Source organism: Sminthopsis crassicaudata, chromosome 3 (genome assembly GCF_048593235.1).
Source record: "Sminthopsis crassicaudata isolate SCR6 chromosome 3, ASM4859323v1, whole genome shotgun sequence".
Lineage (NCBI taxonomy): Eukaryota > Metazoa > Chordata > Mammalia > Dasyuromorphia > Dasyuridae > Sminthopsis > Sminthopsis crassicaudata.
This window is the reverse complement of record NC_133619.1, coordinates 495,911,882-495,983,970: the sequence shown is the minus strand read 5'-3', so window position 1 is coordinate 495,983,970 and position 72,089 is coordinate 495,911,882. Positions and strand designations below refer to the sequence as shown.

Here is a 72,089-nt window from a genome sequence, read left to right as displayed (position 1 = left end):
ATTTTTGCACCTGTGGGTCCTTTTCCTTCTTTTATGATTTCTTTGGAACATAGACCTAGTAGACACTGCTGGATCAAAGGATATATAGTTTTATATCCCTTTTGTCATAGTTCCAAATTGAATGAGCCCTTTTTTCTTAACCATTTGCTAGCCAGGGTTGATAAAATTGATTATAATTTATCCAAAATCTTTCTCCAACTTATTTTCTACTCACTACAGTTCATTTACTTTGGCAGTATGCATACCAGAAAAGTACACATAAATGATGAGGTTGATGCACACATTCCTAGAGGTTGCTCAGCACTGGGAAGGTGCCAAAGGAAAAGTGTGGGGGAGAAAAGTTATTAAGCTTTCTACCAAACTGAATATCTATAAAGTCATTGTGCTGACCATATTGTTGCTTTATGTCTTTGAAACCTGGACAGTATACCAGCACCATGCCAAATAACTGATTTGAAGCTCACCTGACAAAACAAGACAGTGGATACAGTTCCTCCCTCAAACCAAACTGTCAAGCATTCAAAGCCTAAAGCAAAGAGTACAACTGTGATAAGCTGGACATGTTGTTTGAATACCAAAAATACATTTGCTTCCATGACTATTTTACAGAGAATCCACACGAGGAAAGCATTCATATATAAGATCAGAAGAAGTGATAAAAAGACACTCTTAAGGCCACTTTTGAAGAACTTTGGAAATGATTGTAAGATATGATATGATATGAGACCACCCACATGATGTGCCCACGTCAAAGAAAGCATTATATTCTATGAGCAAAAAACAGTTGCAGTAGCTCAAAAGAAACTTGAGATACACAAATTTAGAGATATTTCCACTGCAAGGGTTCAAATGGAATTATTTGTGCCTAATCTATGGTAGAGCCTTCCAAGCTCATACTGGTCTGAACAGCTGCAGTCTGATCCCAACATAGTAAGAATATTTGGTCTTCTTCAAGTATACAGGACGAGAACTCACTAGCAAAAGTTAAGAGGGAAGGATTTGGAAGAACTAAACCTTTCAGTTTTTCCTTCCAAAGATCACAGCCAGCAGCCTTCCAGCCACCTAGAGTGCTTTTGTCAGGCAGAGCAGCAAGCACTGGAAAATTTTAATTCAATTAATGCTCCATTATTATTCTCTGTTCAAAGAAACACAGTTCTGTACCATATTCCAAACTTGAATGGCTTCTATTGCAGTCTAATTCAAAAAGTCTTAGCTTAGGAACTCTAACCCTCACACAATGTTCTCAGCACTCTTGGTCCCTCCCAGAATCGAATGAGAAAGCTGTATATCAAGAATTAGTATTTCCCTAAACTCACAAACATTTTTCTGAACCTTTTTCCCCACATGTAATTCCACAAGTATAACCTGAAATGCCAGTGACTAAGAAATCTTTAAGCTATGACAGTACTAGGAATCTGGCTGTCTGCCCTTGACACCTTGGGATGTCAAAAGATACCTTGGGATGTATCCAAGACCTTCACCACTTAATCATCCTTTTTATTTTACTCTTCCCAGGGTTTCTCTCTCTCCCTCTCCACCAACTTTCAGTCTCCTGGGAATTAAAGAAATGGAAACTTCTCCCAATGAATGATGCTTAAGTGTAAGCATTCTGAGAGACACAGTCAAATAGCCATGTCCCTATCACGAAAAAAGAGGTCCGTATCTCCATTAGTTTCAATAAGGTCATTTACAAGACAAACAATTTTGAGTTATTAGACAACAAAAGCTCTCAAAATCAATTTCCAGAAGACAGCTTCTACTCCACTTTTCCTTCCACCAAGGTTAGCAAACCTGGAACCCTAATTTCCCTGAAAGTTTTCACTCTAGCTTCATGGGAGTGATTCATAGTTGGGTGGGCCCTTACAAAAATATAAAACATTGCTTAAAATGGGGACTAGTCCTTTCTAAACCAACCTGCCTGCTCTTTGTGATATTAATCTTAATCTCTGCTGGTTTCATGCACGTATTGAGGCACAAACTTCCTACTTGTACAGATACAGCAGGGCCATCCAGGCTAGTTTCTTCCTTCACCTCTCCTTTTTCTTCTACAGGAATAAATCCTGAACAAAGAGAGTCAATTCTGACTGCATAGTCAATGCAAAGAGGCTGCCCCCATCCACATGGTCCTGGGAGAATTGTCTTCTCCCTGAAGCATTGATCAGTGAGTGACTCCATCTTTTTATTTGGGCATGAGCCAAAGTGCTTTTACATCCATCTGTTTCCTCTCCCTAAAGCAAGTAGCTAGTTTAAGATCATATAAGTGTTTATATAGACTACTAAGAAAGAGATAGGAAATACAAGACAGTGTTACAAGATGTCTTTAAAGTATTGAAACAGTAGCTCACTTTTACTTAATCTCCTGAATTTTGTAAGAAGAAGAATTACAATAACAGCCAATATTTATATAGTACTTGCTATGTCTTACCACTGTGCTGAGTGTTTTTTACACATATTTCATTTGACCCTCACCACCACCCTGAGAGGTAGAAAAACTGTCAAACCCTGAAAAATAAATGAACAAAGTGTTATGCATCTCCTGTCAACTCTGAAAAATACCAAAATTGCTCAGAGATGATTCCCAACCATTAACTCTGAAAAACAAAATGCAGCAAAATAAAACCAAAGAGCTAATAGCCATTAGAGGAAAAAAGCATTCTTTATTCCATTGTGCACAAAGGTCTCCTCCTGTGGTGTAGCAGCAGTGGTGAGGCACATGAGCAGCAAGGCAAGGTTGCCTAGTGACAAAAATTCCATTTATAGCAGGGCTTCGCATCTGGGCTGCTGTGTTTGTCCAGCTCTGGGACGTTTAGCTGCAGCAGCATCCATCCAGCTCTGAGGCTTGTTGTTATGGCAAACTCAGGGCTTGCTTGCTTGCTGGGCTTTAAACTTTGGAAAACAGGGTATCTTCCAAAAATAAAAAAAGCTATGAAAAAGGAGGGATGGGAGCCTCATGGTACTATTTCATCCCCATTTTACAGTTAAACAAATTAGATGGCTGGCCCAAAGCTAGTAAGCGAAATTTGAACTCAGGGCTTCCTGACTTAGAGCCCAATGCTCTATTCATTGTACCATCTAGTCTATATGGCACTTTACTTCCAGAAATTTGGAGACTGGGGGTGGAGAGAGGAAGGGAATTATTGTTTCCTTTTTTTTTTAATGGAGGGGAGAATGAAACCCATGGTTTCACTTCTCTTTTTTATAGGAACTCCCTCTGGCAACCTTCTCCCAAAAAAGATGTTCTGCTCTGCCACTTCATCTCAGACTTGTTGGAACATTGAGAAGATACATGACTTGCACAGGGTCATACAGCCACTTAATCACAGGTTCTCCAGACTCCAGAATTGGTGCTCTACTCCCTACACCTTTTCATGCCCATTTTACAAATGAGGCAGCTGATATTTAAGGAGATTTGGGCAAAGTTACGCAGCTCATTGGAATCAGAAGTATATAACTCAAGTCTTCTGGGTTCTTCCAAATCTGGAATGTTTTCTAAAATCCCCCAAATCTTCCAATTTCTAAAGATCAATCTTGTTCGGAATCCAGGGCTATGGAACATGCAGGTATGAGTAATGAATGTTTACATACACAGAGGACTCCAGAAAGATTAGTATCTCAAAGGGCATCTCCAAGGAGGCCATAGATATCTTCTTACTTTTCACAGGAGGAGAATTTTAAGTCAGTGATTAACAATGGCTCCCTTAGGACCAGCCTTTATCAGGCAGGCTTTAGTAACTTTGAGAGCAGGAATCCACACTTGCTAAATTGAACATTGTAAATGTCGAAAACTCTAAGTCAGCTTTTGGGTAACAGTCACATCTGGATCTCTGCAATTTGGACTCATTAAGATCAACCATGTCAGGATCATTAGTTGCTATTAGAAGAGAAAAGCACTAGTCCCATAAGTAATATCCAAGATTTCAAATGACCCAAACAATAAGGCCTTCCTCTGCTAAATGTTATTCTCTATTGTATAATTTCCTGTTTTAGAAAAGCAAATGGGAGTTTTTATTGTTGTTGCTGTTGTTTTGATTTGTTTTCAGAGATGATGATCTAAGTTTACAATATAAGACACATGGTTTGGACATTCATTTGGAAATTCTTTTGCTTAATCTACATACAATACATACATGTTTATATTTATGTTTTTTAGAACATAAATGTATGTCACACATATGTATGCATATATATTTTTGTGTTTTTAATATATACATATTAATACATACAAAATATGTTACATGGGAGTTTTTCTCTAAAACAAAAATCTGGCATTCTATTAGCACAGTCTAGGGGCAAAGGGGAGAAGGGAAAAGGAGGGGCCTCATTGGAAATTTTTATGGCTACAGAGAATCATTGAACAATTTTTTTATATTATTTTCCTGCTAAGAAAGATTAAGTGAACATGTGAAGATTAAAAAATTATCTGTCCTCAGAGTTTATGGTCCAATGGGCAGGAAGATGGGGAGGTGAATCCACATATACTCAAATAAATATAATACATGGAAAGAGGTTCAAAGGAGGAAAAGGTACGTATTATGAGATCTAGCGCCTGGAGTCCCCCATGCACATCTGAGCCCCACAGAAAACCTACCCCAAGTTCAAGATGCTCAGTGAAGTGGCAGTCAGTTAGCCAATAAACATTTATTAAGAATCTATAGCACACACTCAAAGTTATTTATGAGAACCAATTGAAATGTTCTCTTTTACCAGCCAGTAGACACATTAGTTCAAAACAGAAAACATTTCATCAAATAGCATCACAGATAAAAGCCAAGAAAATAGCTCCCCAAAGCCACTTATGCTCATTGTCTCCACTTCCTCACTTCTTTATTATTTGACTTTCAACCCCATTACTCAGCTGAAACCAGTTGCTTCAATATTCTCTAAAGTTATCTCTTTATTACTAAATACATACAAAGGCCTTTTCTTCCTGAGCCAGTCTTCTTGACCTCTCCTTCTCTGCCATATTTGACTACCTTTTTCTTCCAGATCTTCTTTTCTCCTTGGATTTTCATGACATCATTTTATTGGTTCTCCTGCTACATGCCATGGCCCATCTCCTAACTGTGATTGTGGCCCAGAGTTCTGTCCTAGGCCCTCTTCTTTTGCTTTATAACAAATGTCAAGAGCTTTATAACTGGTAAAGTGCAGTATAAATATGAACATGTACTATTATTCCTGTTAGCAACTTCATTGGCTCCTGTAAGCTCAAGTGTTATCTCTAGTGCAGATGACTTAAATTTTACACTTCTAACCTTTATTCTTCTCTTGTGTTTCAATTCCACATCAACTCTTACCCACTGGACACTTACAATAGTCATCTGAAATGCAATATGTCCTAAGCAGGATTCATTTTTTCTTTCAAATCCATCCCTCTTTCTAACTTCCCTATTTCTTTTGAGGTGACTATTTTTCTAAATACTAAATACTGCTAAGTCTTTCTGGCTCTGGCTTTACTATATCTGTTGTGTCTTTTCCCTGTAATTGCAGCAAGGTGGTGCAATAGAGTTCCAGTACTGATCAGTCTTCCAGAATTAAAATATGGCCTCAGAAATTTACTAGCTGTGTGACCCTGGGCAAGTCACTTAACTCTCAGGTTTCCTCATATGCAAAATTAGCTGGATAAAAAAATAACAAACCATTCTAGGATCTTTGCCAAGAAAACCCCAAATGGGGTAATGAAGAGTTGGATATGACTGAAAGGACTCAACAGCAACAACAAAGTCTTGTTCCTGAATATAATCTCTATGTCAGTAATTATTTTTCTTTAGCAAAAAGTAATAGCCATAGCTATTGGAGTAAATGAGATTGCCAAAAGAAAGGATTACAGAGAAAGATGAAGTTGTGAGATAGGGAAACTTAGTATGATATATAGCCAAATTTCTCAATAAATTAGGAGGTGAAATTCTCTATTAAGAAAGAAAGGTATTTCTTTCTATCTGATTTCTCTTATTCGGTATGACAAATGTAAAAACATATTTATGAGAATTGCATATATTTTGCCTATACTGGATTATTTGCTGTCTAGGGGAGGGTGGAAGTGAGGAGAGAGAAAAATTTGGAACATGTGATTTTGCAAGAATGAATGTTAAAAACAAAAAGCTATTATATAAAAGAATAAGATAATTGAAAAAAAGATAGGTATAAGAGAACATTGTGTACAGTAGCAACAAGATTATGTGATGATCAACTGTGATGGACTTGACTCTTTTCAACAATGAGGTGATTCAAGGCAATTCCAATTGATTTGGGGTGGAAAATGCCAATTGAAACCAGAGAGAAAACTGCGGAGACTAAATATGGATCAGATCATAGTATTTTCATCTTTTGTTGTTATTTGCTTTATTTCTTTTTCTTTCTCATGGCTTTTTTCCCTTTTGATATGCTTTTTCTTTGTACAGCATGATGGATATGGAAATATGTTTAGAAGAATTGCACATGTTTAACTTATATCTGATTGTTTAGTGTTTTGAGGAGGAAGGAGGGAGGGAGAAAAATTTGGAATATAAGGTTTTGCAAAGGTAAATGTTGAAAACTATCTTTTCATGTATTTGGAAAAATAAAATAATATTTTTTAAAAGTTTGAGGAAGATATTGATGATCTGATAAGAAAAATTTACATTAGATTTTGCTTTGAGATTTGATTTGAGATTCAACCTGGGAAGAATGTTATGCAGCACTGAGACTTTAGTTAAGTTTAGATTATATAGCACAGTTGTATTTCATCCCCCAAAACAAATAGAAGCAATAAAGATAGGGTTGTCTAAGGCTGAGGATTTTTTATAGTGTGGATGTTAAAAGAATAAGGGGGGGGGGGAAGATCATGATACAATGTACTTCTAAGTAGATCAAGTGGATAATCTTAGAATCAAGACTACCAGAGTTCAAGTTTGGCCTCAGATACTTAATAGCTGTATGATTCTGAGAAAGTTACTTAAACAGTATTTGCCTCAGTTTCATCTGTAAAATGGGAAAAATAATAACACCTAACTCCCAGAGTTGTTATGGAGTTCAAATGAGATAATCTTTGTTAAGTGCTTAACATAGTGGTTGGCATATAACAGGTGCCTAATAATTGCTTGTTTCCTTTCCCCTACTACAGAACAGATCAACTGTCAAGCCAAGGAATGAACTAAAAAGACCAAATCCGTACTGAATATATTATGAAAGATAAGAAGAATTAGAGATCACAGTGAGGTGAAATAATAGCTTTAGAAAGAACAGGTGATTGATTATTAATTCAAATTTTGTTTAGTAGACAGTAGGAAGCCATTAAATTTTAGAAGAGAGAAATGACATATTTGTGAATAAAAAAGATTATTCTGTATTATCCAGTCCATTAAAATTGATTTGCAGAAGTAGAGCATAGAGGTAGAAAAACATGCTAGGAGGATGTTGCAATCCTCCAGGTATGGGGAAAATGAAAGCTTGTGGTTACAGCATCAATCATTAGCTTGACAAGAAGGGATTGGTTCAAGTGATATGCAGAAATAGAATTGGTAGGAATTTCTAATTGATTAGATATGAGAGTCAAGATGGAAGAAAGGCAAAGATTGCCTCAAGAATCCATATATGGAAGACCTCTACTCCGTGGAGAATAATTATCTTCCTTTTTCGGCAAACCTAAAGAAGGCTCTCTACAAGTTTTTCCCTATCACCAAAAAAAAAAAAAAAAAAAAAAAAAAGCCTTGAAAGAGTCCCCTTTCAGGATTCAGACTGGAAGAGTGATGATATCTTCAGTAGAAATAAGATAAGTAATTTTGGGGGGAAAGATAATGAGCCCAAATTCAGAAATGTTGAGTATGAGGTGAAAGCAAGATATAAAAGTAAAGAGGTCCTTAAGGCAGGTGGAGATGTGGGTGAGCATTTCAGAAGAAAGGTTGGAACTAGAAATGTCAATTTGGAAGCCATCTCTTTTCAAGATATCAAAATCTCTAGTTCTTAACTAAGGGCTAAGCTTTATTTTGAGGAAAGATCAGATGGTCTCAGGAAACAAAATGCTTAGAAGCTCTTTGTTCAAACTATGTAAGACTTAGTCTAACAACAAAAATATGAAAGATCAGTTTTACCTTTCCTTTGAAGATACTCTTGCTTCACTCTACAAATTATAAATTTTTTTACACTGATAATACATTTACATTTACATGGACATATAGAAACCTCTTTGTGAAACTTATTCACTGGGGAGAGAATTCTAAATTTCAACTTCCAGTAATTGCAATAAAGTGTGCCTTCTTCCTGCATATAATTGTGTTAGATTTTTTTTTCTTATCAAAAATTAGTAGCTATAGCCTTTCAAGTGAATGAAATTGCCAAGAGAAATGATTATATAGTGAGAAGGGAAAATCCACATTAAGAAATAAAGAAGATTGGGGTGCAGTAAAGGAAATAGACAAAGCATGATTATAGAAATAGGTTACCCTGGAAAGCTGAATATCTTTGAAGCTGAGAGAAAGGAGTATCCAGTAGAAGAGAATGCTCTGGATTACATCAATCAAGATGAATCTTGGCAGGAAAGGAAGGATTTTTTTTTTCAATTCACCTTTCTTTGTCTTGTTTTATCTGGAACCAGAATTCTCTCTGGGAGCCTCAGAATATAATTTTTATTTAGGCCTCTTCAGATAAAAATAGAAGAAACCCCAGTTCCCTGCAAGCACTTAAGCTGACAATGATTGTTTTGTACTGGATCACTTTTATGTTATCTGACAGTCAGAATACAGAAATCAAAAAAACCCTCTTAGTCCATAAATAATTAGTTCAATTTTTCTGCCTTTCTACTGTGTATACTTCCTCCTTTCCTACTCCATGTGCAACAATACAGTTCTCTAACTTTATAAATTAGAGTCAAGAGTCTGGATTCCCCTTGTAAGGTAAACAAACTTGAGGGATTAGAACAGCAACCCCCACTGGACTTGGGCCAAAGTTCAGGTTTTGTCAAACAACTCAAGTCCCTTGTGGCTCTTCTAGGTCCCAGGCCACATGCTTCACCAAATGAGGTAACAGTTGAATTCTGGACATTTTCCCAGAAGAATAGAATTCAAATTTTCCACAAGTTCCATTTCTTGGACCAAGAGATTATGTTGATTCTTTTCTACCATAGGACTCAGGAAATTCTACCTCCTCTATGCAGGAGGCAAGAGATGTGACTCTTTTCTCTCCAAGAACTATGTAATGGAGAGACTTTTCTTCTTGTAGCCATTTCTACTGGGTGATCAGAGAGTGGAAAATTGAAATACACACATACACACACACATTATACATATAAATGAAATACACACACATACATGTATATATATTATATATATATATATACATATATATATATATATATCAATCTGTATATATACATCTATCTATATGTATACATACATGTGTGTGGTGATGTTGTTCAGTTGTTCCAATCATGTCTGACTCTGTGATCCCATTTTTTTTAAAGCTTTTTTATTTTCAAAACATATACATGAATAATTTTCCACATTCACTTTTATAAAACCTTGTGCTCTAATTTTTCCCTTCCTTCCCTCAACCCTCTCCAGTACACAGCAAGTAATCCAATATATGTTAAAAATTTGAAATTCTTCTAAAAATATTTCCACAAATATCATGCTGCACAAGAAAAATCAGATCAAAAAGAAAAAAACAAAAACAAAATACAAACAACAAAAAGAGTGAAAATACTATGTTGTGGTCCCATTCAATTCCCACTGTCCTCTTTCTGGATGCAGATGACTGTCTTCATCACAAGGCCATTGGAATTGACCTGGATCATCTCACTGTTGACGAGAGCCTGTCAGAAATGATCATCATATAATCTTGCTGTTGCCATGTATAATGATCTCCTGGTTTTACTTACTTCACCTCATATAAGTTCATGTAAATCTCTCTAGGCCTCTCTGAAATCATCCTGCTAATCATTTTTAATAGAACAATAATATTCCATAACATTCACACACACCATAACTTATTCAAACATTCTCCACCTGATAGGCAGCCACTCAGTTTCCAGTTTCTTGCCACTACAAAAAGGGCTGCCACAAATATTTTTGCACATGTGGGTCCCTTTCCCTCCTTTAAGATCTCTTTGGGATATAAGCACAGTAGAAACACTAATGGATCAAAGGGTATGCACTATTTGATAGCCCTTTGGGCATGGTTCCAAATTTCTCTCCCAAATGGTTGAATAAGTTCACAACTCCACCAACAATGTATTAGTGTCCCAGTTTTCCCACATCCCCTCCAATATTCGTCATTATCTTTTCCTGTCATCTTAACCAATCTGGCACCTCAGAGTTGTCTTAATTGGCATTTATTTCTCTGATCAATAGTGATATAGAGGACCTTTTCATATGACTAGAATTTCATTATCTGAAAATTGCTTGTTCATATTCTTTGACCATTTATCAATTGGAGAATGGCTTGTATTCTTATAAATTTGAGTCAATTCTCTATTTTAAAAATGAGGCCTTTATCAGAATTGAATGTAAAATTTTTTTCTCTGTTCGTTGCTTCCCTTCTAATCTTCTTTGCATTGGTTTTGTTTGTACAAAAACTTAATATAATCAAAATTATGCATTTTGCATTCAGTAATATACTTGAGTTCTTCTTTGGCCACAAATTCCTTCCTTCTCCACAGATCTGAGAAGTAAATTATCCCTTGTTCTTCTAATTTGCTTATAATGTCACTATGCCTAAATCATGAGGCCTTTTTGATCTTATCTTGGTATAGAGTGTTAGATGTGGGTCAATGCCTAGTTTCTGCTAGAAATTTCCTCTTTTTCCCAGAAATTTTTGTCAAATAGTGAGTTCTTATCCCAAAAGCTGGGATCTTTGGGTTTGTTAAATACTCAATTACTATAGTCATTGACTATTTTATCCTGTGAACCTAACCTATTCCACGGATCAACTATTCTTATTTCTTAGCCAGTAACAACTGGTTTTGATGACCACTACTTTATAATATAGTTTTAGGTCTGTACTGCTAGACCACCTTCATTTGCATTTTATTTTTTTCATTCATCCTCTTGAAATTCTTGAGCTTTCGTTGTTCCAGATGAATTTTGGTTTTTTTTTTTTCTAGCTCTGTGAAATAATTTCTTGGGAGTTTGGTTGTTATGACATTGAATAAGTAGATTAACTTAGGTAGTATTGTCATTGTTATTTTAACTCAGCCTACCCATGAGCATTTGATATTTTTCCAATTGATTAGATCTGACTTTGTATGGAAAGTGTTTTGTAATTGTGTTCATATAGTTCCTGATTTTCCCTTGGTAGATAGACTCCCAAATATTTTTTATTATTTACAGTTATTTTTTATTATAGCTTTTTATTTACAAGATATATGCATGAGTAATTTTTCAGCACTGACAATTGCAAAACCTTTTGTTCCAATTTTTTCCCTCCTTCCCCCCACCCCTTCCCCCAGATGGCAGGTGGACCAATACATGTTAAATATGTCAAACTATATGTTAAATATAATATATGTATACATATTCATACAGTTACTTTGCTACACAAGAATTGGACTTTGAAATAACATACAATTAACCTGTGAAAGAAATTAAAAATGCATGCAGAGAAAAACAGAGGGATTGGAAATGCTATGTAGTGGTTCACACTCATTTCCCAGAGTTCTTTCGCTGGGTGTAGCTGGTTCTATTCATTTTTGAACAAATGGAACTGATTAGGTTTACAGTTACTTTAAATGGAATTTCTCTTTGTATCTCTTGCTACTGGATGTTGTTGGTAATATATAAAAATGCTGATAAGTTATGTGGGTTTATTTTGTATCTTGCAACTTTGCTAAAGTTGTGAAGTGTTTCTAATAGTTTTTAGTTGATTCTCTAAGATTCTCTAAGTATACCATCATATAATCTGCAAAGAGAGATAATTTGGTTTCCTCATTGCCTACTCTAATTTTTTAATCTCTTTTTCTTTTCTTATTACCAAAGCTAATATTCAATACTATTAATCATTTTAAGGAAAATGCCATTTATTCCTAAACTCTCTTGTGTTTTTATTAGGAAAGGTGTTGGATTTTGTCAAATGCTTTTTCTGCATCTATTAAGATAATCATATGATTTTTGTTAGTTTTATTATTGATATAGTCAATTATGCTAATAATTTTCCTTCTATTGAACCAGCCCTGCATTCCTGGTATAAATTCTACTTGGTCACATTTCATGTTTTCTTGGCAAAGATACTGAAATAGCTGCCATTTCCTTCTCCAGTGCATTTGACAGATAAGGAAACTGAGGCAAACACAAAGCTAGTGTCTGAAGCCAGATTTAAACTTAGGTAAATGAGTCTTCCTGACCCTAGGTCTAGCATTCTATCTACTGTGCCACCTAGCAAAGATAAATAGATAGATGAATGCATGGATAGAGTAGATAATAGATAGATAGATGATATAGATAGATAGATAGATAGATAGATAGATAGATAGATAGATAGATGATAGATAGATAATAGCTATGTAGTCCACCTCAAAGAAGTGAATCCCAGGAGCTGCCTGCCCTGCTTGGGTCTGTAGCAAAATCTTTGGATGACAAATAAAAGCTAGAAAAATGAATTATTAGAGATAGTTTAGTCCAACCCCCTCAGCTTGCAGAAGGGAAAATTGAAACATAGGGAAAAGTGATAAATTGCCCAGAATATAAAGTATTAGAGCCAGGATATATGTCTTCTGATTTTTATCTAGTACTCTTCACATCTCACTGTCCCAATGACATTCCCGTTAGTCTAGTAATAATATTGTTCAGTTTCAGTAATATCTGTCTGACTGTGACCCCATTAGAGTTTTGTTTTAAACCTTATTTAACATTTTTCCCAATTACATATAAAAAATTTTATCCTTTTGAAATTTTCTCACTATTCCCTCCCCCTTGAAAAGGCAAACAATTTGACATAGGTTTTATATTGCAATCATGCAAAAGATATATCCATATAAGTCATTCTGTGAAAACAATCCTAAGAAATATATTTTTGATTTGCATTCAAGCTTTACCAAGTTCTTTCAGATATTCCAATTCTTAAATTTTCTCTCCTGGATCTATTTTCAGGTCAACTGTTCAATAAAATAATTCCCATTTTCTTTTAAATTTTTCTTTTACTTTTTGTTTCATGAAATCATTAGCTTCCACTTGCCCAATTCTAACTTTTAAGGAATTTTCTTCAGTGAACTTTTCTACCTCCTTTTCCATTTGACCAATACTACTTTTTGAATTTTTCTCTTTTTGTATCTCTTTTTTCCATTTGCTATTCAAGGTATCCTTCTCATTAGATTTTTGTACCTCTTTAATCATTTGGCCTGTTTTCTAAGATGTTTTCAATATTTTTTCATTAATTTCTTGCATAATTCTTTTCCCAATTTTTCCTCTACCTCTATTATTTTTTATAATCCTTTTTGAGCTCTTCCATGGCCTGAGACCAATTTATATTTTTGAGGCTTTGGATGCAGGAATTTTGAATTTTCTTCTGAGAGTATATTTTGATCTTGTCACCATAGTAATTTTCTATGGTTAAAATTTTTTTTCTGTTTATTCATTTCCCATCCTATTCCTTGACTTTTAATTCTAGGCTAAAGTGGAGCTCTGCTTCCCAAGTGGAGAGAGAACTGTCCCAAACTCCACATCTTTTTTTTGGGCAGCTGCTTTCAGAGATAATTCTAAAGATCTGTATGTTTTTGGCTCTTCCAAGGTGACATGATCTAGGGAAAAGGTGTGTTTGCTACTTTCTTATAATGCACACAGGTTTGTGAGCAAACATAGGCACTCTTTTCAATCCTTAAGGCCCCTGCTTTCCTACAGCTGAAAGATCTGCTGTGCTAGTGTTCCTCCTCCCCCTAAGATCAAGATCCAGGACTACAACCTATTACAGCCAATGCAAAAGTCCTGCTTCTGGTGACAGCAAAGGGAGCCCTGTAAATCTCCTTGTGACCCATAGTCCAATCCCCTTACCACCTATGGGCTCACTGCCACTACTGTCACTGATTCAATTACCCAAGAACTATTCCTAGTTTGCTGAGACCCAGTCTACACTGGCTCAGCCTCCACTGGACTGCATTCCTCTCTCACCCTAGTGTGACAAATCTTTTCTGCCAACTTTCTAAATTGTCTTGGGCTGGAAATTTTTCTTGGCTTGGTGTCAACACATTTACCTTAATAGCTCCAGATCTACCTCCAATGAAAGTACTATCCACACAAGCATTTGCTCACACAGTGGGAATATATAAAACCTATGGGACATTTCTTTTTTTTGTTGAAGCTTTTTATTTTCAAAACATATGTAAGGATAATTTTTCAACATTGACCCTTGCAAAACCTTGTGTTCCAATTTCCTCCCCTTACCCCACTCCTTCCCCAGATGGAAAGTAATCCAATATATATTAAACATAATAAAAATATATGTAAATCCAATATAAGCATACATATTTATACAATTATCTTGCTGCACAAGAAAAATCAAATCACAATTATTGGAATTGACCTGAATCATCTCATTGTTGAAGAGAGCCTTGTCCATCAGAATTGATTATTGTATAATCTTGTTGCCGTGTATAATGATCTCCTGGTCCTGCTCATTTCACTCAGCATCAGTTCATGTAAGTCTCTCAAGGCCTCTCTGAAATCATCCTGCTGGTCGTTTCTTACAGAACAATAATATTCTATAACATTCATATACCATGACTTCAGCCATTCTCCAAATGATGGGCATCCACTCAGTTTCCAATTCCTTGCCACTACAAAAAAGGCTGCCACAAACATTTTTGCACAAGTGGGTCCCTCCCTCTTATAATCTCTCTTTGGGATATAAACCTAGTAGAAACATTGCTGGATCAAAGAGTATGAACATTTTGATAATTTTTTGAACATAGTTCCAAATTGCTCTCCAGAAATGTTGGATCAGTACACAATTCCACCAACAAAGTATTAGTGTCCCTATGGGAAATTTCTGAAGCTATAGAATTGCATTTTGAATTTTACAAAGTATTTTCTTCATAATGTGAGTGGCTCAAGTATTATTGTGGATTTTTTATGGATTAAAAAAGTGTAAAGTTCAGAAAGATTAAATGGCTTGGCCTCTGAGAGTAGAACCAGGATTTGGCTCCAAGTCAAAGGATTATACCTTTAGAAATAGTAGTTTAAAGGTTATCTAGTCCCCCAGCTCTTTATGGGATCTTGTAACTGAATGTGGAAGCTATGATTTATTATCGGTAAATGTTTGATTTGTATATCTATTTTATATACCTATATACCTGGGGTCACGTAAAAATTTCTCCAGGGCAAAGGCATCATGAGTAGAAAAAGTTTAAGAAGCCCTGATTGGTCTAATTTCCTCTTTTCAGTCATGAGAAAATGAAAGCCAGAAAAACTAATACTTGCCCTAGATCACACAGTTAATAAAAGGGAGCATTCAAACTGAGGTCCCCCAGATCCAAGTCCAGTTTACTTTGTGCCATCCTATGCTGCCTCATGTTCCTCCTGAAACATCACACTGTCTCTGATGCAAGGCTCTAACATATTCCTCAGAATCATTCTCCAAGCATTCTCTCTGGGACTGACACAAGATTCAGTCTTTCCAAGTCTGGATTATTACTTAATCTTCCTATTGGCTTGGAAGATTAGATTTCTCCTTCCTCTGTGTAAAACTCTAGGATAATGAAGTATTAGTATATGTGTACATTAGTACTTTAGTACAAGTATTAGGCTACAGTCTAGTCTAAGGTTCATGAATACTCAAAAGAAGCATTTGAACATTGCGTTAAATGAGGTCCAAAATTAGGTAAGAGCAACTTTGTCATGGTTCTCCTCCCCATCACCTCATTATTATATTATCAACTGATCACAGGGACTATTTTTTTCCCAACTTTACATCCCCAACACGTAATGCCATGCACACAGTAGGCACTTAATAAATATTTGTTGAATTAAATTAGCTTTTAGGGTCTTCCCTAATAGGTGCTGAAGATGAAACCCTTTCTTAATAGACCTTTTTACCACTTTCCATCTTGTTTCTTTGTCTTTATGTCAAAGGTCTCTAGATAAGGCATCTCCTGCCATTATAATTCAGTTATCATGTCCTCCTCTGACTGCAAGCTGTGCTTCTGCTTTCAGGCTAGAAGAGCTCAAATTAGGGACTGGCAAGGATTCTGTGGGATTACCAGTGTTGATCTCTGTTCTCTATCCCATCCCAAACAGATCCAGGTAAGTGTCTTCTTGGTTTATCCTGGTCCTATCATTCGGATGCTGGATTATGTGGTACTTTGCCCCTTCTGTATTTCAAGAAGAGATCAGATGTCAGCCATCATAATCACCAGTTTCCTATGGCTCCAGGTCAAAGGTGAATGTCATCTAGGATATAAAATGATAGATTCACAAATACACAGACAGATACACAAACAATTACACAGATAGTTGTACCCAGATGGACAGATAGACCATTCACAGACACACACAAATAGACACAGAGGGCCAGGCACTGGTAGTGTAGTATAATGGGCAAACCATTGGATTTGCAGAGCAAGCCTGGGATTGAGAGCTACTCAACAGCTTTATGATTATGAGCAAATTACTTAATCTCTTAAAACTCAGATTTCCACATCTGCAAACAGGACTAATAATTGTTGAATCACTTACCTCATAGCATTATTGTAAGGAAAATGCTTTTTAAGGTTTAAACATGAAAACATGTTTTACTACAGTTAGGACCTATAGGAATTAGTGTCCTAATTTTCTGAAGGGGAAATTAGTCCAAGAGAACATCAGGAGTGATGGTCTAAAAACCCAGCCATAAATGATTCCTAGAATAAGAAAGGAGAGCCTAAGACAGGGAAATTATTAACCAACTCAGATTTTTTTTTTTAAAGCAATGTATATAAAATGGAAGCAAAGACAAATGAATAGGAAAGAGAAGCCATGACCATAATAACAATGTCAAGTATGTTGAAGCCCAGAATGAGCTGGGGCACCCAAATACTAAAGACAATAAAAAGGGCTTTTTTTTCTGTTTGTTTAGCTGAGGCCAGAGGGGAATTAAAGTGGTTATATGAGCACTGTTTGGAACAGATGGAATAATCATCATGGTTGGGAAGATCTAACTATTCAAATTTGATTTTGCTTCTGTTTTCTCTTCCAAATAAAATGGTTAACAGTAAGTTGAAACCCAAGACCAGTAAGCAAGTAAGAGAGCACCTGGCTACCTTCATCGAGTTTGTTGTGGGACAGGAAACAGGGTGAGTTAACCCACCACATTACCACAACACTAGCCAGAACTGTTGTGAGCAACTGTGTTGCAGGCTAAACCTGGAACAGTGTGGGATAACATGGCCTCTTAGGAGATTGCTCTGCCCACCCCACCCCTACTCCCATCCCTGGACCAGAAACATATAGATGATTTTTTTTAGACTTTGGTGAGAATTTCTGAAACTTTGGGGTACTTTTTTACTGAGTTAGTTTAAACTTACTAGTAGTACTAGTACTAACAACTAGTTTCTATATTCCTGAACTGTTTTGTTGTTTTTTTTTTTGTTTTTTTTTTAGTAAAAATTCAAATTTGTCTGAACCTTCAGTCTCCAGTGATCCATTGTACTGAATACTAGTCTTAAAACAATGGACAGGTGATTTCTTATCCCATGTTGATGATCTTTGAATGACAGAAGAATAGCCACTGCAAAAGGGCAAATGCTGTCCCTATTTTTAAAAGTAGGGAGGAAAAGAAAGGCTACAAATTAAAGTGTGTAAGAGTCATGGTTCATAGTTTGAAAGAATTCAGAAATTTCTTAAAAGTCATAGAGTTTATTTATGCCATAGTTGACAGGCTAGTTTCTAAAGGAATCTGGCAAATTAGAAATAGTTCCAGAAGTTTTATATATTGCTTACTAGCAGGCTAACAGTCTACAAGGTTGTAAATTGCAAAAGAGAGATAAGAAAAAGTCAGGATGTTTTTTCATCCAGATAGGGAGACAGGTAGTCTTTTAGCAAAGTATTGTCAGACAGGATGGGATTTTTCTTGCAGAAAACAAATAAGGAGCAACAGGTAACTTATTGCTCCACATTCCTTAGGTAAGCAATTTTAAGTAGACCCTTAGCTTGACGCTAAAACTATGGATCAATGTGCCTAATGTTATTTCTAGCAAATATTTCTGGCATATATTTTGTTTGTTTGTTTTTCCCAATTATATATAACATCAGTTTTTTTTAAATAAATTAATATTAATAGATGATAGTATTAAAATAAATAAGTAATAGTATTAAAAATGATAATAAAATAAACTTTTAAAATTTTTTTTGAAATTTTAAGTTCCAAATCCACTTTCTCATTTCTTTCCCCTCTCTGCATAGCAATTTTATAGATTATGCGTATGTAGTCTTGCAAAACTTGTATGAAAGTTTTGTGAAAAGAAAGCACAACCCCCCAAAAAAAAGCATGAGAAAAAAAAAACAGTATCCTTCAATCTTCATTCAGATTCCATCAGTTCTTTCTCTCAAAGTGGATAGAATTTTTCATAATAAATCTCTGTTGTTAAATTGTTTCAGTCATGTCCAACTCTTTGTGATCTCTTTTGGAAATTTTAATAGCAAAGATACTGGAATAGTTTTTCATTTTACAGATGAGGAAACTGAGGCAAAACAGGGTTAAGTGACTTGCCCAGGATCACACAGCTCTAAGCATCTGAGACCACATTTGAACTCAAGAAGATGAGTCTTCCTCATTCTAAGCCTGTGTTCCATCTAGCTGCCCTAAAGGCATGTCATTAAAGAGAAAGTGTATTTGCATTTTAAAAAGGAAGGCTGTTATCTCTAAAAGCCGGAGTGGTGCTAATCAAGACGCAGTTATACTAGACTTAATCTCAATTCCTTGTGGCCTATACATTCAAAATTGAGAGATAAAATGTTAAACCAGTTAACAAGTTTTTGTTAAATTTTAATTATACTTCTGGCTTTGTACTAAATCAAACTAAGCTTTGGTTCAAAAGGAGAGTACAAAGCATCAATACACAAGCAACATATCTACGGGTAGATAAAAAATAATCTCTAAAGGGAAACACGGGGAGAAAAGGGATTTGGGGGTAGGGTCTTTTAGAAAAGTGTAATTTGAGAAAAATCTGGAAGGAAGCCAAGGAAGTCAGAAGGTTGAGGTGCGGAGGAAGAGTGTTTAGGCATGAAGAACAGCCAGTAACAAGAGGAGGAGCGGGGGTATTGGGTGTTGTAAGGAACAATAAAAAGATTAGTGACACTGGGATTGTAGACTATATGTTGTTTTTTAGTCAGGTCCTACTCCTCTTCGTGATCTCTTAGGGGTTTTCTTAGCAGAGAAATTGCAACAGCTTGCCATTTCCTTCTCCAACCCATTTTACAAATGAGGAAACTGAGGCAAACAGAGAAGCATCTGAAGTCGTTTTTGAACTTCCTGATTCCAGGCCCAGTGCCCAATCTGCTTTGCCACTTAGCTGCTCTGTGTAAAGTACAAGCAATGGAAGAAAAAGATAAGAAAACTGTAACAATAGGAAGAAGTAAAATTGTAAAGAACTTTAAATGCCAAATAGTATTCTATATTTGATCCTGGAAGGGATAGGAATCCACTAGAGTTTACTGAATAGGGCCTTTTCTTGGTTTATTGGTCAGATCTTTGCTTTAGGAAAATCATTTTTGGCAAATGGTTAAAGAAGGTAGAGAAGTAGCGAGGGGACTTGCCCAAGTGACAGACAGAGCCAGCATTCAAACTCAGGTCCTGCAACTTCAAATTTAGTGTTCTTCCTGTTGTACCACATTGTCTCCCTGAGTGAGATGAGAAGTAAAAAGTATATGGTTTATTCATGGAATGTCAATATTTCCTTAAAGATGCTTTAAAAAGATTAAGTAATGTGCCACTAGTCACATAGACAGTAAATAGCAGTTGGAATTCAAACTACACCCTTTGACTTTAAATATTGCCAAAATTTCATAAAACTGAGATTTGAAAACTGAGTCTTTGTTCATATGTAAGGTATATTACCATTCAGTTCAGACTCAAGAGTTTTTGGTCTCTGCCAATAATTAACAAGCCCTCTCCTAACTTCAACAACTTCAATTAACAATTGCTTCATTCCACAACTGTTTATTAAGCTTTTAAAATGCAAATCATTTTCAGCCACTTAGTGATTTTGATTTTCTTGGCTTAACTGTTAGAAGAGAATTTGATGACAATATTAAAAAAAAAAAAAAAAAAAAAAAGATTTCAGAACATTGATCAATACTATGATCCACCGAGATTTTGGAGTTCTGAAAATGAAACCTCCACCTGCCTCTCATCCCCTTCCAGAGGCGTGGTAGTCTCTAAGTGTGAGATGGGGCAAATGAGACCTACATGTTGATTTATTGTGGGCTAAATATATTTGTTTACTGAGTCAAATTTACCAAAAAATTAAATAAGAGCCGTGCCCCAATTGATAAATGATCAAAAGACATGCTGTGTGCCCAAAGGGCTATAAATTCATGCATATCCTATGACCTAACAACTCTATTACTAGGGGCATGAATACTAAAAAGAGATTTAGAGAGGAAAAAAAAAAAGGAAAATGACCTACATTTATGAAAAAATATTCATAGCAGCTCGCTTAGGGTAAAAAAAAAAAAAAAAAAAAAATGGAACCGAGGGAATACTTACCAATTAAGGAATGGCTCAGTAAACTGTGGTATGTGTTTGTGATGGGATATTATTGGTCTACGGCAAATAATGAGCAGGATACACTCAGAAAAAAAAAAATCTGGAAAGTCCTCCAAGAATTCAAGCAAAGTGAAATGTATTGTATACAAAATAATAGCAATATTCTAGGATGACGAGCTGTAAATAAATGACTCTGCTATTGTTCTCAGTAGTAGAATCACCTATGATTACAGCTTCTAGGAAAAATATTGCAATAATTTTAAGGTCTCCTGACTTTAGAGTGCTTCTGTTCTAACAATATGTCAATGATTCTAGTCTTCTCTCTTTAGGATAGTCCTACAAACATTGCTGTCAGATACAAAATCTGCTAGTCAGTGATAATCAGATTTCTAAGACTACTTCTCAGTTCTACTTCTAAGCCATAAAATTATCAAAAAACTGGATAAAATTATCCTGGTTCTTTGCTAAATTCTTTTGGAATTGTAATTAGAATTAAAACAAACTTTGCCCCTTGACTTGGATATGGGTTCAATCCCATAAATTCTTTTTGAGATACCTCACATCACTGATCTGCAACTCCAGCCTTTTTGGTTCCTTCTGAACTTCAACACTCTGAAGGACTTATGATGAAAACTCCTACCCATACCCAGAGAAGGAACTAATTGTGTCTGAATGCAGATTGAAAAGAATCTCTCTCTCTCTCTCTCTCTCTCTCTCTCTCTCTCTCTCTCTCTCTCTCTCTCTCTCTCTCTCTCTCTCTCTGTCTCTGTCTCTCTCTGTCTCTCTCTCTCTGTCTCTGTCTCTATCTGTCTCTGTCGTCTATCTCTCTCCTCTGTCTCTCTGTCTGTCTCTCTGTCTCTGTCTCTCTCTCTCCTCTGTCTCTGTCTCTCTCTCTCTCTCCTCTCTCTCTCTCTCTGTCTGTCTCTCTGTCTCTGTCTCTCTCTCTCTCTGTCTCTCTCTCTCTCTCCTCTCTCTCTCTCTCTCTCTCTCTCTCTCTCTCTCTCTCTCTCTCTCTCTTTCTCTCTCTCTCTCTCTCTCTTTCTCTCTCTCTCTCTCTCTCTCTCTCTCTCTCTCTCTCTCTCTCTGTCTCTCTCTCTCTCTCTGTCTCTGTCTCTCTCTGTCTCTCTCGTCTATCTCTCTCCTCTGTCTCTCTGTCTGTCTCTCTGTCTCTCTCTCTCCTCTGTCTCTGTCTGTCTTGTCTCTCTCTCTCTCTCTCTCTCTCTCTCTCTCTCTCTCTCTCTCTCTCTCTCTCTCTCTCTCTCTCTCTCTCTCTCGTCTATCTCTCTCTCCTTTCTCTCTTCCTCCCTCCCTCCCTCCCTCCCTCTCTCTTTCCCTTCCCCCCTCTCTCTTTCTTGATTTTTCTTGAGGGTTTTTATTTTTGTTAGAGTGGAAGATCCATATTTTCTTTCACAACTTGACTTTTATGGAAATGTTTTACATAACTTCACATGTGGTTTCTTAATTGTGGTGGGAATAAGAGAGAAACTAGAACTCAAAAATCTTTTTTAAAAATGTAAAAAAAGTTTTGAATGTAGGAAAATATTAAATATAAATAAATATATATGTATATTGTTACAGGAAAGATTCTGTTGGTGATGGGGAACAGTAAAGGATGATTGGGCATCAACAAAAAGTGACAGCAATGTTGTTTAAATAAAACATCTAAAAATAAAATTAAAAGATCGTTGAACAAAATACTGTCTTTATAGCTTTGAGTTTTTTCATCCCATTCCCAGCCTCAGCTATTTTCTTGTCGCACATTCCTCGGGACACATGATTTGATAGTCTCCTGGACAAGGATGGTTGGGTTTGCTTATTTCTGGATTAGGAATGCTGCCTTATTTCCCTAAGGTGGAGTCTGTCTTGGTAATCTTGCTGCTCATTTTCGGTCTAGTGATATTGCAGAGATGTAGAAAAGGGAGATCATCCTGTCCTTACTTTGAGTAGCTACTATTGAGGATCAGTTTGGAGTTAGGGAAACGATGTATCTTATTAGGTAGAGTCAGTTAGTGACCCATTCTCCCATTCTCCATTTCCTGTGAAAAGACTTGAGAGAGCCCATTAGCCACATTTTAGCCAAGAGTTTCTGGATCTTCCTCCACGGATGCTTTTATCAGAGACTGACAAATTGCAGAATTGGCAAGTTTCCTTTCCATAGCCTTAAGTGCTAAAGAACAGTGTAAAGATCAAGAGATAAACAACAGAAGGTAGAAGAAAAGACAAAACAAGATTTCTGCATTACACAGAAACTTCCTTACTACTTCTCCTGAATGGTATGGATTCCCCTCCTGTCAGAGAAGGGAACTGGGTGGCTACCTTGAAGAGACAGAGGCATGGCGCTGTGCAAAGCCTTACTCTGACAGTCCCTTATCTGCTCTGGGTCTCAGTTTGCTTTTTATAAAATGGGGGCATTGTCCTAAGTTATCTCTAAGATCCTGGGACCCCCAAGAAAGAAGCACCAGCTGAAAGAGGTGACTCGAAGGTTGAAAGGACTGATTCACAACCCTCGGGGAGAAAGGCAACCCTTGGGAATAAAGGTTCGGGTGGGGCTGTCGTCCAGCTTACTAGGAAATGCCAGGCGGGCGAATGGGAACCAGGGAGGGAACAGCTTGAAGCCTTTGACATAGTTCCTGCTGAAGGGGCGGGGTGAGTGCTCACCCTTTAGTTGCTGCCAAAAACCGTGCTTGCTTTGGACCGCTCCCCACTGCGCTCTCTTCTCTCCACTGGCAGGGTACCGGCTGGAGCTGACTCAGACCGACCGCACAGGTAGGGATCTCCGACTCGCTGCCAGAGGAGGAAACGGAGGGAGGGGAGGGAAAGGAGAAAGGGACCGGGCAAAGGGGACAGGGAGCCAGAGGATGCGGGGCGTCATGTCTGGGGTCAGGGGCTCCCAGAAGAGAGTAGACCAAGCTGTTTGGGTCAGAGAGCCCCTCTTTGGAGGGTCGGGAAAGAAGGCGCAGCCTCAAGCACGCAGACAGCCCAGAGACGGTTGGTAAGAACGCACCTGCTGCTACCGCTTCCCGTAGGTGTCCGGTGATCATTCTCCCGCCATGCCCCTGGAGTCCTGCTCGCACGTCCTCACCTGGCTTCCCCACCCTTAACTCTGCCCGGTTCCACAACCGACAACTTCCTCCCCACCACAAACCCCACACCATCCACATCCATCTTCGGATGCACGCACTTGGGCGGGTTGCCGCTGGCTAGCCAAGCTATGAAAGAAGGTTCCGTGAGAGCATAGATTTAGAGATAGAACCCCATCCATCTTACAAATGAGGAAACTGAGGCTCACAAAGTCATTAAGTATTTAATAAGCACCCACTGTTTGGCAGGCACAGTGCTAAACGCTTGAAACACAAAAGGAGGCTGTGTGTGTGTGTGTGTGTCCTTTCGAGGATTTCACAGGCTTAAATTCGGGAAACAACACGAAAATGATTTAAGAACAAATATGTAAATCAAAGGAGAAATAATATATAAACCACAGAAGGGAGGCATTAAGGATATCTGGAAAGGCGTCCTGTAGAAAGTGGGACTTTAGCTGAGACTTGAAGGAAGGCAGGTAAGCCCGGGGGTGGAAATTAAGAGGGAAGGAGTTCTAGGCACCCCCCCCCCCCCCCCCGTGAAAATTCCCAGAGCCAGAAGGTGTGTTTTCTTAGCTAAAGAGTTGGGAAGCCAGTCAGCACTGGAGGGAAGATTACATGGAAGGGAATAAGATGTTTAAAAAAATTGAAAGGTAGGAAGGCAAGTTATGAAAAAGCTTTAAAGGAAAAATTTCTTAAGTTAGGAAAAGATGTGGGATTGAATAGAAAGTTAATGAGCTTGATTTGGGACCTGAGTCTTTCTCACTGTCACACAGTATCAGAGCCAGAATTTAAACTAAAATTATTCAATTAAACTTAAACGAATGTCCTCTGACTTCAAAGACTTTTGTTGTCTTACCATTAGGATATCATAATTGGGGGGCAAAGCTTCTTCTCCCCGGCCTGCCTGGCCTTCATTCTTGCTTCTGCTTGGCAGCAATGAAAGATGAGTGGAAAGGCTTCAAAAAGGTGGAAATTGAAATGTGAGGAGAGGGGAATGTCAGCTTGGTTAGGGCTATCAAAGAACTAAAACTTGGTCCTTTTTGGATTTAAATCTAAGTTAGTCTTAGATTTCATTAGACGTTCAGAAAATAGATATTTCCACTGCATGAAAAGCAAGATAAGAGTCAACTTCCTCCCCTTCCCCCCCTCTTCTTCTCCGCCAATTCTCCTTCATATGATCTGGCCCAGGAGTCAAGGACTTACCATTTGGCAAGAGCTCAGAGAAAGGATTTATTTATTTATTTATTTATTTATTTTGCCCTTTTAGCTTTCAGACTCAAAGCTCTTCGGCTCAGTCCTGGTGTTTTGACTTAATGCTTTCTAGTGAGTTCCTAAGGGAATTGGGTTGAAGTCTCAAGAACTCCAGGCCCTGCTAAGGTCTCTTCCAAAGAAAGAAATCATTACTAAGCACAAGTCCTCCAAATCAGGTGGGTGTTTTTGTTGTTATTGTTATTATTGCCCGAGAAACCTGTCATCTCCTCTTCAGAGACAAATTATAACTTTTTTTTTCAGTTGTTTTCAGTCATGTCCAACTCTTCATGAACCTATTTGAAGTTTTCTTGGCAAAGATACCAGATTGGCTTGCCATTCTCCAACTCATTTTACAAGTAAGGAAACTGAGGCAAACAGGATTAAATGACTTGCCCAGGGTCACATAGCTAGTTAGCATCTGAAGCCATGTTTGAACTGGGAAAGAAGAGTCTTCCTCAACCCAGACCTTGAACTCTTACCTACTTACCTAGCTGCCCTTCATCAGTTGCTCCATAAATACCACAGATCTATAAAAGAATGTGTGTGTGTGACCAGACATTCTAAGTGGTAGGATAGGGAACAAAATATCCTTTTGTCTGGCAAGTCAGATTAAGGTTTAGATAAGAAAAACCGAAATGCAGTGCTTTCTAAAGGTTAGAGAATGGCTGAGGCGACCTGCAGGGGGGTTTCTGTGCCATAAGGTCATATACATAAAAACTGCCCCACCCCTCCCCCAACCCAACAGAAAGATAAAGGTGTTTGAGACTGAAGGTTTAGGATCCCTGGATCTTTGAGCAGGCATGTATATAACATTTTCTATCTTCTCCTTTGATATATATTATCTCTCTAACTAGACTGTAAAACCATTCAAGACAGGGACCATCTTAAGATTTCTTTTGTCTATCACCCAGTAGTATGGAGCACTTAGTACTCAATAAAGTTTGAGGTATAATGATCATTTGGCTCCATCTTATGAGATATGGAAACTAAACTATGTCCTTTTGGTATGGCCCCCACATTTCTTAGGCTGCTTTCAGCTTTCTCACTGTGAAAATGAGTCTCAAGTTGGATCAGTTCAATGAAGTGACTGGTTTTGGTGATAGTGAAAATTTTCCCAAGCAACACAGGCCAACTGTCATTTCTTCCTACAAACTGCCATATCTAAAGACCCAGGGATTTGAATTGTGTCATGGCCAGAATCCCTGTAAGTAGAGGAAGAGAAGGAAGAATTTGCTAATAAAGTTTCTCATTCCTTCAAGATGACATGAGGAATATATAGTGGTGTAATCTGACTTAGTTTACCCATAAAACCTTTTTAATATGCTTTATCTCCTTAGGGGATGTTCAGCCAATATGACATTGAAGGAAACATGGGATTAGGATTTTATAATACCTGTGGACTGTGGTATTGGTACACAGGCCCTCTCTGCAGTTTCTAGCTACCTTCCTTGTCAAGAGTTTTAACTCCTCATGGGGGAAAATTATTATAGGGGGATAAGAGTAGGTGATCTACCATTTGAACACACATAATAAGTGACTATATTGAATTGCCAAAGTCTATGGGCTACAGGTACAGGTTCATGAAGAGTTGGACAAATAAGTTTTAGGATACAGAACTGCTATTGCCTAAAGTATCTGCTTTTGGGTTTTCTCTCCAGTATGTTTATGAGAAATGTGTGCTATTTATGTTTACAATACCTTCCTTGGCACAAATAGCTGCTCTCCAAGCCAACTCCCACATTTACAGGCAACAGAAATTGGGATGGTGCAATGGACAATAGAGGGCCAATAGAGGTCTATTTGGATGTATGGTTAACACCAAGTAAGGACTGTTGAATAGAATTTAGCTAGTCCTGAATAAAGCCATGATTTCCCATCCCTCTTTGCTAGATGTACATGTCAATCCTGTCATAGATTGATTACAATACAGTTGTAGTTACAGACTAACCTGAATATAGGAAAGGGCCTCATGCATTTTGATCTCTGAGATAAAAGGTCATGCAAAAATATGATTAGCACCTTACCTTCCTAGTTTCTTTTATCATGTGTTCATGTGCTTTTGAAATTACCAGTTTTCTTTACCCTCCCATTTACTTTATATGAACTACTTGCATTTTTTCCATCCCCTTGGATCCATGTCAGATCTGACCTGCTGCCCTTCCTCTTTCTTTGATATGACCTGCTTTGTCTTTTCGACCTCTTTGGTTCAATTCAATAAACACATTAAAAGTCCTCTCTTTGATCCACCCTATAGCTGCTTCCTGGTTTTCTATGCTATCTTGTGGGTTCTTGAACAAAGTCTGGCATTGAATCAGGGCCAAGACAATTTCATTCATCAGATAACTATTTGATCTAGATATTCCAGAGCTGGTCCCTAAACTTCAATGCCGTTGAGGCTGTTTGCTTTTGTATAGGAAGCACTGAAGCCAAGACTTAGAAGAAGCATTTCCTAGTGGAGAGATCTTTGCATTTGGAGTCAAGGGAGATCTAGATTCAAATACTTTATATAGAACTTACTAGCTATGTGACCATGAATAAGTCACTTAACATCCCTGAAATTCAATTTCCTTACATTTAAAATGGAGATGATAATTAATACACATAGTGCCTATTTCATCAGGGTTGTAAGGCTTCCACAAAGCAATGTACATGAAAAATCATATAAATGTTAGCTACTCTTATAATTGCTTCTTTATATTTTAATTGTAAGAATAGAGGCTGAGCCCCTCAGAGTGTAAATACAGTGAGGGCAGGGATGTTTCATTTGTGTATTTTTATCCATCAGTGCCTGGAAAAGTACCTTGAGTATGATACATTGCTGTGGTTGGTTTTCAAAGAGGACCAAAATGACATCACTATGTTAGAGTCCAGTGTGTCCAGCTGTGGCTGATCAGACCAATAGGAGCTTGGGAAGCTCTACCACACATCTGACACAAATGGTCCACTGAACATTTGGGATGGATTTTCTGAATTTGTGCATCTCACATTTCTTTTGACCTACTTCAATTCTGCTTTGGCTTGTAGTGCATAGCACTAACCCTGGATATACCCTGGGGATACCCTGCTGGGCAGTTCTTTGGCAGCATTTTTCATGTCATTCAACCAATTCCAAAGTACCTCAGAAAAGCCACGAAAGCATCCTTGTATGCCCATGTGAGCTCCTGCTTTGTGTGAGTTCCCCATAAAATAGTCTTTTAGGCAAGTATGCATTTGCTATTCAAATAATGTGACCAGCCCATTGGAATTACACTTTGTGAAGCAGAGTTTGAGTACTTGGCTGTTTAGTTCAACGTGCTAGGTGATCTTCAAAATCTTCCTAAGATAATTCAAATGAAAATGATTCAGTTTCCTGCCATGACGCTGGTATACTGTCTTGGTTGTACAGTGAGGTCAGCACGGGGGTTCTGTAGACCTTCAGTTTGGTAATCTGTGTAATTACTCTGCTCTCTCACACTTTCCTTTGGAACCTCTCAAATACTGAGCTAGCTCTGGCTATGTGTCTTCCACTGTCAATATGTACTGACAAATGAACTTAACCACATTATTCAAAACTTCTCTATTTGTTGTAACCAATGGTTCCACTTGTGGATGAGGTGGTGCTGGCTGAGGGAGTATCTGTGTTTCCTTGGTGTTAAGGAAGTGTCACACAAGTGTCAGAGAATTGATCCACATTTTGTTGCATCTCAGCTTAAGAGGCTGCATTGAGTTTACAATCATCTGCAAATAAAAAGTTAAATAATTTACTATTATTATGGGAGCTGACCTTGATGTTCTTCCTTATTGAAGGCATCTGACAAAATCACGGAAAACATGCTGAAAAGCATGGGAGCAAGCACCCTGTCTTATTTCATTCCACTGGTGACTGGAAAAGCACTAGAGCACTGTTCATTATCCAGAACCTGGGCAAGCATGTTGGTATGAAATTGATGTACATATAATACTGATAAACTTCTCTGGCAAGCAAATTTTGAAATAATTTATCATAAATCCTAACAACTGACAATATCAAAGGCACTGATCAGATTGACAATCAGTGGGCACTGACCTCTGTTCTGCTCCTGGCACTTACCTCTGTTCTGCTCCTGGCACTTCTCCTAAAGTTGTCAGACAACAAACAGCATATCAACTGTTCCTTAGCCCTTTCTGAAGCCATATTGGCTCTCAAGTAGATGTCATCTTCCAGGTATAAGAGGACTAATAAGAAGGACTCTGGCAAGAATCTTGTCAGCAATGACGAAGAGAGAGAACCCCTGTGATTGTCACAGCACAGTCTATTTCCTTTACCTTTATAGAAATGATCAACTTAAACTCCCGAGGGATAACCTCCTCTTGCTATATAATCCAGAAAATTTCAGTCAGTTTTTGTACAAGCAATGGACCCCCTGGAATCCCAGTTGTAATAAAATCAGCAACAGGTGCTTTGCCACAGGAGAGAAGCCTAATGGTATTCAAAACCTCTTCTTCAGTTAGAAATTTGGCTAGAGAAGTTATAGTAGGTAATAAATGTTTGTTTGTTGATTACTTATAAAATTAGAAGATTGGACTAAATGATCCTCAGTTCTGAAAATGCAATGACTTTTGATATGTCTACAGAAATCTTATTGTTCATTAGGATTAGGACACAGTTTACTTATGACTTTTGGGTTAGACTGTTCCAGAAGAAATGTAGGCACTTCTCAGAATCCTAAAAATCTCAGACTTTAAAAAAAACACGGAGATCATATAATCCAACCCTCTTGCTGGTGGCGGGGGATACAGATTTTGAAAGTAATATAATATAATTTCTATTCTCAACAAGCTCATATTTTATAAGGTAGATATTACGTATACACATACAACACACTACTATATTAAGAATGAATACAATTTTTACCATGTTTAACATATATTGGATTACTTGCCAATGGAGGGAGGTGGGGAGAAGGGGAGAAATCAGAATTCAAGACTTTGCAAGGATCAATGTTGAAAAATTATCTTTGCATATGTTTTGAAAATAAAAAGCTTCAATAAAAAAAAGAATGAATACAAAGTAAATTGTGTGTGTGTGTGTGTATAAAATTACATGGTCAGATATATGCTTAAGGGCTGATGTATGATATATGCAAGAAGGACTGAAGTAGAGAAATATTTGAGGGAAGAAGACTTTTTAAAATGACATTTGTAAGAGATGATGAAGGCCTGAACTAAATGGTGGATATATAAGTAGAAAGAAACAGTAAGAAGCAAGAGAGAAATAAAGTAGAAGCAGCAAGATTTGGCACATTGGATAGGTGGAGAGAGGGGAAGCAACAACACCAAGGTTACAAAGCCAGGAGACTACGAAAATGGTGTTGCCTTTGACAAAAGAAAAAGGAAAGCTTGAATGAGGAAAGAGTTTGGAAAGGAAAACTAATGAGTTCTGTTTTGGACATGGTAAGATGACCTCACTTTTTCTGCCATTCCTTCTAACATAATGTCATTCATACATTTGAAAAGTCTGCTATATATCAAAAGAATTTTTTTAAGTGTAGGAATTAAGTAATTCCATATATTAGTTTCAAAATTATCCTACCTATCTGATTCCTTCTGTGTTCCCTTCTGTTCTCTTCTGTGCATCTTTTTGTTGTGCTTCAAACAACTTTTCCTCTCCAACAAGGAGTTTATGTAACTTTGGAATTATTTTTTGAATGTTTAATAGAATTTACAGATAAAAATGTTAGGTCCCAGTTTTGTTTTTTTTTCTCTGAGAATTCATTTACTTTCTTGTTCTCTATTTCTGGTTCTGTTATTTGGAGCATTCATGTTTTTTGCAAATATCCATAAATATTCATCCATATTATTAAGTAAACAATTTTGAGGAATATATTTGACAAAATAATTTCTAATGATTTCCTTTATTTCTTTTTAAACTTTCATGAATCCTTTATTATTTTTGATAATTGTCAATTTTGAGTTTATTCTTTTTCAAAAAAATCAAATTAGCTACCAGTTTATTTTTTTTCCTCCAAAAACCAGCTATTTTCATTTAATTTTATTCATCTCGTTTTTTATTTTCAGGATTTTTTTTTGTTTTTTATTTGTTATTTTTATATTTTTTGTTGCATGCACAATTCATTAAACTTTTCTTTCTCTCTTTTACTTATGAAAATATTTAGATAAATAAATTTTATTCTAAGGATTGGTTTGACTGCATCCATAAGTTTTGTAATATTATCTCATTGTTGTCCTTTTCATTGATGAAATTATTTATTCTTTCTAAGATATGCTTTCTCACCCACAAATTCCTTAGTATTAAATTATTTAGCTTCCATTTAAAGTTTGTATCTTTTTTCAAAGCTCCTTTATTAATATTCCATCTTATATGACTTTTCTAAAATTCTGTTCTTTCTTGCCTGTTTCAAATGAGTGGTTTAATTGGTACTCACTCCTTCCACTTCTTTCTTAATGTCTATATACACCTACCCCAACTTATAAAAAATGTGAATTTCTACCCATTTCTGTCTTTCTTTACTAGATTCTATTTTCTTCTACTTTCCTCTCTTTTGACCCCCAAAACAGATTAAAATCACCCCAAGCCTCACTCTTATCCTATTTAATTATTTCTTTATGAATACTATGTTCTAAACATAGAATGTGAGCACTTCTTCATTATATAGTCCTTTCCAATTGCTCATAGGTATTTATCTTGTTTTCTCTTGATTGCTATATTTACGGTTTGGTTTTACTGAGTTTTGATATTTTTACCAGCAATGTTTTAAAGTCTTCTATTTCTTTAAAGATGAACTTTTCTTTCTATAATTTTATATCCAGAGAAAATTCATATTGATCGTAATCCTTATTTTGTGTCTTCTGTAATACCGTATTCCAAGATTTCCTCTTCTTTATAGTAGTAACTACCAGGTCATATGTAATCCTGACTGTAGCCTCTTAACTCTTTTTTTCTCTGGCTGCTTCAGTATTTTTTCTTTAACTTGGGTTCTCAATAGATGATCCATAGATTCTTTGTACTTTTCACTTTGCCTTCATGTTGTATTTCTTAAACATCTAGCTATTTCTCATAGCTTCTCATGATGGTTTTGAGGGAATCTGACCATTCAAAAATCACCTCTCCTTGCCCTACTTTTTAGATCAACTGGTTTTGATAATAAATTACTTTAGGTTTTCTTCTACATTTATCATTTTTATTTTGTTTCTAATATTTGTCACATTTAGTCACTGATTTCCGTTCCCCTCATTATAACTTTTAGCAATTTTCCTCCTTTTGTGAGATTTTTCCACCTTTTGTTTTAAGCTAATAGTTGTCCTTCAAATTCTTTCTAACAAGGTATTAATTTCACTTATAGTTTGCTGTTTTTATCTTGTTTCATTTCTTCTAGGTACTTTGTAGTTCCTGTGGCCAAGTCATTGTTTTCTCTTTAGCTCTGCTTATAGATGTTATGTAAGTTACATTCATCTGGGTCTCTTGAGTGCCTCTGAATTCATCCATAATATTTTTTAATAGTATTTGGCAACTTCTGTTTATTCCAACTCCTGCCTCAGCTCCTGATGTGGAATTTTGGATGAAATTTAGGTTATTAAGCTTTTTCAAATGTGTTTTTACAATATTGTTCTTGTAAAAATTGTTTACCTTATTCTGCTCACTTCATTTTGTATCATTCATGCCCAAGTTTTCCTAAAACAATCTTCATCATTTCTTATAACAAAAAAGTATTTCATTACATTCATATACTATAATTTGTTCAGCCTTTCTCCAACAGATAGGCATCCTCTTAGTTTCCTGCTACCATTAAAAAAAAAAGCTAACTATAAATGCTTTTTTACATATGAGTTCTTCTCTTTCTCTGTTTTCTTTGAGATTTAGACTTAGAAGTGCTAGAGGTAGATCAAGGATTTGAACAGTATTATAACTTTTGGGGCATAATTCCAAAATGTTTCCAGAATAGTTGTACCAATTCACAGCTTCACAAACAGGGCATTAATATCCCAATTTTCTCGCAGCATTTTTCATTTACTATTTTTTTTTTTTTGTCAATTTTATCAACTTGGGTAAATATAAGGTAGAACCTTAGTGTTAACTTAATTTGCATTTCTTTATTAAAGAGATTTGATGCATATTTTCAAATAGGTATTGCTAGCTTAAGTTTTTCCTTTGAAAATTGCTTATATTTTAAAAATAACAAAAATAAATAAAATGGGGCAGCTAGATGGCACAGTGGATAGAGCATTGACCCTGAAGTCAGGAGGACCTGAGTTTAAATCCAGTCTTAGACAGTTAACACTTACTAGTTATGTGGCCCTAGGCAAGTCACTTTACCCAATTGCCTCATTCCCCCCCCCAAAAAAAATTTGCCTGTATTTTTGAAAATTGCCTATATGTATTCATATACTTTGAGAACTTATTAATTCTAGCCATTTATCAATTGGGGAATCATTCTTATTCTCATACATTTGAATCTATTCTTATATATTTTGGACATTAAATTTATTAAGGTCTGCAAAGACTTTTTTTCTAGTTAATCATTTTCCTTCTAATCTTAGCTGCATTGGTTTTGTTTGTGCAAAAATCACAATTTTACCTTCTGTGATTTTCTCCTTCCCTTGTTTGGTCATCAATTCTTCCCCCAACCATAGATCATAAAAGGAATTTCTTTCTTACTCACTTAATTTGTTTATAATGTTGCCCTTTATGTCTAAACCACGTATCCATGATACCAAGTTTATAATGGTATGTATTATGAGATATTGATCTATACATTGGTCTTTCAGACTGCTTCCAGTTTTCCCAGATGTTTTTGTCAAATAAGTCCTAACCCTAATAGCTCAAGGTCTTTGGTTTTATCACACAGAAGGCTACTGTGTTTATTTGTTTGTGAATGAGGTGTGTTTAATTTCTTCCATCTTTCATTTTGTTGACAAGTATCAAATAATTTTGATGATTGCTAACTTAAAATACTTTGAAATTTGGTACTGTTGAGCCCTACTTCATCCTTCCCATTTTTTCATCTGAGATTAATTGACCTTTTATTTTAATCTTTCATTATTATTTTTTCCTACATAACCCTTTGGAGGTTTGATTGGCATGGCATTGCATAAGTAAATTAATTTGGATGGTTTTGTCATTTTTTATTATACTGACACAACTTATCTATTGTCCCCTTAACTACAGCCAGAAAGCTCAGGAGACTTTGGGTTTCTAAATGCCTGATTCAGCATCCAAGCTTTCTGGTCTTCTATCTTTCAAGAAAAAAGTGCTATAGGAATTCTGACACACCTGTATCCTCTCTGGTCCATAATGATTGAAAGACTTTAGATTTGTTTACCCATGTTTGCACTGTGTTTTTCTTAGACAGTTCCCTCTCTCTGTGCCAGAACTTTCTGGTCATCTTTTTGGCAGTTCTGAACTAGGTTTTAGAACTTATTGGGTATCTTGGTCATTGTTCAGTCTGATGCTCTTTTTATATTTTTGTTGGAAAACTGAGAACAGTGAGAACTGGACTCTGCTGTGATCATTCATACAGTCATCATAAGAAAAAAATCTCTGTTTAAGTCCCCTTTTCACAATTTTTATTCTAACTTTTATTAGTCTGAAAGTCATTCTCCTATGAGATTTATGTGGTCCAAAGAGTATTGGGCTTGCAGTTAGACCTATTTAAGTTTGAATTCTCTTCAAACTCTAGCTGAGGGATATTGAGCAAACTATTTAAACTCTTTTAGCCTCATTTCCATAATCTTTTTAAACAGATTAAACAATAAAAGCACCTACTCAACAGGAATGTTATAAGGATAAATATAAAGTGTTTTGCAAATCTTAAAATGCCATCTAAATGTAAGCCATTATTTTTGTTTTTTTTTTCCTCAGTAATATTTTATTTTTCCAAATACATGTAAAGATAGTTTTAAACATTCATTTTTGTAAGATTTTATGTTGAAATTTTTTTCTCCCTCTCTTTCTTCTTCCTTCCCCAAGACAACAATCAATCTGATATAGGATATGCATGTATAATATTTTAAAATATATTTCCGTGTTTGTCATGTTGTGCAAGAAAAATCAGACAAAAGGGAAAACCAAATGAGAAAGAAAAAGCTAACAAAGAGGAAAAGGTGAAAATATTATGCTTCGATCCACATTCACTCTCTATAGTTCTCTCTAAATGCAGATGGCATTTTCCATCTCAAGTCTATTGGAATTGTCTTAAATCACATTGTTAAAAAGAGCTAAGTCGGCCACAGAGATTGCATTGCATGCCAGAGCTGAAATCCTTTAACTTAAAAGGATTTTGTCATTGATTTTGTGTTCTTTCTACAGTGTCAGAAGCTATCTCTTTTCAGAACTGGTGGTGATAGTAAAGGAATGGAACAAAAGCTCCTATTCTGCATGCTTTGCCTAATAAACTAGTTTGAATTACTAGTGGCCAAAAAAAAAAAAAAAAAAAAGAGCTAAGTCTATCATAGTTGATCATCACATAATCTTGCTGTTACAATACAATACAATATTCTCTTGGGTGTGCTTGTTTCATTCAGCATCAGTTCATGTAAGTTTTTCCAAAAATTCAGCCTATTCATCATTTCTTATAGAACAATAATATTCCATTACACTCATTTATCCAGCTATTCCCAATTGATGGGCATCCATTTGATTTCCAATTTCTTACCACTACAAAAGAGATGCTATAAATGGTTTTGCAAATGTGGCCCTTTTCCCTCTTTTATGTTGTCTTTAGGACACAAACCCATTGGGGATACTGCTGAATCAAAGAGTACATACAGTTTGATAGCCCTTTGGGCATAGTCCAAATTGTTCTCTGGGTCAGAATAGCTGGCCCAGTTCACAACTCCATCAACAATACATTAGTGTGTCAGTTTTCCCTCGTCCCTTCCAACATTTATTATATTTTTTCCTATCATCTTGTTGGGGATGTGCAGGCTTTTGATGAGACAAGGTGCGGGTGAAGTAAAAGAATTTACTAAATTATAAATAAAAGTAGAAGTAAAAGTTTATTATAAATCATCAAGAGATCTCTAATGGAGCAGAACTCTTTGATGGAATTAGAGTTCTGTCCGTTCTGCTCCTCTGCCCATTCTTCCCCCACGTATATATGATTTGAGACAATATGGAGCTATTAGGTTGGAATAGGCTTCAGTAAGGCTGTAGAAAGTTTGATTAGTGATAGTTCAAATTGTATAGAGCTTAAGTGGAGGTACTTAACGTGAATTCAGTTCTATTGAAAGTTAAGTAGAGGTACTTAGCTTTAGTTCAGCTCTCCAGAAAACTTGGGTGGTGTCAGCTGAACTCTATGGAAAGGTAAATTAGTGGTACTTAACAGAGGTGGGGTTGGGCTGACTTCTAGGTCCGGATAACGTGGAAAGTTATTTTTTTAAGGTCTTCAGCCTCAGTTTCCCTCGTCAGATTCCCCATCAATCTCAGCCAATCAGATAGTTGTGAAGTTGTCTTAATTTGCATTTCTCTAATCAATAGTGATTTAGAATTGGAAATTATGATTAAGAATATTAGTATGATTAGTAGTAGTATTATTAATAGTAAGTAAATATTGTTAAGAGACAAAAGGAAAATAGGAGTTTAATTGATAATTTTCTCTTGGGTATTATCTTCCACATACAGTGATCCTCTTTCTTTGTTGTTGTTATTGTCCTGAATATATCTTTTGAAATTTAGTTATCCTTCATATTTTGCAGCAATAAGTGCAGCAACTCCTGCACTTCACCTTCCTCAGACTTTTCTTAGGGGTCTATACTATTCTTTTATATTTGTTTCCACACATTCTATTTATGTCATTTTAAAATTTGCACTCATCAGAAAGCTCATTTGTCTATTGATTCATGGCCTGAGGTTTTGACACTTTTTTTAGAACTAGATTAACTACATAATGGCCCGAGCAATCAAAACTCATCTTTATGATGGATCCATCAGCTGCAGTTGTGGATTAGGTTTAGAGATACAGAATAAACTAACTCCAGACTTCCCATTACCTCTTGAATTTTAAAAACAAATCCATTCTCCTGCCATTTCTACTCAAACATATGTTAAAATTGTATCTGACCCTTCCTAGGTGCTCCTCCTTTATCCCCAGTGAACTTAACTATTATTTTCTCCACATCAAAGTTATGGTTATTTGCCATAGCAAACAGAAATTTTCCCTAACTTTGTTCTTGTGTTCTGAGGTTCCTGATCCCTAGGGTATTCATTGGACATAGTGCCTGGTACCTCAGACAGATAGCAAAACCACGACCCCCTGCCTCCTTTGTTAGATACAATCAAGACCTCATCTTATTTTTCTTTCTGCCCCCTCCCCTCCCACTTTGACATAGTAGACTCTGAAATTGTAAATAGTGCAGAAGGACCAGAGTTTTGCTCCAGGAGGCAAAACTTTAGAATAGTTGAGCTGGGCCTCTTCTTAGCTAGAATAAATCGATTTTAAAGGAAGCAATCAGCTTCTTTCTGCCTCCATTTCAGCACAGCCCTTCCCCCCAATACCCAGTGTTTCTCTTAGAAGCATATTTCAGATGCTCCCCCCATAATTCCCACATACCTGAGATTTCTTCCCTCTAGAGCCTTGTGCCCCAAGATCTATACCCCCTTTCAGGAGGGGGCTGTAGGAGGAAGGGAGGTGGCCCAGTGGGTAGAGCTCCAGGCCTGGAATCTCAGTGCAAATCCAGCCTCAGGTAATTCTATCTATGTGACCCCAGGCTAGTCCTTTTACCTCTGTTGTGTCTCAGTCTGCTCACCTGCAAAGCTAGGAGAATAATACCAGCTGCATCCCAAGGTGGTTGTGAAGATCAATTGATATAACATTTATATTTACAAGGTGCTCACCACAGAGCCTGGCACATAAATGGGCACTTCTTGTTTCCTTCCTTTGTTCTTGGGGTGTTTTCATTCATAAGGACAATGTCCCTGGGGATTTTCTCAGCACAAGTCTTAAGGTCTAAGGTCTCTCCATGACTTGTCCTCACCTTCCCTCAAATGAAGGAAATTGAATTAAGGCTATGTTTTATACTTGAGCCAAACACCCTAATTGCTAATCATGGCTCAGATGAAAATTAAATTGGCCTTTAAACAGGCTCAGAATAGAAAAACAAGTCAATAAATGTCCTGGCAGAATTACAAAGGAAACAATGTCAAAAGACAGGCAGATGTTCCCACTGTAAAGGAGAGACCCAGGAAGTACAAAGTACCAGCATCTGGAAATGAAGGGTGGGCCCTAACCTTGGAATCTTATCTCCCTCTGAGCTTTATCTTTCTGAATAGTTTTGAAAGGAAACCCTGGCCCAGGCTCATGCAGCACTTCTCCCAGACCCCCTCCACGGCATCCCTCCCATCCTCTCTACTTTTCCCATCCCCCACCCCAACCTGCTCCAAGCAGTGATGGAGAAGCAAATATGACTATGTGGGAGGAGAGGAAAGATTCTCCACGGTGAGCCCAGATTTCCCTTATTGGTTCTGTGGTTGAAAGTCTACCACCACCAATGATAGATTTAGGCTTTCCAGATTGAGCCTCTACATATAGGCTTCTAGGATCAAGATCTAGTACTGGAAGGACCTTAGAGGTCATCTGCCCAATACCTTATTTTACAGACATGGAACCTGCCCTCCCCCCCCCCCACTACCATGGTCACACAGGCAATAGGTACCAAAGATGGGATCTGTACTCATCATCTCACTCTAGTCATCCCAGTTCCCTCTGGCACAAGGCTTATCCAACTGATCCTTCTGTAATTCTTTCATATGCCTATCCATGCTCCCCAGCCAGACTCCAGGCACACATACCCTGCCCAACTTGCCTGTCACTTATAATGAGTTTGTGAATTCAGAGAGAGGAGTGTATGGAAATTCCTAATTTGCTTCATTTTGTTCATTTTGTTACTTTGTTAGACATGAGACTAATGCTATATAGGAGCATCCCCCAATCCCCTTCTCATAGTTGTTGTTTAGTCATTTTCAGTCCAGCTCTTCATGACCCGTCTTAGTCTTTCCTTAGCAAAGGTGGTTTGCCATTTCCTTTTCTAGTTAATTTTATAAATGAGGAAATTAGGCAAAAATGACTTGCCCAAGGTCACACAGCTAGCAAGTGTCTAAGGTCAGATTTGAAATCAGATTTTCCTGACTCCAGATCCAGCATTCAATCCACAGTGCTACCACTTAACTACTTTGTATTTGTTCTCCTTATAGCTCTTGTTCTCATATTCTCTCTCTTTTTCTGTCTCTGTCTCTGTCTCTCTCCATACATACATATATGTATATATGTGTGTGTATATATATATATATAATTTTCTTATTAGAATATATATGACTCTAATATCTGTCTACATATTTATACCTATCTCTATAGGACTATATCCATATATCTATCTCTAATTCTCTAAATAGAGCTATATCTATATATTTCCATAGATATACTTTAGAGCATATGCTCGTAAGTCGGAGTTTTTTCATTTCTTATATGTGTATCACCAGCACCTAACACAGGCTTTTAATAAAAACCTTTGTTCATTGATTGATAAGCTCTAAGGTTTCTTCCGGCTCTACTTATGATTGATTATATTATCCAGTCCAACCTGCTCCTTTTAGGTGATTTGCTCAAGAGACACATCATTTCACAGTTGAAGGAAATTAAACTTATTAAGTAATTTTCTATCACAAAGGTGATTGGCTCAACTCAGTAACACAATACTTGGGTTCAAATCCAATTTCTTATATTCCAAATCCAGTGATTTTTGAGAAGGGGAGAGTGAGGAAAGGGAAAGATAATTTCTACAAGAATAGTAGCCTTTTCTTCCATCCATAAATACCAACCTAGAATGGCAGAAACTAGGCATGGACCCACATTTAACACCACATACTAAGATTAGATCAAAATGGGTCCAAGATTTAGGCATAAAGAATGAAATCATAAATAAATTGGAGGAACATGGGATGGTTTACCTCTCAGACTTGTGGAGGAGGAAGGAGTTTGTGTCCAAGGGAGAACTAGAGACCATGATTGATCACAAAATAGAAAATTTTGATTACACCAAATTAAAAAGTTTCTGCACAAACAAAACTAATGCAAACAAGATTAGAAGGGAAGTAACAAATTGGGAAAAAATTTTTACAGTTAAAGGTTCTGATAAAGGCCTCATCTCCAAAATATACAGAGAATTGACTTTAATTTATAAGAAATCAAGCCATTCTCCAATGGATAAATGGTCAAAAGATATGAACAGACAGTTTTCAGATGATGAAATTGAAACTATTTCCACTCATATGAAAGAGTGTTCCAAATCACTATTGATCAGAGAAATGCAAATTAAGACAACTCTGAGATACCACTACACACCTGTCAGATTGGCTCAGATGACAGGAACAAAAAATGATGAATGTTGGAGGGGCTGTGGGAAAACAGGGACACTGATGCATTGTTGGTGGAGTTGTGAAAGAATCCAGCCATTCTGGAGAGCAATCTGGAATTATGCCCAAAAAGTTATGAAAATGTGCATACCCTTTGACCCAGCAGTACTACTACTGGGCTTATATCCCAAGGAACTACTAAAGAAGGGAAAGGGACCTGTATGTGCCAAAATGTTTGTGGCAGCTCTTTTCATAGTGGCCAGAAACTGGAAGATGAATGGATGTCCATCAATTGGAGAATGGTTGGGTAAATTGTGGTATATGAATGTTATGGAATATTATTGTTCTGTAAGAAATGACCAGCAGGAGAAACACAGAGAGGCTTGGAGAGACTTACATCAACTGATGCTGAGTGAAACAAGCAGAACCAGAAGATCATTATACACTTCAACAATGATACTGTACAAGGAGGTATGCTGATGGAAGTGGATATCTTCAACATAGAGAAGAGCTAATCCAATTCCAATTGATCAATGATGGACAGAATCAGCTACATCCAGAAAAGGAACACTGGGAAATGAGTGTAAACTGTGAGCTTTTTTTTTTTTTCTTCACAGATTATTTTTACCTTCCGAATACAATTCTTCCTTTGCAACAACAACAACAACAACAACAACAACAACAACAAAATTCCATTCTGCACATATATATTTTACCTAGGATATACTATAAGATTTAATATGTTTGTGAATGCCTGCCATCTAGGGGAGGGGGTGGAAAGAAGGAGGGGAAAAATTCGGAACAGAAGGGACTACAAGGGATAATGTTGTTAAAAAAAAAAAATTACCTATGCATATGTACTGTCAAAAAAATGGTATAATTATAAAAATTTTTAAAAAATACCAACCTAGGGCTCATATGCCTTTTCTGCTGCCTCCCAGCCTAGTGATTGCAACTGTAATCATTCCTGCTGGCTGTGATACCTTAGGTTTAAGAATTGTAGATCTCCCTTTCCTCATCTACAAAATGGAAAAACTGGTCTAGATCAAGAATTATTAATATTTTTGTGTTTTTTGGGTTAGTCTATGGACCTCTTCTTAGAAGTTTTAAAAGTTTAAAAGTTTTCAAATAAACTTTGGTTAGAGGTTGATAAAAAGAGAGATATAATTTTCTCCCATCTCTTGAGTGTGGACTTCACATTAAGAACCCCTAGTCTAGATGATATCTAAAGGCTCTGCCATATTTAAATTAATGATTCTACAAGGAGATACACATTGTGATTCCACAGTATCACGTTAATAAATCATAGGAAAAGGCAAAAAAAATAATAAATTCCCCATTCTTGTAACAAGGTACTCCTTTCATCCAATTTACTCCTTTCATCCAATTTCCTTATAATAAAATAAATTTTAGAAGTAGAGTTCTGGGGGCAGCTAGGCAGCACAATGGATAGAACACCAGCCCTGAAGTCAGGAGGATCTGAGTTCAAATCTAATCTCAGACTCTTAACACTTCCTAGCTGGGTGGCCCTGGACAAATCACTTAATCCCAGATGCCAGACAACAACAACAACAAAATAAGAGTTCTGAAATATTTGTTGTCAGATTTAGAAGAATTATTCCTCTGGTTAAAAAAAAATTCTCAAATGAGACAGAGGAAGGGGAGGGAGGGGAAAAGAAAGGGAAGAGGGGATAGACAGAGAGAGGTGGGAGGGAGGGAGGGAAAGAGAGAGGGAGATGGAAAGAGAAAAGAGAGAGAGTGGAGAGGGAGAGAAAGAGAGGGACTGTGATAATATGAGAGAACAGATACTAAGGGTTCCATCCTTGGTGCTTCACCATTGTTTGAATATGTTTCCTTCAGTCTTAGAAAACTTTTATTTGTTTTGAGTTTTGCCTTCAATTTGGGACCAAACAAACCTTTCTCCAACCCAACATTGTTCAAGAGTTAACTGTTGTCCTAAAAGGTAGAAAACAATAATCACATTTCATTGAGAACCTGCTATGAGTAAGGCACTGTCAACAACCCAGATAGGAAATATGATAGTTTAATGCCAATAAGAGGGCTAAAATATGAGATGGGAAACCTCCAATTTCCCTTCTGAAATCCCTGATGAAAAGCCAGGGTATGATTGTGACTTGGAATCCTAGATGAACAAAAAAGCAAAGCAGGCTGGATATAAATCATTATCATCCATGACACATAGGTAGTACAACCAAATAAAATTCAGGTTTGGTACTTAGGCAATGGAATAAATGTTTTATTTCTGTATGATATAATCCCAACACTAATATGCATCTCTAGCCTTTTATTGAAAATAGACACCTGATAATCAGCAAGGGTTGTAAATTTAGGCAGGATTCTTGGGAGATATAAAAAAAGAAATTAATATAAGCCATTGTGGTGTGAGAGTGGAAAAAACCGTGTTCAAATTGTTTTCTGAATAATTACATGAACTAGGGCCAAGGCTGAAGCAATTTCACTTTCAAAGTACCTGGAAATGGTATGTAATCTATTGTAAATAGACTAGGTGAAAGGAATTGTGGAAACTTTCCCAACTTTACTAGAAGCTCTGCTCGTGCATAAGCAGAAGGAAATGTTTAAGCATTTTTTCCAACAAATCCTAATTATCCCATGCATAGAAGTTATTTCATTTATTTTCATACTACATATTTGTGACCTATAATGAGTACATATACTTATTGATAGCTTAGATTTCTTCCCTCAAATCTACCTTTTTGTATACTTTGACAAGTAATAAATTGGGGAATAGTTGTTGTTTTTATATGTTTGTATAAATTTCCTGTGTCTTGAAGATTAGACTTTTTAAAAAATTACATATATTTTTATAATATTATCCCTTGTATTCATTTTTCCAAATTATCCACTCCCTCCCCCCGATGACAGGTAATCCCATACATTTTACATGTGTTACAATATAACCTAGATACAATACATGTGTGTAAATACCATTTTCTTGTTGCACAATAAGCATTAGATTCCGAAGGTACATGTAACCTGGGCAGACAGATATTAGTGCTAACAATTTACATTCACTTCCCAGTGTTCCTTCTCTGGGTGTAGTTATTTCTGTCCATCATTGATCAACTGGAAGTGAGTTGGATCTTCTTTATGTTGAAGATATCCACTTCCATCAGAATACATCTTCATACAGTATTGTTGTTGAAGTGTATAGTGATCTTCTGGTTCTGCTCGTTTCACTCAGCATTAGTTCATGTAAATCTCTCCAAGCCTCTCTGTATTCATCCTGCTGGTCATTTCTTACAGAGCAATAATATTCCATAGCCTTCATATACCATAATTTACCCAACCATTCTCCAACTGATGGACATCCATTCAGAAGATTAGACTTTTATATTATAAATTGGCTACAACAGTTTTTCCCCAGCTCATTGTTACCCATGTAATTCTAATTGCATTGATTTTATTAGTGCAAAAACTTTTGAAATTTTGTGTATTCAAATTTTTTAGTTTATTGTTTATGATCATTTCTGTTTCTTGTTTAATTAGGAACTGTTCCCCTTGACACACTTGAAAAGGCATCTTCTTTTTACTTATAATATGTTTATGTCAAGTATATATATATATATATATATATATATATATGCACACATACATGCAAATATATAAACTTAGATATTAGACTCTTAGAAATTTTTGTTCAATTTTCAGCTTCCCTTCTTATCCTGTTTGCATTAATTATTTGTATATGTTTTTCAAATTTGTAAAATTTAAATCTTTTGTTTACATTATCTATCTTTGTTTAGTTAAGAGTTCTCCCTAGCCATTATTTTTAGATGTCCAATCTCATTTTCTTCTATTTTTTTAATGTCACCTTCCAAATCGTCAAATTATGCATCTATTTTGAAATTATTTTGGTACATGGTGTAGATTTCCACAAGATCAGATTTTCACAAGATACAGATAGAAAATAAAAGCTAAGTATAAGTAATAAAAGATGATTATCAAATCTTGGCAAATCCTGTAAGTCTAGTGCCAAGAGTAAAAATGTCTAGAATGAACTGAGTCTAGGAAACAAAACTAACAACACCAACAGCAATAAATCTTTATATTGGGAGGAGGGGGGTGGAATTGTATCATGGAAAGAATTATGCAGCCATACTGACTGAATCCACTACAAATTATCTAATTTAACTACATCCTAACTGGTACCAAGGCAATCCTCTTACACCTCCCTAAGCGATTCTCTCTTCCAGTCCCCATAGAGGTTTCTCTTTTTCTCTTTAAACCTCTGAGAGGGCACACTTCCCTGCCCTTCTCATTTAAGATTCTCAATATCACAGGGAAAAAACCAGACCATTCTCTGTAGGATGCCTCTTCTTTCTTTCCCTACATCTCCCAATCTTTGACATCATCTCACATTCTTTTATCCTTTAGTTTCTGTTGAAGATATTGTCTTTTCCTTCACCAAGGGTTTGCTCTCTTGTGTGCTACTCATCACCTCTGTCTGCTCAGGCACTCTACAGATGGAGGAAGTAATTACCAGGAACAAATCGTGCAAAGCCTGTTCTGCCTTTATGTCATCTCACATTTGTTCCCCTCTCACCCAGCCATCACCCTAAGATAGGCTTTCATTGCCTCTCCCTGGATTATGGCAATAAACTCCTAAATGTCTCTCTTCTTCAAGGCTTTTCCCTCTCTTATCATTTTCTTTCTTTTTTTTTTTCCTATATAATTCTCAAGTACTTTATTAAATGTCTGCCATTGTCACAGGAGTAAGGATACCTAGAGAAAAACAATCTGTTCTCAGGGACTGTGTATTCTGCAATTTGAATTCAACATTGGGTTTTTAAAAAAATTATTATTATAACTTTTTATTTACAAAACATATGAATGGGTAATTTTTCAACACTGATCCTTGCAAAAACTTCTGTTCCAATTTTTCCCTCCTTCAACCTGCCCCCTTCCCCTAGCTGGAAGATAGTCCAATACATGTTAAATATGTTAAAGTATATGTTAAATACAATATATGTATAAATATTTATACAGTTATCCGACCCATTTTCTATATGAGTCCAAAGAGATTTTTTTCTTTTTTTTTATTATTTTATAATTATAAAATTTTTTGACAGTACATATGCATAGGTAATTTTTTGCAATATTATCCCTTGTACTCCCTTCTGTTCTGAATTTTTCCCCTCCTTCTCTCCACTCCCTCCCTTAGATGGCAGGCATTCCCATACATATTAAATATCTTATAGTATATCCTAAGTACAATATATATGTGCAGAACAGAATTTTGTTGTTGTTGTTGTTGTTGCAAAGGAAGAATTGGATTCAGAAGGTAAAAATAATTTGGGGAGAAAAACAAAAAAATGGTAACAGTTTACACTCATTTCCCAGTGTTCCTTTTCTGGGTGTAGCTGGTTCTGTCCATCATTGATCAATTGGAACTGGATTAGCTCTTCTCTATGTTGAAGATATCCACTTCCATCAGAATACATCCTCATACAGTATCTTGTTGAAGTATATAATGATCTCGTAGTTCTGCTCATTACACTCAGCTTCAGTTCATGTAAATCCCTCTAAGCCTCTCTGTATTCATCCTGCTGGTCATATCTTACAGAGCAATAATATTCCATAACATTCATATACCATAATTTACCCAACCATTCTCCAATTGATGGGCATTGGTTCATTTTCCAGCTTCTAGCCACTATAAAAAGGGCTGCCACAAACATTTTGGCACATACAGGTAGGTCCCTTTCCCTTCTTTAGTATCTCCTTGGGATATAAGCCCAATAGTACCACTGCTGGATCAAAGGGTATGCACAGTTTGATAACTTTGGGGGCATAATTCCAGATTGCTCTCCAGAATGGTTGGATTCTTTCACAATTCCACCAACAATGCATTAGTGTCCCTGTTTTTCCACATCCCCTCCAGCATTCATCATTATTTGTTCCTGTCATCTTAGCCAATCTGACAGGTGTGTAATGATATCTCAGAGTTGTCTTAATTTGCATTTCTCTGATCAATAGTGATTTGGAACACTCTCATATGAGTGGAAATAGTTTCAATTTCATCATCTGAAAATTGTCTGTTCATATCTTTTGACCATTTATCAATTGGAGAATGGCTTGATTTCTTATAAATTAGAGTCAATTCTCTGTATATTTTGGAGATGAGGCCTTTATCAGAACCTTTAACTGTAAAAATGTTTTCTCAATTTGTTACTTCCCTTCTAATCTTGTTTGCATTAGTTTTGTTTGTGCAGAAACTTTTTAATTTGGTGTAATCAAAATTTTCTATTTTGTGATCAATCATGGTCTCTAGTTCTCCCTTGGACACAAACTCCTTCCTCCTCCACAAGTCTGAGAGGTAAACTATCCTATGTTCCTCTAATTTATTTATGATCTCGTTCTTTATGCCTAAATCATGTACCCATTTTGATCTTATCCTAGTATGTGGTGTTAAATGTGTGTCCATGCCTAGTTTCTGCCATACTAATTTCCAGTTTTCCTAGCAGTTTTTGTCAAATAATGAATTCTTATCCCAAAAGTTGGGATCTTTGGGTTTGTCAAACACTAGATTGCTATTTTTATTCACTATCTTGCCCTGTGAACCTAACCTATGCCACTGATCAACTAGTCTATTTCTTAGCCAATACCAAATAGTTTTGGTGACTGCTGCTTTATAATATAATTCTAGATCAGGTACAGCTAGACCACCTTCATTTGATTTTTTTTTTCATTATTTCTCTTGAAATTCTCAACCTTTTGTTTTTCCATATGAATTTTATTGTTATTTTTTCTAGGTCATTAAAATAGTTTCTTGGGAGTCTGATTGGTATAGCACTAAATAAATAGATTAGTTTAGGGAGTATTGTCATCTTAATTATAGTCACTCGGCCTATCCAAGAGCACTTAATGTCTTTCCAATTATTTAAATCTGACTTTATTTTTGTGGCAAGTGTTTTGTAATTTTGCTCATATAATTCCTGACTCTCCTTTGGTAGATATATTCCCAAATATTTTATACTATCGACCGTTATTTTGAATGGAATTTCTCTTTGTATCTCTTGCTATTGGATTGTGTTGGTAATGTATAAAAATGCTGAGGATTTATGTGGATTTATTTTGTATCCTGCAATTTTGCTAAAGTTCTGAATTATTTCTACTAGCTTTTTAAGTAGAGTTTTTGGGGTTCTCTAAGTATACCATCATATCATCTGCAAAAAGTGATAATTTGATTTCCTCATTTCCTACTCTAATTCCTTGAATCTCTTTCTCGGCTCTTATTGCCGAGGCTAGCGTTTCTAGCACAATATTGAATAGTAATGGTGATAGTGGGCAACCTTGTTACACTCCTGATCTTACTGGGAAAGGTTCCAGTTTATCACCATTACATATGATGTTTACTGACGGTTTTAAATATATGCTCCTTATTATTTTAAGGAATAGTCCATTTATTCCTATACTCTCAAGTGTTTTTAGTAGGAATGGATGTTGGATTTTATCAAATGCCTTTTCTGCATCTATTGAGATGATCATATGGTTTTTATTAATTTGATTATTAATATGGTCAATTATACTAATAGTTTTCCTAATATTAAACCAGCCCTGCATTCCTGGTATAAATCCTACTTGGTCATAGTGTATTATCCTGGGGATGATTTTCTGAAGTCTATTTGCTAATATCTTATTTAAGATTTTAGCATCAATATTCATTAAGGAAATTGGTCTATAGTTTTCTTTCTCAGTTTTCGATCTACCTGGTTTAGGTATCAGTACCATGCTTGTGTCATAAAAGGAATTTGGTAGGACTCCTTCAATCCCTATTTTTTCAAATAGTTTATATAACATTAGAGTCCTGGGGATTTTTTCTTAGGGAGTTGGTTAATAGCTTGTTCTATTTCTTTTTCTGAAATGGGACTATTTAGACTATTTACTTCTTCTTCTATTAATCTGGGCAAGCTATATTTTTGAAGGTATTCTTCCATTTCATTTAAGTTATTGAATTTATTGGCATGAAATTGGGCAAAGTAACTCCTAACTATTGTTCTAATTTCCTCTTCGTTAGTGGTGAGTTCTCCCTTTTCATTTTTAAGACTAACAATTTGCTTTTCCTCTTACTAAGGGTTTGTCTATTTTGTTGATTTTTTCATAGAACCAACTCTTAGTTTTATTAATTAATTCAATAGTTTTTTTACTTTCAATTTTATTAATCTCACCTTTTGTTTTTAGAATTTCAAGTTTCATGTTTGTCTGGGGATTTTTAATTTGTTCCTTTTCTAGCATTTTTAGTTGTAAGCTCAATTCATTGACATTCTCTTTCTCTATTTTATGCAAGTAGGCCTCTAGTGATATAAAACTTCCCCTTATTACTGCTTTGGCTGTATCCCACACATTTTGGTATGATGTCTCATTATTGTCATTTTCTTGAGTGAAGTTATTAATTATGTCTATGATTTGCTGTTTTACCCAATCATTCTTTAGTATAAGATTATTTAGTTTCCAATTATTTTTTGGTCTATTTTCCCCTGGCTTTTTGTTAAATGTAATTTTGATTGCATTGTGGTCTGAAAAGGATGCATTTACTATTTCTGCCTTACTGCATTTGATTTTGAGGTTTTTTATGTCCTAGTATATGATCAATTTTTGTATAGTTTCCATGAACTGCTGAGAAGAAAATGTACTCCTTTCTGTCTCCATTTAGCTTTCACCAAAGATCTATCATATCAAACTTTTCTAGTATTCTATTTACCTCTTTGACTTCTTTCTTATTTATTTTGTGGTTTGATTTATCTAATTCTGAGAGTGTAAGGTTGAGATCTCCCACTATTATAGTTTTGCTGTCTATTTCTTCTTGCAGCTCTCTTAATTTCTCTTTTAAGAATTTAGATGCTGCACCACTTGGTGTGTATATGTTTAATATTGATACTGCTTCATTATCTATGCTACCCTTTAGCAGATATAATGCCCTTCCTTATCTCCTTTAATTAGATCAATTTTTGTTTTTGCTTGATCTGAGACGAGGATGGCTACCCCTGCTTTTTTGGCTTCACCTGAAGCATAGTAGATTCTGCTCCATCCTTTAACTTTTATTTTGAATGTATCACCCTGTTTCAGGTATGTTTCCTGTAAACAACATATGGTACGATTCTGGCTTTTAATCCAGTCTGCTAACTGCTTCCTTTTTATGAGGGAGTTTACATTTATGGTTAGAATGACTAAGTCTATATTGCTTGCCATCCTGTTAACCCTTGCTTATGCTTTTCTCCTTTCCTTCCCTCTTACCCCCCCCCTCCCCAGTATTAAACTTGTGAGCACCACTTGCTTTTCACAGCCCTTCCTTTTTAGTATCCCTCCCCCACCTTAAAGTTCCTCTTCCTATTTTATCCCTTTTTCTCACAATTTCTGTATTCCCTTCCCTTTAGCTTACTCCTTCCCTCCCATTTTTCAATGAAGTGGAAGAAGTTTCATCATAAATCGAACATGTCTATTGATACACACTATGTTCATCCCCCCTCTTTTCTTTCTCTCAGATATAATAGGTTACCTTTGCCTCTTCATGAGATGTAGTACCATCACCTTACCCTTTTTTTATGATATAATTTCCTTTCCACCTCTAGTTTCTAGGACAAATTATACATGTGTTCTTTACATATCTTTGTGGCAGAAATATAGTTCTCAAGATTTCTTTTTATCTTTTTAGAAATCTCTTGAGTTCTGTATTTGAAGATCAAACATTTTGTGTAGATCTGTTTTTTTCATCAAGAATAGATGGAATTCATTTATTTCATTAAATGTCCATCTTCTTCCCTGAAAAACAATGTTTATTTTTGCTGGGTTAGTTATTCTTGGCTGCATACCAAGTTCCTTAGCCTTTTGGAATATCATATTCCAGGCCCTTCTTTCTTTTAATGTGGACGCTGCTAGATCCTGGGTTATCCTTATTGTGGCTCCTCCATATCTGAATTGCTTTTTTCTAGCAGCTTCCAATATTTTTTCCTTCGTCTGATGGTTCTTGAACTTGGCCACTATATTTCTTGGCATTTTGATTTTAGGGTCCCTTTCAGTAGGTGATCGATGAATTTTTTCAATGTCTATTTTACCCTCTGTTTCCAAAACGTCTGGGCAGTTCTCTTTGATAATTTCCTCGAAAATGGTGTCCAAGCTCTTTTTTTCCTCACATTTTTCAGGGAGTCTGATTATTCTCTTTTATTTTTTTCCCCCCTGAGGCTGGTGTTGAGTGACTTGTCCAGGGTCACACAGCTAGGAAGTGTTAAGTGTCTGAGACAAGATTTGAACTCGGGTCCTCCTGAATTCAGGGCTGGTGCTCTATCCACTGCGCCACTTAGCTGTCCCCTGAGTCTGATTATTCTCAAATTGTCTCTCCTGGATCTGTTTTCCAGGTCTGTTGTCTTTCCAATAAGGTACTTGACATTCTTTTCAATTGTTTTGTTTTTCTGGTTTTGCTTGACTACTTCTTGGTTTCTCCTTGAGTCATTCATTTCTACTTGTTCCATTCTAATTTTCAATGATGTATTTTCCTCACTCACTTTTTTTATATCTTTTTGTAATTGTCCAATTGAGTTTTTATCTTCTATGGAATTTTTTTTCCATTTCATCAATTTTATTTTTTAGAGAGCTGTTTTCTTTTTCCAACTCATTAATCTTGTTTCTCAATGATTTGTTTTCTTTATCCACTCTGTCTTTAAATGAATGGAATGACTTCTCCAGGCTCTCTTGCCAAGCTTCCCTTTCCTTTTCCCATTTCTCTTGTAGCTCTCTTGTGAGAGCCTTTTTGATTTCCTCTATGAGAGTCTTAACAATTGAGAAGCAGCTCATATCATTCCTCTGGAGACAATCTGCTTTTAGTCTCCTCAGGGTTTGAAGTCTGCTCTCTCTCCATACAGAAGCTGTCAATGGTTAGAGCCCTTTTAAAATTTTTTGTTCATTTTGTCAGAGCAGGAATCGAAGAAAACAAATTGACAAGAGAAACAATTGGCCTGTTGTTTTTTCTTTGGGGGCGGGGGGGGGGGGGGGGGCCTGGATGTTGTTACCGGGCTTCCTCTACAGACTGAGGGAAACAGCAGTGATGGCTGTGCTGCGTCTGGGCTCTGGGGCTCTGAGGCTGTGAGAACTCGCTGAGTCACTCCAGGTGGGGGTTGGGGGTGGCAGGGTCCCAAGAGACGCTAGCTTTCCGGGGTTTTATTCTTCACTTCCAGTGTTTACACCCTCTTCACTGCTCCTGGCTTGCTGCCAAGACGGAATATCCACACTGGGGGAAAAGTCTTTTCCCAGAAATGGAAGAAATTGTACCCCTCCCCCCTCCAGTCTGAGCTGTGTGAGCTGCCTGTCTCGCTCTGGCTGCCTGCCCTCAGTCTGCGCCCAGTCTGTTCAACCCTCCCCCGAACAAACCCAGACTTTCTCTGGCGAATTTCAAGGATGTCTTCTGTTGGTGATTATTTGTGGGTTTCTTTTCTGGTCAAGCATTAACTCTGAGGCTTGTCATGAAGTAAGTCCTGAGAGAAAACACGGAGCTCAAGCAGCTATCTGCCTCCACGCCGCCATCTTGGCCGGAAGTCCCAAAGAGATTTTTTTAAAACACACTTCTGACAGTGTCAATTCTCAATAAACTACAATGGCTCTTTATCATCAATACAATCACAAATAAACTCCCCTATTTGATATTCTAAATGCTTGATAAATTGGTCCCTTGTCCTCAGAGGTTTCTTTCCTAGATTATGTTTGGGAAGGGAGGAGCCTTGAAGCAGAGTTGCTAAACTGAAAGATACCACTATTTCTAAAGCTTTGGGGCTTAGCTGACTACAGGTAGTATATGGATAGCAATTGGTATAGAGGGTGGTAAGATGATAAGCTCTTCTGTGGGTCTTAAGAGATCAAATAAAGGGGAAGATACCTAGAGCTATGCTACAGAAAAGTTAGAGTAAGGCGGGGGGGGGGGGGGGAAAGCTTGGTATTTCTTAATTTGATGTACATGAAAAGAAGGATATATTAACATGAAGGAAAGGGGCAATAGACATCAAATGAATCTCACTCATCTGAATTTAGCAAAGAAAGATTGAGCACACATGTTATTTTATTTAGAAATACATCAAATTTCCCAATAGGGAAATAAGTCAATATGGAGGGAAGATAATAGTGGGGAATAAAATGCTCACAAATAAAGCACATTTCTGCTCTTGAAAAGAGGATTAAAAAGAGAAAAAAAGAGCGGCAAAACTCTGAAAAACTAAATAGATCCCCTTCGATTTGGAGAATGGCTGACAAAATTGTGGTATTAAAAGTATAAATGATGGCAAAAACTAGGCATGGACCCACACTTAACACCACATACTAAGATAAGATCAAAATGGGTACATGATTTAGGCATAAAGAGCGAAATCATAAATAAATTGGAGGAACATGGGATGGTTTACCTCTCAGACTTGTGGAGGAGGAAGGAATTTGTGTCCAAAGGAGAACTAGAGATCATTATTGATCACAAAATAGAAATTTTTGATTACACCAAATTAAAAAGTTTCTGCACAAACAAAACTAATGCAAACAAGATTAGAAGGGAAGTAACAAATTGGGAAAACATTTTTACAGTTAAAGGTTCTGATAAAGGGTTCATCTCCAAAATATACAGAGAATTGACTTTAATTTATAAGAAATCAAGCCATTCTCCAATGGATAAATGGTCAAAAGATATGAACAGACAATTTTCAGATGATGAAATTAAAATTATTTCCGCTCATATGAAAGAGTGTTCCAAATCACTACTGATCAGAGAAATGCAAATTAAGACAACTCTGAGATACCACAACACACCTGTCAGATTGGCTAAGATGACAGGAACAAATAATGATGAATGTTGGAGGGGATGTGGAAAAACAGGGACACTGATGCATTGTTGGTGGAGTTGTGAAAGAATCCAGCCATTCTGGAGAGCAATCTGGAATTATGTCCAAAAAGTTATGAAAATGTGCACACCCTTTGACCCAGCAGTCCCAAGGAAATCCTAAAGAAGGGAAAGGGACCTGTATGTGCCAAAATGTTTGTGGCAGCCTTTTTTGTGGTGGCTATAAACTGGAAGATGAATGGATGTCCATCAATTGGAGAATGGTTGGGTAAACTATGGTATATGAATGTTATGGAATATTATTGTTCTGTAAGAAATGACCAACAGGAGGAATACAGAGAGACTTGGAGAGACTTACATCAACTGATGCTGAGTGAAACGAGCAGAACTAGAGCATCATTATACACTTCAACAATGATACTGTATGAAGATATATTCTGATGGAAGTGGATATCTTCAACATAGAGAAAAGCTAATCCAATTCCAATTGATCAATGATGGACAGAATCAGCTATACCCAGAAAAGGAACACTGGGAAATGAGTATAAACTGTGAGCATTTTGTTTGTTTGTTTGTTTTTCTTCCCAGATTATTTTTACCTTCCGAATACAATTCTTCCTTTGCAAAAACAACAACAACAAAATTCTGTTCTGCACATATATGTTTTATCTAGGATATACTATAAGATATTTAATATGTATGGGAATGCCTGCCATCTAGGGGAGGAGGTGAAGGGAAGGAGGGGAAAAATTCGGAACAGAAGGGAGTACAAGGCATAATGTAAAAAAAAAATTACCTATGCATATGTAGTGTCAAAAAAAGTTATAATTATAAAAATTAATTTAAAAAAAGACCAAATAATGAATTTTTATCCCCCCCAAAAAAAGTACAAATGGAATATTATTATAGTATAAAAAATTATGAAAGAGATGATTTCAGGCAAACCTTGGAAGAAGGTACTCATAAAAAGTACTATAAACAGAACTATAGGAAAACAGTCTATAAAATGAAAACAAAATTATAAAAAATAACTCTAAAAGACTCAAGAATTCTGATCAAGCAATGACCAGAGAACCTATGATGAATCCAGAACAATAGAAGCAAAACTAAAATAGAAAGCAAACTTCCAAGTTTCAGAACAGGGAAGAGAACAGAAGCTGAAAATCATGGGTTAATGAATTTGCCTGAAGTTACTGGAATAATCATAAAACATGTTATTAAAGAGATGGTTGGCAAATATCTAAAATAGGAAAAGGTGATCACAAAAAGTTAGTATAGTTTTATAAAGAATGTCATATTAAACTCACCTAATTTTTTTGATTCTTACCAAATTAGTGATTCAGGAGAATGGTATAGAAATAGTTTAGCATTATCAGTTGACCAAGTGACTTATACTATTCAAATGGGAAAGATTAAGAGGTATAGATTAGGCAGCATTATATATAGGTAGTCCTAGAATTAGTTCAGTGACCAGTCCCCAAAAGTATTCATTAATAATTCAGTATCAAATTGGAAGAAGTGTCCCAAGGATCTTTACTTGACCATAATACGCAGTTTAACATTTTTAGCAGGGCATAAATGGCATGATTATCAAATTTGTAGATGGAATAACTATAGTCATATGACAAAGTAACAAAAGAATGTGAGATGATGTCAAGGGGCTGGGAGAAGTCAGGAAGGAAAGAAGAGAGCTCTTACAAAGAATGACTTGGTTTTTTTCCCCTGTGCTGTGTCAAAGCTTTGAAGAAAAAAAAAAAGAACCATAACCATAAAGATATATGGCTAATATATTGAATGATTCAAAAGGAATTTGACAATTGAATGCTGAAATGATTCATAAAAATAAATTTAATTAGGTTCAATATAAGATACTTCATTTGGATTAAAAAAAATCAACTTCACAAAAATAAGATGGGAGAGGCAGAACCAACAATAGTAATTAATCTGGAAAAGATCTGAAAAACAGCATGACAATGACAGCCAAAAAAAAGCTAATATAGTCCTAACCTACATAAAGAGAAACATAGGACATCTTTTTCCCATTGTGGGAGGAAAGCTAGTGGTTGGGACTGGGGAGAAATGAGAGACCTTTGTGAAAGCTGGCACTATGGCAAAGAAGATGAGGGAGTGGACAGCACTATTGTTGGTGTCCCACCCATGTTTGCTGTGTTGTACTTTGGCTTTGAATTTGGGGGAAAAACTATAACAGAAGAACCCAGATGATAAGTTGAATTATCTCCAGCTATTTGCAGCTGTATTATTAGCTGGTATATTCACAAGAAGAATTAAGTGTCTTAGAGATTCAAGCTTCTTCAGGAGAAGACTTTGGACTTTGGACTGTGCCCCCCCCCAAAAAAAAACAAACTACCAGAAAGCTGGAATAAGAGGCAAATTCAAATTTACTTATCCTCTTTCGAGATGTTCTTGACAGTAGGATATGACTAAAATATCTGAGACGTTGAGAGATTTTCAACTGGGTCATGACTATCCCTCCAGAAGTGCTGAAGTCCCTCTCCCAGACTGCCCTACCTAGAAAACACCCTAATGGGTCCCAAGATGTGCTGAGAAAACTAATCCAAGAAGAAGGTGTCACATCCCTATATAAAGGTTTTACAGCCGTAACGATCTGTGCCTTCCCGGCAAATGCCATCTATTTCCTTGGCTTTCTCATGAAGTTTCTTAATTGGGTCACACCAAATTTGTGAAACTAGAAATCTTAAGTCCTATAGACAGTAGGAAGAGTAGTACAATGACAAGTGAGGGGATGGAACTGAACTCAATTTTGACAAGAGGTTCCATATTGAGGGAAGGTGGGGAAGGAGACGGGTTTGGGGGGATGAAGAAACAAAAGCACTTAATGAACTTTAGATGACTCTTGCCTCAAAGATATCCTCTGGCTGTACAGGAGGTGCCATTTGGAAACATGAATTCAGTTCTGTTTTTTGGGTTGTTGTTTTTTAAGTTTTGAGTTCCAAATTTTATCCCTCCTCTCCTTTCTCCCTAGATTGTAAACAATCAGGTTAAACGTGGTGCAATTATGTAAAATATTTCCATATTAGTCATTTTGTGCAAAAATGGTCAAATCCAAAAAAAAAATCAAAGAAAGTGAAAAACAGCATGCTTCAGTCTGTCTTCAATATCAATTCTTTCTCTGGAGGCAGATAATATGTTTCTTCATTAGTCCTTTTTTATGTCTTTGGTCACTGTGTTGCTGAGAATAGTTTAGTCATTCATAATTCTTCTTCAGACAATACTGCCATTACTTTGTAGAACATTATACTGGTTCTGTTTACTTCAAACTTCATGTAAATATTTCCAGGTTTTTCTGAAATTATCCTGCTTGTCAATAGCACAATAAATATTCCATTTCCAATGCCTTAATTATAATAGCACATATGATACCAATGTGGTATTACAATTTCATAGCTTGTTTAGCTGTGTCCTAATTAATAGGCCATGCTTTTGATTTCCAATTCTTATTCACCATAAAAAGAGCTGCTATAAATATTTTTGTACAAATAGGTCCTTTCCCCCTTTTTTTTCTATATGTCTTTGGGATGGAAACCTAACGGAATTGCTGTATCAAGGGATATAAAGAATTTTATAGACCTCTGGAACTATCTAAATTGCTCTTCAAAATGGTTGAATTAATTCACAAATCTACCAACATATATTAGGGTCCAGTTTTCCCACATCCAACATTTTTCTTTTTTGTCATATTACCCACTCTGATAGGTGTAAGATGGTACCTCGGAATTATTTTAATTTGCACTTTTCTGATCAATAGTGATTTAAAGCATTTTTTCATGTGATTATAGCTTTGATTTATTTGCCTGAAAATTGCCTGTTCATGTCCTTTGACCATTTAACCAAATTTGGGAATAACATGTATTTTTATAAATTTGACTCAGTTCTCTATTTACATATTGGAGAAAGGAGGTCTTTATTAGAGATACTTGTTAAAACACTTTTCCTGGTCTTTTGTTTTCATTATAATTTTGGTTGCCTTGGCTTTGTTTATGAAAACATTTTAATTTTATATAATCAAAATTATCTATTTTGTATTTTATAATGTTCTGTATTTATTCTTTGGTCCAAAATTTTTCCCTTATCCATAAACCTGACAGATTTACTATTCTATGCTCTCTTAATTTGCTTATAGTATCACCCTTTGTGGGACTCATGTACCCACTTGTCCTTATCTTGGTATATGGTGTGAGATATTGGTCTATATCTGGTTTCTGCTGTACTGTTTGTTCTACAGTTAATTTTTGTTTTGACAAATGATGAGTTTTTGTTCCAAAACCTCAGATTTGAGGGTTTATCAAATACTAGATGACTATGGTATTTACTGTAATGTAATTTGTACCTGATGTATTCCACTGATTCATCACATTATTTTTTAGCTAGTGTCAGATGCTTTGATAATTATCACATTATAATGTAGTTTGAGATGTGGCATGATTAAGTTACCTTCTTTCACATTTTTTTCATTGATTCTTTTGATATCCTTGAGCTTTTGCTCTTCCAGATGAATTTTGTTATTATTTTTTCTTGCCCTATAAAATTATTTTTGATAGTTTGATTGATATGGTGCTAAATAAACAAATTTAGGTAGAATTGTCATTTTTATTATATTCGTTCACCCTACCCATTAGCAATTAATAGTTTTTCAGTTGTTTATATCTGACTTTATTTGTATGAAAAGTATTTTAGTTGTTTATAGTTTCTGAGTTTGTCTTGGTAGGTAGACTCCCATATATTTATATTGTCTACATTTATTTTAAATGGAATTTCTCTTTCTATCTCTTGCTGCTGGATATTTGTTGGTAATATATAGAAATGCTGATGATTTATTTGAGTTTATTTTGTATCCTGCAACTTTGCTGAGGTTGCAAATAATTTTAAGTAGCTTTTTAGTTGATTTTCTAAGATTTTTCTAAGTATAACATCATATCTTCAAATAATGATAGTTTTGTTTCCTCATTGCCTTTTCTAATTACTTTCATTTTTATAGCTAACATTTCTAGTACAATATTACATAATAGAGGTGACAATGAGCATCTTTGCTTTACTCCTGATTATTTTGAGAAGGCTTCTAGCTTATCTTCTTTACAAATAATGCTTGCTGCTGTTTTTAGAGAAATAGTATTTATTGTTTTAAAGTAAACTCCATTTACCCCTATGTTCTCCAGTGTTTTAAATGGTGTTTTATTTTTCCAAATATACCCAAAGATAGTTTTAACATTACCTTTGTAAAACCTTGCATTGCAGATTTTTCTCCCTCTTCTCTCTCTACCTCCCTCCCCAAGACAGCAAGTAATCTGATATAGGTTACATGTGTTCAATTCTTCTAAAAATATTTCCATAATCGTTACGTTAAGCAAAAAAAAGCAAGAAAAAAAAATCAGATGAAAAGGGAAAAAACACAAGAAAGGAAAAAAACAAGCAAACACCCCCACAAAAGGTGAAAATACTATGCTTTGACCCACATTCAGTCATCATAGTTCTCTCTCTAGATGTGGCTGCCACTTTCCATCCCAAGTTTGTTGGAATTACCTTGAATCACCTCATTGTTAAAAAAAAAAAAAAAAAAAGCCAAGTCCATCACAGTTGATTATCACATAATCTTGTTTCTGTGTACAATGTTCTCTTGTCTCTTCTCACTTCACTCAGCATCAGTTCATGTAAGTCTCTCCAAGATTTTCTGAAATCATTCTGCTGATCATACATTCATATTCCATAACTAACTCAGCCATTCCCCAACTACTGATGGGCATCTATTCAGTTTCCAGTTCCTTGCTACTACAAAGAAGACTGCTATAAACATTTTTCACGTCCTTTTCCTTCTTTTATGATCTCTTTGGGATATAGACCTAGTTGTTCTCTAATATTTTTAATGGGAATGGGTGCTATATTTTGTCAAAGGCTTTTTCTACATCTATTGAGATAATCATAAAATTTCTATTGGTTTTGTTATTGATAACGGTCAGTTATAGTGATAATTTCCTTAGTCTTGATTCCTGGTCATAATGTATGATCTTTACTAGTATTTTATTTGGTCTATAAATTTCCTTCTCTGTTATGGCTCTTCCTGGTTTTTCTATTAGCACCATATTTGTGTTGTAAAAGAGATAGGCTTAAAATTCCTTCTTTGCCTATTTTTCCAAATAGTTTATGGAGTATTGGGATTAATTGTTCTTTAAATGTTTAGTAGAATTTGCTTGAGAATCCATCTGGTCCTGGGCTTGTTTGGTTTTTTTAGGAAGTTCATTGTTGACTTGTTCAATTTCTTTTGCTAAGCTTGGATTATTTAGTAATTTATTTTTTTCAGTTAATGTGGATGATGTATATTTTTGTAGATATTCATCCATTTCATCTGAATTCAGTCTTGATGATTTAAGGTGATTTCATAAGGCTTTGGAGGTAAAAGCCAATAACTACCTTCAAAACTGAATCTGCACCTATGCCATCACTAGTTTACTCTTATAAGCTTTCTATCTGGGACATCATCTTTAGTGCTAAAGGAGTCACAAATCTCACAATCAAAGATATATTTTTAACCTAACTTTCAGTTAAGAGACTGCTCAAGCACCAGTCAATGAATACTTAATTCTCAGGACATCTTTTAACTTTTAGCTGCATATGTTGCAATGTAACAATAATTTACAGTATCCATTTTTACTATCTTTGAATGTATGTTTAAGAGCATATCACCAGCTTGTCAACACTCAGGTTTTAATTTTGTGTGTCACTAATCATGCAGTAGACTAAAATAGACTAATTCTGAAAAGATTGTGCAGGAGAGTGTCCTCCTCCCTACCTTAACTCTCAGAGAGGCATAGTGTATAGGAGAAAAGAGGTGAGAATTTACCTATACACTGACCTATTAATATTACACTTCAGGGTATTATATCCTGTAACATGCCCTCCTGGCAGTTACAATTACTAGTCTGTCCTAGGCCCACCAGAGTACCTTTGACCACTGTCCTTTGCAGTGTGAACTCTACCCGGCTCGCCTCCTCTGAGGCCTTCAAAGGTCTCTGGCCACGATCTCTTGAATCTATAGTTTAATAACCGGTAGCGCACTCAAGAACAGCCACGTGTAATCTTAAAAGCCTTTATTATACCTACTCACATAATGCCCTGACTTGATGGTTCCCGAGTGAACATCTGGTCAGAAGACCCACGTGTTTACTACCAAACTCTTTACCTCTTTTGGCTATCCATCTCAGCTTAGCCACCCAAGCTAGGAAGCCAGGGTGAAGAGCGCCAGGTTAAAGAGAGAGACTGCTGTCTGCAGTGGGCTTATAAAGGGCCTGTGAGGTCACACACACAGCCAATCAGCGAGTCACCCAATTCGAAGCTATCTCATCGTGGCCAAGATCCCATCTACAAGCCCATTTAAAGGGCCCTTACAATTCCCTTCTCTTGTTTTGCGGGAAACGCACATCTCACCAAGCTAAACTTTTAGCACCAACTATAGTTCACTTGATCCATGAGATGACAGAGTTATGCCCAAGGAGGTACAAAGCAGCAGATCAGTAAACAGAAGTATGACAAAGAGAACCGGGCTCAACAGTGGCCCAAGTGTTCAACCCATTCATCAAAGTCATACTCGAGATAATATGCTAAAGAGGTTGGATGCCAATGAGGTAGGATGTCAACACTGAGGTGGGAAGTCAACAAGGTAAAACATCACAAACAGCTGGTTGCTGAAGAAGGCGTGTATGTGTGCTGATGTTTACATACCCTCCTTCTAGGACTTCTGGAAATCTCTTACAATACCATGTTGATTTATATTGTTTGTTATATCACTACTTGCATGTACAATTCCTGTTTGTTACACCACCTCGAGTCTGCACTGACTGTGGGGAGAGTTATCACTAATAGCCTCTGCGTTATTGCTATGTGCTTGTGTAATAACTCCCATGTTGATGGGTTTGTGCATACTTGTCTCTAATAAGGCCCTTCAACCCAGAAACCGGCTAGCAAATCCCCACTTCTCTTTGGTGCTTTTCATTTCCCTTCCTGAGATGTCAGAGAGGACGTGATTATCTCCTTTTTAGTGCTTTCATCTCCCCTCCTGAGAAGTCAGGGGGTGTGTGATCACCTCCTTTTTGGGGTTCTCATCTCCCTGAAAAGTCAGGGATGGCACGACCACCTGCGGTCTAAAACAAAAGAAAGCGGGAGATGTAAAGGGCTAGAACTGAGCAATGCACTTGGATAATGAAGCAGGTGAGACTAATTGCCGATTGGATGGTTCTCTATTAACTTGTTTGAAGGTTGACCTTCCCCAGCTGTTCTGTGCTGACTTGATTGGTGGGACAAAGAGGGGGAAGTGACGTGTGTGGGAGGAGGAGGAGGAGGAGGAGGAGGGGAAACTTGGGTAGTGGAACTCACACTCACTCGCACTCGTGACCTGGCCTTGGAGGGTGATGGTAAAAGATCTAGAATAAAGACGTTTAGTGATCCTGACTCCAGCTGATTTCTGGGAAGACAGAGTTCCAGCAATATCCAGTTTTGAACATGACATTCTATGAAGAAACTTAGAAGCTTAAAAAGGTTTCAGAGGAAAAGTACTAGAATGGTAGTCAGATCACATGAATAGCAGCTAAAGAACCTGGAAATGTTTATCCTGCAGAAGAAATGTCTAAGGGAGACATTCTCCCTTAGAATGCAAAAATTTTCTCACATCTGTCACATCTGAAGGTCTATGCCATGGAAAAGGGAATAGACTTATTCTACTTGATCCTAGAAGGCAAAATGAAAATCAGAGAATGAAAGTTGCAAAGGGACAAATTTAGGCTTGATATGGAGAAATATAAGTTAGTATTATTCAACAAAATAATGAGTTTCCTCTAGTAGTGGATTTCTTCTAACTGAAGATCTTTAAGCAAAGTGTGTGTAGCCACCTGCTAGGTTCTATGCAGGGGGGGATTCTTATTCAGGTACATGCTGGAGATTAGATGGCTTCTTAGGTGCTTTCAGACTCTGAGCTTCTTTTGATTTTATAATTTTCTACTTTTATCATCAGAGATTTAGTCTTCCTGAGAATAGTTGTATAATTATTTCCTTTCTTCTTCTGATAGTTCTATTTCTAAATATATTTTAATGTTTATTGTAATAAGATGAGCTGGGATTATGTGGAAAGAGCTGCCATAGGTGTTGGGTAAAATTATCTATTGGCAGGTTCAGGCCTGAGGTCTTCAGAGCCTGTGACATAATTATATACCTGATCCTGCTGACCATTACCTCATGTAGCCCAGGTCTCCTAAGCCTGAGTATATTCCTCACCCCTAAGGTAAAAAATCTTTTTAAAGGCCTTAAATTAAAGGCTCCTAAATACTTCCCCAAATTTTTAAAGGCCTCATGTCCAGCACTATATTTACTTGATTATTAAAAACCATATGTTGAATGCTCTTTACTGTACTTCACTCACAACTGGCAAAACGGCCAAATAATTAGTATGGCTCTAATTAGCAGAACTGGGTTAATCAATCATAACTGAGCTTATCTCTGGACCCATCTAACTCTGTGTTCATTATTCTATTTACTGTCAAAAATGAATCTCAGATTTGTCCTTCATTCTGCTACCTAATAATGCCTTCTTCATTTTTTAGGTCCCTTAACACCAAAATGGCAAATTTCCAGGGACACGCTCTCCCAGGGAGTTTCTTTTTGATCTTTGGCATCTGGTGGTCATTGAAATATTCATTCCGATACTTAAATCAGAAAGGAAAAGGCAGAAAGATGAACTACTACTATCGGAAGATTGAAATCATCGATGGAGGAGTGAGGGTCTTCTTTGCTGCAGTTGGTAAGGGGAGGCAGGGTTCTTAGCTCCTAGGATTTCTCTGTCATATCCAGAAACTTATGTTGCAATACGTACTCACAGAGTCCCTGCCCCTCACACTACCAAGGGTCTAGAAAATAAATGTTCTTTCATGAAAAGAAACCATGAAAAATAGGAAATGCCAGTCAATCAGTAATATATTCCTAGCACCTAACATAAGGCCCAGCACATATCAAGTGCTCAATACCTGCTTATTAAATTGAATTTAATTCAGCTAATAATACAAGTCTTTTCAGTTTGGAAGGTATTATACTTTGCTCTTCAAATTATCTGGCATAATTATTATAGTTTTAGGATGTAGGATATATAATACATTGAGAGGCAGTGCGACATAGGATAGAATAGGATAGACAGGACATTAAAAATTGCATTCCCATTTATGACTGTTACTAGCTGGGTGACCCTGCACAAGGCTCTTAACCTATCAGTGGCACAGGCAACTATTTTAGGGCTATAAGTAATAGATAAGATTCTAGCCTGCACTAGTCAAGGGAATCTCCACAATTAGTCAATCAACCAAGTATCTATTACCCAAAATAGGAAGTAGCATGGGATAGTGGAAAGAGTACCAAATTTGTAATCAAAATGACTGAATTCAAATCATTCCTGAGCCACTTGCTAGTACGTTGTGATCTTGGGAAATTTGTTAAATCTCTTCTGGACTGTTTCCTTATATATAAAAGGAGGAGCTGTACTCTAAGGCTTTGCCTCCTTCTGGATCCGTGACCTAGCCGGTGTTTCAAAAATCCTAGTGAAGTTTTAAGTTTTAAACTGAGACTTTTGCCACACCCTGTATAGATGATTCTATCAATTTATCAAACACTGTGCTAGGATCTAAGGTTTTAACAGGAATTCCCCATACTGCTGAGACTAAAAATGAATCTATAAGTCATTCAACCAATGAACATTTATGAAATGCCTACTGATGTGTGGGACACTGCATTACAAACCAAACTACAAACTACAAATCCAAAAATGAAATGCCTTGTTCTCAGAGCTAACATACTCTGAGGACATTGACTTAGCATACTAAGCTGGAAGGAAGCCAAAGAAAAAGAACATAGTCTTTGCCCAAGAGGACTTTAGTCTCCACAAGATTTTATTATTGGACTTACCTTGCAATAAACACAGTATTATTGTAATTATATAAAGTGAGTCAATGAGTGCTGAGGAGATTCTAAGGCAAAGAGTAATTAGAATCAATTTTAAACTAATTGATCTTTTTTTCTTAAGGTCAATTATTTCTTGTAACACACACTAGAAAAGATTTGGCCCTTCATTCCAAATGAACAACATTGTCATCCACATCCCGTATTCCTGGCAAGAGAGGCAGAAGGATAGATTAGAAAAGAGATAGACTGGATATAGGAAGAACCATTTGGAAACTATCACCATAGTCATTTATGAGGTGCTCCCTTAGCACCTTGTAATTTTGAGTAATATTGAGGGGTCTCCATGGCTTGTTTCTATGGAAACAGAGGAGTTGGTTTCCTCTGCCACTTGTCACTTCTGATCTGTGAGTACTCTAGAGAGGAAAAGTGAGACAGGGATTATGACAATGATCCCATACACTAGACATTCAGGTCACAATGCCTCTTTCTTAGCTGTCTGGAGTAGTTCTTGTTCCTGTCCAGTGTTAGGTAGAGCTCATTCATTTGTTCTTTCCTTCTTTCCTTCATTACAGAATAAATATTTGTTAGATTTCAGTTATATACTACTCCCTGAGAAAAAAAATTTGGGCTTTCCACACAGACTACCAATAGGCATCAGATGCTCCTCAGAAAACAGAAATAAGAACCTTGTTTCTTGCAGCTCAATAATCTTTGATACCTTCTCCCCATTCCCCAACTATAGGATCACTCTTCTGTCCTTTGTTCCTTTCCTTGTTTCCTATCAGGGATCCTTGCGGAGCAGTTTGTACCAGATGGACCTCATCTACACCTGTACAATGATCATGACTGGATAAAACTGATGAACTGGCAACATGGTACCATGTATCTGTTCTATGGGATTTCTGGCCTCGTGGACATGCTCACTCTTCTCTTCCCTATTGTCCCTCTGGGCCTGGACCGGCTTCTGATGTCTATGTCTGCAGTCATTGAAGGCACGTAGGAGGAGGGAGAGGGGAAGGAACGAAGTATACTTATCTATGGGGGGGTCTCCAAAAAGACAAAACATCACAGACCACATGGATCTCTCAAAATCATTATTATTCCAGTTTTAGTTGTGTCCAACTCTTTGTGACCTCATTTGGGGTTTTCTTGGCAAAGATACCAAAGTGGTTTGCCATTTCTTCTCCAGGTCATTTTACAGATGAGGAGACTGAGGCACACAGAGGTTAAGTGATTTGCCCAAGCTCACACAGCTAGTAAGTATCTGAGGCCAAATTTGAACTCAGGAAAATGCATCCACTGTACTCCTTAGCTGCCCCACCCACAAAATATTGGACTAGAAAATCCCATTTCCAGCACTCCCTAAAAGTAGGATGAACATCTTAACACAGTATAGAAAAAAAATAATAATTTCTAGGAACTTGGGCTACCAGGCCTTTCCTCCCATCCTACCTCAATTTTAAAAGAAAAAGGCAGCAAGTTGAGATCACTTCAAAGGTTATTTACTGGAAAAGAGCAATCTTAAACACACTTCTCTTTTACAAAGGAAGATGTCTTCTTGGAGACTGCCTGTAGGAACATTCTTTAGGATTGAAACCCCATTTAATATTTTTGAAGGGGATATTTAACAACCAGGTTTTCTTACAACCTTTCAAGTCTCCAACCTCCTAGAAGTCACCTAACATGTCTTCTTAGGCAAGAGAAGCCTTAAATTCTTGCCCTGATTTTAAGATTGGATAGATGAAGCTCTGTTGGAAGTTCTTTAAAACCCAACTGCTAGTCTAGAAAGAGCTCTCACTGTTAACACAAGAGGAAACCAGATAAAGGAACCAGAAGGATTCTGTGCCTGAACCAGACTCCTGTATCAATATCAAATCACTGGAGGAGCTTGTGAAAGAGGATTGAGAAAGAACAAATCTGAGTCCTCGAGTTTAAGTTTTGCTGTTGTCCATGAGTCTGACCAGAACATGCATGTAGTGGGCAGAGTAGCAACCCTATATGAAGTCTGTGCTGTCATCTTTGAGTCTTAACAAAAGGGTAAACTGAGACAAATCTCTGAGCAAGTTAACATTTATTAACAGAGAGACACTGCCTGCCAATAAAAGAGTCAGTGGCTTGTCTCTATTTATACCAAAGACCCTGAGCAAAAGGACAGTTCCCCTTATATAGGTTTTAAGAAGCACAGAACAAAAGAACAGAACAAAGAAGATGACATTGTGGGATTAGGGACAACATGATTGGTTACAGAACTGAGACACAGGAAACACATGATTGATTAGAGACTTGGGGGGGGGGGAGCAACCCCTGCCCACTATCTGAGTTGAATTAAGTTAAATTAAGCTCTCTAACAAGGTTCAAGGAAAGTTAATGAAGTTTCTATACAGTCGTGTTCTGATGATTTAATAGTGGGAAACAGAATATGCTTTTGTGTTGTTAACGTCTGGACGTGGAATGGATTTTGGCCCTAAACTTTGTGAAGGGTCCTGAGGACAAAATAAGACAAAATCCAACTGGATTGGTAATGGCGACTGCTCTAGCTCATTAGAGTATAATTCCTGGAAAAACTTGACCCTTGGTGCTTCATGCTCCCAAGCTCCAAGCAGACCAGGAGTCAGGGAGGGAGGTAGCTATGCAAAGTGGGGGTATTGAAGTCAAAACACCTGCTGTGTCTTATGATCCGTCGTGTCCCCAGCCTAGTTAATGTTTGCCCACATATAAGGCCTCAGGGTTAGAAAGAAAGCTCCCAACTGTGCACAGAGATCTGACTGAACAGTTGTCAAGGGAGTCTAGGCTTGGGGCTTTCTGCTCCTGATCCAGCCACACAGCCCCCTCGGAAAAAGTGGAGTGAGATCCGGGACAACTGCAGCCAAAGTTGACTACAAGGAGGCTGTTCCCTTCCAAAGCCTTGGATACAGGGGCTCATAGGTGGAGATTTGTACCATCAAACAGAATGGGAAAGAAAAGCCTGGAATCTGTTGCTTAGAATACATTTGCTATGAGATAGCAGGCTAGACATTTGCATAGCAAACCAGACATCCTTGAAAGATTGGTTGGTGATATAAAGCTATTAACCTCCTTTTGTGCTTACACACATTCTCCAGGAGAGTTCCTTGAGGCAGGAGAGCTGGATTTTTAAACTTAACTCATTACAGGCCATTCTGATTTAAATTCAGAAACAAAGAATCATGACATAAGGAGTTGTGAGACAAAATCAACTGCTTGTAAATAAGATCAAGAAGGAAATCATACAGGTTCAATTAAATCTTTTCAGTGAACAAATACAAAGAGAGAGAAGAAATGGTCCTTTCCCCTTGGGGAGTTTAGACATAATCTAATGGGAAAACACAAACCACATGGAATGATCTAATAATATCTACCAAGCCATAAACAAGTGAAATGCTCACTAAAATGGTTCAGAGAAGTGCCAAAGGGCACCACAAGTGAAGGAAGTATGATCAAGAATGAAGGGTTGGATTAATTAGGCAAGGTCAAGCTTGGGATGGTGCCAGGAGGAAGAGTGGGCACTTGAAGAAGAGCGGAGTAGGAAGGGCATACTGGTATTGGGAAGCAGCTCAAGTGAAGGCTTGAATGAGGAAACAGGCAGCTCATTAGTGGTTGTGATTCTGTTTGTGTCAGGTATTCTCTTCTATTATCACGTCCATAATCGGCTACCATTGGACCAGCATATCCACTTTCTTCTGCTAATTACCGTGGTTGGAGGAGCCACTTCCACCTTCATTGAAGTTTTCCTCAGGGACAATATAGTCCTGGAGCTCTTCCGAGCCAGCCTCTGCATTGCCCACGGCTCCTGGTTCTGGCAAGTAAGTCCACAGGAGAATGCTTGCAGCAGGACAAGAAAGTGAGGATCCCCGTGGTGGGTAAGGAAGTTAAGGACAGGCATTTTGGTGGGGGGAGGGGAGAGGGCTAAGAGAATCATGACAACTGGAATCTCAGATCTATCTTTAGCTGTCCAGCAGTACCAACAAACTGAAAATGAAGTCCTACCCCTTGTCCCCATCCCATGTGAATCTTACTTCTAATCAGTCTACTACTGTACTGCTAAGTGAGAAGTTTGGGCAAGCCATATAGTTACCCAATCAATATTTACTTTGCCATGACAATAATCAAAGACACAGCTGTCTTTTCTGAATGCTACAAATAGATTGTTATTCAGCTTAAGGAAGTGACCCTGGAACTTTCTTTTAAATAAGACTTGATTAAAGCTAGCTTCAGAATAAAAAAGTGGGTGGCCTTTGATTGGTCCCTGTGTGCTAGGGACAAATATTCAGCAGGTTTCTCAGGATGAGCTGGTGATGAAGGTTTTCTTTCTCCCTGTGATTTTCCCAGATTGGCTTTGTGCTGTATCCACCTTCTGGGGGTCCTGCGTGGGACCAAACATCTCACAATAACATCATGTTTATCACCATGTGTTTCTGCTGGCACTACCTGATTGCCATAATCATTGTAGCCATCAACTATTCTCTGGCTTGTGGGTATGTATGAAAGGAAACATGCCGAACCCAACTGCCTCCCAAGCCTTTTTTTGCAGGTCTAACTCCTACCCTAGCCTTGTCATTCAGCCATAGAAATCTATTGGTGGAAACATTTGTGTTTCTTATGGCTTTGCCCTTATCATAAATAACCTTATGTTTAGAGTTTTTATCTGGCTTCTCATGTCCTCGATGCAATAGATATACACCAAATTCTCCTCTAGATCCAGAGTCCCAAGAAAGATAGGAGTAACTGTGGATGGTTTTTTTTTTTGTTTGTTTTGTTTTGTTTTGTTGCTTTAGTACCTAAGTTCCTTAAGGCCCCTTAACAAATGAGATATTTGTAGAATGCTTAGCACAATACCTGGCACATAATAGGTGCTAAATACTTTCCCTCCCTTTGGTGTGGGAGCCAAGGTTCATTTTTCTCATTGATTTAATATTTCTTATGACTCGTCTCTTGTAGTTTCATAAATCGTTTGAAGAGATCCAGAGGTGAAGAAAACATTGGGATCCAAAAATTGGCATCAGGTTCCAATCTTCATGAAGCACTTCTGAATGACATAGATGAGGAGTAAGGTTCAAGGATTGGGGGGACCCCCTATGAGCACAAGCAGCTGGAGCAGATACTCACCTTCCTTTCCCTCTATGTATCTCATTCTCAGCCATGCAATAACTGTGAGGCTCTCAGGGAACATACAGCTCTCACAGTTGCCCATCTTCATTCCTATACTTTGCAAAGTTGTGGAATCCAAAAGGAGAACACTGGCTTTTGATAGTCAGAGACTGAAATTATTCTTGTCTTCTTAAAATACACTGACACTTGTTTGTGGTCTGAGACAGTACAGAAATGGTTACACCCTTTGCACTCCATCTAGTCCCTCTGGCTCACTGAGTCATTGGGATAGGGGCTATTTGTCTAATAGAAAAATAGAAATTGTATTTATACTCAGGGATAGAAAGTTTGGCTGCCTAATGTGTATTCTTATTCCTAATTATCCAGGACCAGTTTAGGGGCCTTCTGTATGTCTCAATGAGTTGATTTTTTTTTTTTTTTAATTACAAACCAAGTCTCTATTAGTATGGTATCATTTGTATTCAAAGGTTAAATAAATTATTTACGTAAAGAGTAAACCTATGCTGTTTGGGAAAAGAAAGTATTACATTTGGGCCCTCAAAACAAAGATTAGTCAGTCATTCAGTAAACATTTATTAAGTACCTACTATGTTCTAGACACTGTGCTAAGTGCTGAGGAGGGAAAAAAAATTCTTTGACTTCAAGGAGTTCACAATCTAAGGGTAAACAACAGCAAGTATATACAAATAAGCTATTTATAAAGATAAATAGAAAATAATTAAAGAAGGGAAGGTGAGAGAATTAAGAGAAGTTGGGAAAGGCTTCCTGTAGAATTATGGGATTTAAATTGAGACTTGAAAGATGCTAAGGAAGCAAAGAGGTAAAAATAGAGAGGAAGAGCATTCCAGGCATTGGGGACAGCCACAGAAAATGCTCTAGAGATGGATATTGACTTGTTCATGGAATAGCAAAGAGGCAAGTGTCATCTGGCAGGGAATAATTGCAAAAGTAGGTGAGGACTAAGTTATGAAGGGCTTTGAACACCAAAAAGATCTTGTGTTTGATTCCAATGCTGACAGAGAGCCACTGGACACCTGCACTTTAGGGAAATTTCTCTGGTGGCTGAATGGAGGATGGACCAACGTGGGGATAGACTTGAAGCAGGCAGTCCCATCAACAGGCCATTACAATAGTCCAAGCATCGAGTAATGAGGGCCTTCTCAAATGTGGTGGCCTTGTGAGAAGAAGCCATATTTAAAAGACATTGCAGAAGTGAAATCAGTAGACCATGGAAACAGATTGGACATGGGAGTAGGTGGGATAAGAGACTGTGAGAATTTAAGGGTAATGTTAGGTTTTGTACCTAGAGAACTAAAATGATGGTACCCTCACATGTAACAAATTTGGGAGAGAGAGGCAGAGGCTTTAGGGGGATAGACAGTGAGATTGGTTTTGAACATGTTGAGTTTGAGGTGGATATTGGATGTCTAAAAGGCAATTGTAGATACAAGATAGTAGGTGGAAGTAGAGAATTAGGGCTAGAGAAGTATACTTGAAAATCATCAATATAGAAAGATAATTAAAATCAGGGGAATAAATGTGATCACCAAAGTGTAGAAGAGAAGGCCTAAGATTCCAGGTCATATGAACAACAAGATGGAAGACTAGAATTTCTATGATCACCATAATCTCTCATACCTCTCCAAAACAGAAATTATATGTGAAAGTCAAGCAACTTCAGCAATCTTGAAAGCCTAGGACACCCATAATGCAAAATACAGTTAAAGAAAACAAAATCCCATGAATTAGACTCAGTGACCTCAAGCTGACTTAATCCCCTTTCCCTCCCACCTATGACACTGGCAATGAGGAGACACTAGCAGACTGAAGAACTCAACACATGGGTCAGGGCATGCAACAATCCCTCCCCCATTGCTGGTTCCCCCTTCCTTCTTTCCAGTGCCATGAAGATCCTGCTGTAGACTCTAGAAATTTGGCAGTGACAACTCTACCACAACCTTTTAGAAATAGAAACCTGTTAAGAACCATAACTCTATAGCTACAGGACAGCAAAGCTCTGAACTACGGCAAACAACCCCATAAAACCAGAAGAGCCAGTCCTGGGACAAACGAGTCCATAGTACCAGTGCTGCAAATCTTAGAACTGCCAGTACTGGACCAAAGAACTAAGGAAGAGAGGGAGCAAGATAGGACATGACAACAAAATATTGTGTGTATGAAGGTTGTACAGAATTAGACCAAGCCAGAGGAAACCATCACAGCATTAAGCTGGGGACACTTCTTTCCATCCAAAAGTTATTTGAGGCAGAGACGTAGGCTGGTGAACCATGAATTATCCAGGAATGATGGAGCCTGGGCCACTTTGAGATTTATCTCTTAGGGAAATCAAACCCAGAGGAGAGGCACTGGGGAAATAAGGAAGTGGGAACTCGAAGACTGAAATTTCAAGAAAAAGAAAAATCAAAAACCTTTAACATAAGCAAATAACAGGGAAAGCCATAACAAACAATAGAAGGAGATATGGATTCCAGATCTTGAAAAAACGTTCAGAAATCTAGAATTGTGAAACATAGGAAAATGATCCTCCTCTTGATGACACAGAGAACCCAGTGGAATGTAAGAACATGGAACCACTGCACACTGTTCCCTGAGTGGTTTGAAAAAGAAATGAGAATTATGAGAGCACAATTGATGGCTTGCACAGAAAAAATAATGGGCAGAATAGAAGAACTAGTTTCAATGGCAAGCCTGACAAAAAAACAAAACAAAAAAAGACAACCATAGAGTAGGAATGCAAAAACACAGAAATAAAAGATTTATCTTAGAAGAAGAGAAGAAAAAAAACTAGATGAAAAGAAAATATGTTCACTATACAAACAAAATGTAC

General features: G+C 36.8%; 1 protein-coding gene and 1 pseudogene across 3 annotated transcripts; both read left to right on the top strand.

The window, feature by feature from the left end:
• Window positions 1-22,504: 22,504 nt before the first annotated feature.
• Window positions 22,505-69,738, top strand: TMEM45B (transmembrane protein 45B). 3 transcript variants are annotated; one of them, XM_074303805.1, is made up of 8 exons: window positions 22,505-22,913; window positions 23,371-23,406; window positions 24,988-25,147; window positions 62,770-62,966; window positions 64,900-65,106; window positions 67,751-67,935; window positions 68,462-68,607; window positions 69,071-69,738. In XM_074303805.1, the coding sequence occupies exons 4-8, from the start codon at window positions 62,786-62,788 to the stop codon at window positions 69,180-69,182; spliced, it is 831 nt and encodes a 276-aa protein (XP_074159906.1). In that variant the 5' UTR covers window positions 22,505-22,913; window positions 23,371-23,406; window positions 24,988-25,147; window positions 62,770-62,785; the 3' UTR covers window positions 69,183-69,738. The 3 variants fall into 3 exon arrangements, with proteins under 3 accessions (XP_074159906.1, XP_074159907.1, XP_074159908.1); XM_074303806.1 differs by lacking the exon at window positions 22,505-22,913 and having other exon boundaries at window positions 23,290-23,406; XM_074303807.1 differs by lacking the exons at window positions 22,505-22,913; window positions 23,371-23,406 and adding an exon at window positions 23,579-23,662.
• LOC141559726 (mitochondrial carnitine/acylcarnitine carrier protein pseudogene) lies at window positions 52,785-57,117 on the top strand (annotated as a pseudogene).
• Window positions 69,739-72,089: the final 2,351 nt, after the last annotated feature.

What these genes read in the sequence shown, in the direction of transcription:
- TMEM45B (XM_074303805.1), top strand. Translation starts at nt 62,786, where the DNA reads ATGGCAAATTTCCAGGGACACGCTCTCCCAGGGAGTTTCTTTTTGATC. An exon ending in GGTCTTCTTTGCTGCAGTTG is followed by an intron (nt 62,967 to 64,899) that starts GTAAGGGGAGGC and finishes GTTTCCTATCAG; the next exon opens with GGATCCTTGCGGAGCAGTTT. An exon ending in ACGGCTCCTGGTTCTGGCAA is followed by an intron (nt 67,936 to 68,461) that starts GTAAGTCCACAG and finishes TGATTTTCCCAG; the next exon opens with ATTGGCTTTGTGCTGTATCC.